We start from the raw sequence: 72089 nt of genomic DNA, 5'->3' as shown, positions 1-72089 counted from the left end.
TACATTACCCTTGATACATTTACATTTTATTCACAATACTGCCATTATAATCTCAATACTGATATTATAATCTCAATACTGACTAGAAAAAAATACTGTATCCAGATTTTTCTTTAATTGAAGGCTCAAGTATATAACTCTGTGCAATACTTTCCATGGCATCAAACCATTTAATTTGTTGCATCTGCTTTTCAAGGATATATTAATCCACTGCATCACAGCTCAGCTGAGAGTAAGCATGCAAGCTTTTTTTCCTGGATCTACACCATTTTATACACAGAAAACAAGCAAAACAATAGAATAGAATCACAGAAAACACATATTTTAAGAGACAATGAATTACGGTAATCAGTTATAAAAGTAACCAGTATATAAAGCATGCAAGGAGAAAAAAATAGAATAATAATTAGGCCAAGTCCTTACAACACTTTTAACTGTTGCCTTAATGAGATCTACATTATTAGAAAGTAAAAAAAAGTACGGTTCTGAAAAGAATCTGTAGCAGAGGATAAGAAGGGGAAATGTAACCATTTCATTGGCCTTTTACACAATTCTTAAGATACAATTCCTGAATAAAAATAATGTTATCAACACGGGAACAGATGTGTACTTCTCTTCAGTTTCTTCAGGTCAACATCTTATCTGCAATTCAAGTGTTCTCTTTTGTGAGATTTATTTGGTATTTTTGGAACCTGGCAATTTGCAGACAGAATACATAATCATAAATCTGAAAAGAGAATGATAGGTGATAACTCTTTTAAACAGGCACTGAAGAATCAGAGATAGTCAACTAAAATGTGTAAAATTATGTGTAGAAAGAGAAAACAGTGATTAGGCAGGAGATTTAGAACAAACATAACTCCCTGTCACAGTGAGATCTCTATATTTTAAAAAGCTGTGTTTGAATGTTTATTTCAGGAGGTGGTGATTCATAATATGCACAATCATCTGTCTGCCCTTTTGTGAACCTCTTGTATTTCCATTTCTTACTGCTAAGAATGCATTTTATCAGCAAGAAAACCACACTGCAGCTATTCGATTTCAACCCTCTACTGCTGTTAAATCTTCTCTGTAGTCCTGTGCTCTCTTCATTAAAGACACATGTTTCATAGAAAAGGACTGTGAATCATAAATTGATTTTCATATGGCAGATCGGGGTGGGGGCGGGGGTAAAAAATAAAAATATAACACCACTGTGCAGCACTGAATAGCACAATGAAGTTATCATGACGTAGGCTTATTGCTAATTAGGTATCAATTAGCATTGGCATTGTGCCAACATGCCAGGCAAACAGCTGTATTATGACACTTCACAGTTGCAAGAATGGCAGTAACTGCACCGCTATAATGACCACATTATGTGTGGGCATGTGACCCAAGGGAAAACGTGCATCAGTTGGCATTCCCAACACTATGCACATTCATATGAACATTGTGGTGACACAAAGCTATGGGGAGCCCATAAAAGGTCACCACAGCATATTGCCAAGAGAGATCATCATATAAATAGAGCAGAGACTTTACAGGAAGAAAAGTGAAAGAGATAGTAAAGAGTCACTCAGAAGAACAACACAAAGGAAATATAAGTGGTGGGAAGAAGAGTGTACTAATTTTTGTGGATACAGGTGCCATTGTTTTTAAGAAGCAAAATAGAAGGGGCAGGAATCAAAAGGTAACCATGAATAAAACAGAGTACATAGGGAAGTTAGCAGGGGCAGATGAACATGCACAAAATACAAAGACTAACAGATGGTGATAGCAATACATAATTGTTGGGGTTCATTCTCTATCAACTACTTAGGATACAGTGGTGTGGTGATGTAATAGATTCTTAGTCTAGTGTATTCCCCACCCGTGATATGAATGTCCACAACATATAAAGGAATGTATTACCTTATAAATGTAGGATTAACCTAGACAATTGTTTACTAATAAATTCTCCTCAGGCATATCTTGTGTGAATTTCCTTGAGAAAGGAAGCAATACTTAATGTTGAGTGTTCTAACTATCCTATCAATGGCCTAATGACTGACTGCTGAGTATTTACATATAAATCTACAGACAATGGAGAGATGCAGATTAACAGAAGGCATGAACTGGTGATGAGGAGGCCTGGACTACTGAGGGGTGAAAATAGTTTTCAAGTCCTTTGCTCAGGAATTCTTGCCAAAGCCAAAATAATGGAGGCAAAGACCCATAATCAAAGGCAATTTTAAAAAGTACTTAAACCCACTTAAAAAGTTAATCGAATTATAGGTTTTGCATCAACATGAATTTTCTGGATAAGTGTAAAACTCTAAAATCTGTTGTTACTGTTTTACCCTAATCCTCAGTGAATTAGCAGAACATTTAAAACGCTATTAGGAATAGGGTGCCTGGTACCAGCAGAGGAAGAAATTTTTATTTTGTGGAAATGACCCCTTTAGGAGCTCACCAAAGAATGGTATAGGTCGGAAGAATGAGTGTGAAAGTATTTCATGGAAGCCATCTGTGAGAAGAAAAAAGAAGGGGAATACGCAAATTTAAAAAGTATACAATCGGGACATTATGGTAAAATATACAATTTGTCTGACTGTTTGTTAACCTGTGAACATATTTCAGTTCTGAGTTTAGGTTTGAACTTTGTTCTTTCTAAAAGGATGAATTTGAGTGGCACATTATTAGATTTAAAGATGTTTTGCTGTAAGCTGAACCTTAATTATATTTTTTCCTATACAACTCTTGAGAAACTTATGTTTTGTAAGCTGAGTGCTTACTATCCAGCTCTAACTAATACTGTTGTGAAGAAGAAATAGGAAGGTTAGAAAATACTAAAGTTATTTCAACTTATTATGACCTTACTTTGTCTCAGCGGACGGCCTTGAAAGAGCTTCAATATTTTACTCATCTAAGATTTATGAAGGTTGATAAGAGAGGGGGTTGGTGATTATGGAACAGGCTAAATATATTGTTACTATAGAATACATGTTGGATAACATGGCAGAATATTTGCCTGTTGAATTATTTAATGTGCAGGAAAGTTATAAGAATGTATGGGCACAGCTCTATGAACTTTTAATGGATATTAATATTTCTCCAGAAATGTATGATTTCATGATAGTTGATCATCCAATGTCGGGTACCCTTTTTGGAATTCCAAAAATGTACAAAGACCCTATCAATTCCCCCTTTCAACCTATAGTTTATTCCCCTAATTTTGTTATGGTAGGAATTTCTCTGGTTCTAGATCATTTTTTAAATCCCATGGTCCAATAAATGAAGTTTTTCATAAAGGACTCATGAGAATTTTTTGAACAAGTTTAGCATTTTTAGTCTTAATTATAATTTTGACTTCACAAAAAACTTGATATTCATGGTTGACATTAATTCACTTTTTACCAGTTTACCTCAGGACAGAAGTATTGATTACATCAGACAATATTTGAGTTTTTTGGCCCAGTTTTCTGAAGATGACATTCATGTCTGTTGTGTACTTTTGGATCTTATGCTTTATAATAACTATTTTTTGTTCAACAGCAAAGTTTATAAGCAACAAAAGGGGGTAGCTATGGAGTCAGCAGCTTCCCCTACTTATCCTAACATTGTTCTTGGTTGGTGGGAACAGTTTTGAAATCTATTTTGTCTATATGTAATGTAGTTTTCTGTTAGATACGTAGATGATTTGTTTTTGTCCTGGAAGGAAATGTAGATCTAGTCCATGAAATGGTAAATAATATGAATGACAAATCTGAATTTTTAAAGTTTAGCTTAGGAGATGTTGGCCTTGAGGTCAATTTCCTGGGTGTTACTATTAAGTAGGGTGACTTTAATTCTAAATTTAATAGTGAAATTTATAGAAAAAGACCTTTGTTGATAGTTATTTGCATTAATCTAGTAACTACCCCACATTCATGAAAAACAGCATCCCAAAATGTCAATTTACACATGAATCTAGAATGATGACTGACGAACACACATTTGAACAGGAGACTAGGCTTATTATTGAAATGTTTTTAGAAAGTGAGTATAAACCTAGTTTGCTGTTAGAATTGGCAGACAATATTAGAAAACATAGAAATATAGATTTCCAACCAATACTGTCCTTTGGACTAGTAAATAAGGAATGGCTTTAAGTAATAGGCATGATATATCCTGTTGTCTTGATATGTCCACAGATAGAAAAAGCATTGTTTCAATAATTAAGAAGAACTGGAATATTTTAAAAGGGAATTCTGATTTAATAAGTGTTATAGGGGATAGACCTAAATTTGTTTATAAAAATACCTGTAACCTGAAATGGTGTTTGCAAACAGAGAGTTATTGTGACCTCCCATTAGTTATTAGTGCAGGACAAGGGGATGTATAACTGTGGTTTTTGTACCACATGTAGATACATTTTAGAGTTACCTCATTTGAACAGCACTATTCCTGTTGGTGGAGTCTACAATTACAACACCCAGGGGATAGTGTGTATGTATATATATATATATATATATACATATATATATATATATATATATATATATATATATATATATATATATATATATATATATATATATATAGCAGTTTGCTCATCCTGCACTGATTTCTATGTAGAAATCTCCACAAGGTGTTTAAACAAAAGAATAAAGGAACATCTTTATTCTATTAGGATATAAAATGCAATAATGCACTGTTTAAGCACACCCTTAAATGTTTAGATTACAATAAATTTTTGTTTTCTATTCTAGGGCAGGTGCCCACAAACATTAGGGGAGGATATTATAAAGACAGAATCAAGCAGAAGGAAACTATCTGGCAATTAAAACTACGAGCAGATAAGCCACCAGGAATGAGTGATTCTCTCAACATTGTGTTTTTTAAAAAAATAGGTTAAAAATATATTATTACACAGGTGTTTATTTTATGATTGTTTTTATTAGATGTTTAATTTTTGTATTTTTTGTGGCATTTTAACTTTATTTAGTAGTGCTTTTGGAATTATTTATTAAGTGATTGTTTAATTGGGCTCTACTGGGCTTGATTAGGGTTCATTGCAATGGTAATTGATCATTTGTTTGTATAAAAGTTTTAGTGAATTAATGAATTTTATTCGGAGAAGTCTCTTTGGGGACGAAAGTGACAATAAAGTTGTTTATTTGCTGAAGTGTGATATACTGTTCCTGGTGGTCCTAGTTCTACCTGTTCAGTGGATTTTTATCAGTCAAAATGGTAATATGTTTATCAGTAATAGTACTGCGATGCAGATTAACAGTAATTTAGCCAGACTTTGTAGTGACCTTGCATGCTCACTCTACAAGAGGTCTTTGACTGATAAATCATGTTAGCATTGTCAGTGGCTGAAAACACATTGCTTTGTAGCTGTGGTTCAGATACAACTACACTAAATCATTTCACTAGTATAATTACCATGTTACAGTGCCTGTTTTAGACAGCCACGGTGGTGCAGCAGTAGCGTTGTTGCCTCACAGCAAAAGGTTCTCCCTTTCGATTCTCGGCTGGAGCGTCTTCTGTGTGGAGTCTGCATGTCCTCCCCATGGTCGAGTGGCATTTGAAAGATATGCGTGAACGGGCATGCCTTCATTGAAGATTGGGTGTCGAGCTGGCACCTCAGCACAGTGAAAATCTAATGCCAATCATTAGCGGACCGGAGTTCTGCTGTGGCGATCCCTAACTGGGAAAAGCCAAAGGAACAACAACAACAGGGCCTGTTTTAGTGAGATAAAAATGTGGCTGCCATACCTCTAGAGGCTACATTATGAGAACAAATAAAAGGATCAGAATAAATGGATACTGGTGTTTACTATTGTATAGGCAAACTGAAAGCATGCATGACTGCTGACCTCAGGATTTCAAGGAGCACACATGGGTGCATAGAAAAAGGGATAGTAACTCATCAATGTGAGGTAACATAACACAGGGCATGACAGGATATTAACATAATTGAGGACCAACCAGACAAACACACATGTTCAGGCCCATTTGCTGTTTTGCTGTGTAGGGTGTGCAATAGAATATAATAGGCACAGGGACAGCATGACATGGTTCAAGGGATTTGAGGCCACCATTTCACCAGGTACAGAATGTGCTTTCAGCTCCTGTGTGACGGACAGCAAGCACTGATAATATGCACACTGCTACAGTTTAAGAGTGATTACACACATGTAGCAGCATACTGGGGTGTGGCCTTGGAGGGGGCTGAGACAGTAATGAGTCAATTGTCAGCTGTGCATAACAGTCACACACACTACAATCTATACTTTTATTTTCTGTTTTGAGAAATCTGCTGGCCTGGTATTTTGGGGCATCCTGGATTTAAGTGGTGTTTTCTCTAAGTGAGAGAGAAATAAATTACTCCAGGTCTAGAGAAACTTTTAACATTTAGGGTTCACATTTCTCTTGGTTTTTCAGTGCTTATTCTGTCTCCTTGACTGATTCTTATCACACAGAGTTTAACTTGGTGTTGTCTTCATATAAGGCTCATCCTGTATTTTACATACACTCAAGTGACACTCTGATTTTGTTTTAAAATCAGAAAAGAACCCAGGAAATTCATTTAATTTCTTCCATTGTGTCTGTCTGCAGTTACTTGACTAAATGATAAAGCCATTTGGAGCTGCTTTGTGCATTACCTGTTTTATTTAAACTTGTATTTCTTGCTTTGAGTAACTCTATGTTTTTATTTTCTGTTTTGAGAAATGTGTTGGCCTGATGATTTTCCCACTACCTGCCCAGTCCCTGTTGAGCTTTTATATTTTGTCTATTGAGCTACCTACACCAACTGTAAGTTTATGCTTTAGAAGCTCCTCCCAGTCTCATCTCATGTACCCATTCTACTCAGCACTGAAAGATCCAACTGGAAGGCCCACCCCCTTGTACGCTTAAAGCCTAAATTAGCTTCTATTTCATATCACCTGACTTAGTTAGTGCACACTGCAATATTCAGGCATTAACCTTTCTTTCCAGCTCACTTTTAAATTCTGTAACATCTTAGACTACATTCCTAGTCACTGGTGAGCCTGGGAATTGCTTTTCATGAAACATCTTGGGAATAGTGCTTCTGTTTTGCTCCTGGTGAGACAATGCGTAGAAGGTCATTATTTCCTTATGTTCCTAGTGATTACTAGTCACTGGAAAGCCGGAAATGTGTTGCTTTGGGACCAGCTTGGAATTAATACTACTGCATTGCTCCTGGTGAGGGAAGGATCAGAGTGGAGCCAGTTCCTGCTCAACTCTGTATTGGGCAGTGTTTACTGTACTTTACTCAGTTGTGTGGTTGCAGTTTTGGTGGGAATCTACTCAGGGGCTTTGTGCAGCTTGGTTTTCTGTTGCATCCATCTGCAACAATAGATTCTGCCCAAGTTATCTACCAAGAGAAGATAAAATGTACTAAAACTATTAATGTGTGGGTTATTACTATTTCTCAGGAAGAAACTTGGGATTTGTTCTCCACTTTGCTTCTAGTGCAAGAAGAAGCAAGGCATCCCTGATTCATAGTTTTGTGCTGATATGCTGAGATCAGCAGTGCCTCCACTTCCAGACAGATTGCAGCTCCAGTAGTCAACTGCAAACCTCAAAGGTGCTACTCCCCCTTCAGCCCACTTTAGTACGCACATGAAACCATGTATTAGCACATTCCAACTTTCTCTGGAGTCAGCTTTGTTGAAATAAACATTCTGAGACAATGTAGCAATTATCTTGTGTTTAGTGACAGTCACCTACTACTTAAACATACTAACCCAGTGTGTGAAAGCTGTAATTATACAAGTTTATTGCAGGCAATGCTGTCCTATAAAGCCACTGCAAACAACAGACATGTTAACAAGAACACACATCACCACCATAACTATCAACTGTCCAAATTTTCACAGAATGTCCAGATTTTTGCCTCATATTTTTTGCTTTGTTCCTCATAAAAGTTGTGATTTTATGGAATTTTGTGGCAAATCGGTGAGCACTGAATTCACTAAATAATAACAGGCGTTTGAGTTTCAGACTTCATATCCTTCAAAAATGTATAACAACACAAGACCTTTTATTCTACCAACTTTCTACGTTTGTAAGAGCAATATTTAAAATCTGTCCCTATTTTTGTGGCTTTGTCCCCTTGTTATTTTTGGCTTTGTTCAGATATTTTGTGCTAAGAGGTTGAGAGCTATAAACACCACTCTGTACTTATCCCATTGCAATACATACCAAGAGACCTACTTATTTTAGCCACAAAGGCATCCTAAATGTAACCTAAGAAACACATAATCTTGGCAACCTCACAAACACCCATCTGAGGCAACACTTACCATGAAGAATGTGTATAACACACAGTCTCCCATCTCAAAATCCTATAAGGCAAACTTCAACAGAATTCAAATTCCTAGTCACAGATGACTTCATAGTGAGACACACTGATGCACATTAATCCAATTGAGTAGGGAGACGGTGATGGTTAGCTGCCTATCGGGTGCCAGGATTCACCACTTTACACATGCACTCAGGTCCTGCACTACAAATACACTTATGTCACAGTCATAGTACATGTGGAAGAAAAAGCTTGAGATATATCATCTTGGATTATAGGAAAAGAGATATGAAAGAGCAGTATGAATATGTGAAAGAGGTTGGTATGAACCTAGCCTTGGGCAGTATTTTACTATCACTGACAATGATGCCACAATGTCAGCAAAAGATTATTATCTTTAGCAACTAGTTTAAATTTTGGTGTCATTCAAGGGCAGTCCAAAATATATTATCCTGGGAGGAGATGATAGGCACAATTAACTGCTTTGTGAGGGATGGCCTGCATGCATCTTTCTAAGACTTTTGTATATTGGTTAAAACCTTGCACACCCATTGTGCCTTTTTTAGGCAATGTCTGTTTTCAAAATCTTTTAATTTAATCAAACCAAATCTGAACAACATAAAAGCTAGGAGTCTCAACAAAAGACTTCACTCCCTACAGGTACTTTTTTTCCTGGAGTGCATCAATACATGCATTATCATGGAGATATGGTTCAAGACCATTGAGAGCACTGCATCAGTACAGGGTTTCAACATATATCACAAACTAACTATAGAACCCCCACTATGTTCCCTTGGCCCATATATCATCCCTGACTAATATAGAGTATGCATTATGTCAAACACCATTCTCCTATGGAGACGTGTATGCCTAGAGATTTTTAGGCTTCATAAATACAAACTCTCTGGAAAAGTTGGTCTGCTCCAAAAGTAGGGGAGACAAAATCCTGGACTTGATCCATACCAGTATTGGACAGCTCTGTTCCCCACCAGTTGAAAATTCTTCCCTAATCAAATCAGACCATAAATCAGTCACATCCCTCATAAGTCAGAAGCCAGAAGCATCTTGAAATATCTTAGTATTCTGAGATTATGTGAAGGATATTCTACTAAAACTGAGTGATGACCTTGCCAAATTCATCATTCACCTCCCACCTGATAAGCCCACTGTGTATGTGGAATTCATCACTGCCAAATTCTAGTTGCATGCAAATAGCTTCATAGATGCATCTTTCCTCCTCTGAAGTAAATACAATGCCGAATTTAAAAATAAACCACTAATGGTGGAATGATTTCAATGTATTTGATGCTTATTAACCGAGTATAATGCCCCCTTTGGTATGTACCTATCCAAGCACTTAACATAATTAGAACACCCACAATGCTATTTCACCAAGCAAATCAAGGACCTAAATTATAAAAGCTATACTTCTTCTTCTTCTTTTTTCAGCTGCTCCCATTAGAGGTCACCACAGCAGATCAACTGTTTCAATTTCTTTCTGTCCTCTGCATCTTGGCCTGCCACACCAACCACCTGCATGTCCTCTCTCACCACATCCATAAACCTTATCTTAGGCCTTCCTCTTTTCCTGTTACCTGGCAGCTTCATCCTTAGCATCTTTTTCCCAATATACTCTGCATCCCTCCTCAGCACATGTCCAAACCAATGTAATCTTGCCTCTCTGGCTTTGTCTCCAAACCTTCCAACCTGGGCTGACCCTCTAATATACTTATTCCTAATCCTGTCCATCCTCTTCACACCCAGTGCAAATCTTAACATCTTCAACTCTGCCACGTCAAGGTCTGACTCCTGCCTTTTTGTAAATGCCACTGTCTCCAACCCATAAAAGCTATACTAACTGTCTCAAAGCCTTGACCCACTCTTCTCTATCATATTGATTACTGAGGAGCAATTCCTGCCTAACATATAAAGCTTGAACAGACTGACTTTCTGTATATCTGCAAATCCAAAGGTGGTATAAGCACTGGATCGAGAGAGATTAATCAGAACTTGTTGGCAGGATAGATACGTATTACAGAGAATGCCACATCTTTGGAATCATCTTCCTTTCTCTTCCTTTCCAGGTAAAGCAAAGTACCATTACTATATTCAAATGTTATCTGGACACATGGTTGGGAAACCACAAATTTACCCCCAATTAGGGTAATTCATACTAAATTACAAGTACTAAGAATTTCATGGGAATGCATACCTAGTCTTCTAAAGATCCTTAAGGATCAGTAACATTGTAAGTACCTATAAAACTGCAAATCTACTGATTCAAATGTGTAAATACAGATGCACATGTGTTTTCACAGGATAGAAGGAATTGCAATGGATGACAAAACATATCTCAAAAAAGGCAGTTGTGCTATTGCAGCCTAATAAGCACACACTACATGCATACATCTATTTAAGAGCAAAGCAAACAAGGCCTTCTGGTAGCAAATGTGGCAAGGACTACTGCAGGACAGAAATGTAGTAGGTTCCCACAATTAAACTTAAATAAAGATCCATTGCAGGATTACTGATATGTTACCACATGCCAAGACCACAGCACAGGAAACCGCCACAGACAGGTTAACCCGTGGGGTTTAATCACCAATATTGACATGTCTCATGGAAGAAGAGGAATTAATGATATCCTTAAATGGAAAAGTTAGATATAACTCATACTTAGACGTGGCTTTGTTGTAGGAGAAGCACTTGAGATGACTTGCCAGATGATATCGGGGACGAACCAGGTTAGTAGCAGCATGTTATTTTACTGTAGGACATTGAATTATAACAGGCTAGTGGAAACACATACATATCTGAAATCCAGGGAAATGGGGTTGCACAATGAGATGAAGCAGTTCAAGGTAAATATGTGCATGTAGCCTATGTGTATTCTTAGCATGTAGCAGTCTGAGTGACACATAGTGGTGAGCCACAAATGTTATTCAGCATTGCCACAGATATGTTATCAGTATGGATCCACTGGTAGGGGATTCAGCAGAAGGTGGAACATACCTAAAGTCAGAAGGTCACCCATGCCTGAAAATGATGGCACCATCTACATGGTATAGTTTGATGCCACAGTTGCACTGTCAGCAATGCTAACAGTGGAGGGCAAACTTACATCACCCACAACTGAGATGATGATGATGACGATGAAGGGGCAAGATGATGTCTGTCATCCTCTGTTGTCATTGAAGGACATCCAATTCATGTCAGCACCACCACAGCTGCATAGGTCTTACTACCTCAGATGGCATCACTGTCCCATAAAGCCGCTGAGGTGTGTATACTTATCTTGGGCCAGAAACAAAGAAGTCACTGTTACTTCCATGACTTCAGGACATTGCATCACTCAGTAGATGTGTAATTTAATGATTCAGGCACAGATGAATACTCCTCACACTATGTTAGAGATGCTGAAAGTGCCATGTGGTCTGCATGAAGAACTCTAACTACTGCAGGGACTGCAATACATCCTGTAACCACAAAAAATGACATGGTATAGTTGAATCAGGAGAAATCACACCTGTTGAGGGCACTGGAGTCTAGCAGATTGCCACTAGTGCAGCCACAAAGATGGCAGCAATTGGCCACTATGATCATGCGATAGATGTACAATATATCATATCACACCAGACATGTACAAATGGCACACACAGTTCTGGAGATAGCCTTACTGATAGCCATGGCTGCTTCCCTCTCTTGTTGAGGATAGTTCCATGCTTGTGGATGATGGTGTGCCTAACTGACTATAGGCATTTCTCATCAGATAAGTAAAACTGTGTCTCACAGTTCATTGTCACCACATTCCACTATAACTTTACTACAAGAAAAATCTACTCATCTAATGGTGCTCATTCTTAAGGAGGTGAATGTCAACATTCAACTGCAATGTCATAAGGTGACAACAGTGGGGGTGCTGTATTTGCCACCAGTGCAGTACTCTGGCCTGCACAGGATGACCTAAGTCTTAACACTACAAGATCATATGTCACTCCCAGCCAATATTCTTCAACCACACAAGCTACACCTTATCACCACTGGAGAATGTGATCACTGACTCCCTCATACTGATAACTACATTAATGGCAACCACATCCACCACTGTTGTCCTTCCACCTATGATGGCATTGCTGTCCCTGTCACTTTGACGCACCCTAACAGTGCAAATGATGATGTTAATGCACTAACAACTCCTCTGGCCTGTGCATGTATGGTAATGTCTGATGCACAGCATGGCCAGTCAATGCACTATATTACATAGCATGTATTTGTTCCTGCATGCATCAATTTTATTCTGTGTTTTTCTTCACAAAGCCTACAGATGTTGCTTAGACAATGCCTCTTTGCCAGTGCTATGGTGTATTTCACTTGTGTCTGCCTTAGGCTGGATAGCACAAGAGCTGTTTTTTCTGATGACTACTCACCTGTCTCCTCCTGCACTGCTGCCTACGGTATGTCTGCCAGTGCTATGGTGCAAAACCTTTGCAGCACCATATTATGCAGTTTGGCAGTGTAACAACATAATATGTCTTTAGCTTGCTGTGAATCTTTGATACTCTACTTCCTAATCTTACTGTGACTCCTTAAACTCTCCCACCCTTCTCCAAACTATTTTATCCAAGCAACACACCCTAAGGATACCTATCTTAATGTTACTCTAACTTGCCTTCCACCTGTAGCTTTGACTCTCTACCTAAACATCAGCTGGACCATATCCAAAGCAATTTACTTGCCCTTTTCAACTTATCTAACCAACTTTTTAGTCATCCTATGCATACCTCTATCTCTTAGCACAAGAATTCTGGACAAAGCCAGAAATAATAGGGGGGGCACAAAAATAAGGTCAGATTTTAAAAACGTCTCTTATAAACTTATAAAGTCACTAGAATAATATGTTTTGTATTAGAATATATTTTCTGAAAGATATAAAGTCTGTTATTATTTAAAGAGTTCAGTGCCCAGTTGTGTGTCAGAAAAAAAAGACAAAAAAAATAGGAGGCAAAAATCTGGACATTCTGTGGAAATCTGGATAGTTCAGAGGTATGATGCTATGTATTCTTTGTCTAATTAGTCATGCATTCACCCTAGTTTATATCTTCTTATCTCAGTCTTCTACCTGCATATTGCACACATCATCTCTACCTTTTACATTCATTTTCTGCCTGTTCTTCCTCCATTTCTATTGCTAACAAGATAAACCATTGCTACAGCCCTTGATGACAATCAGAGCCAGATCATAGTCAAATGGGGCTCTAGGAAGGGTAATGGATCATGCATCCTCTCCCCCAATCCATACCAATGGCCCAGTACTTGGCAGGTTTCCATAATTATTATAAAACACTGCTCAAACCTTTCAGACAATATATATATATATATATATATATATATATATATATATATATATATATGTATATAGATGAGGTTGAAAGGTATGCAGTCAGGGCATAAGCAGACTGCAGCTGGAAAAATCTCCAGACCTCTGTTAACATAGATAAAAGCAGTCACATTACCATGTATTTTAACATCTGCCAGAAACCTGCTAAAAGGTGCCAAACCTAAAATCTGAAGTCTGTACTCATTCAAGATATTTAATATAAAAAATATGATGATTTCCAAAGTGCAATGAATGTCTAGCCTACGTATTTGCGGTTATATATTTCACTACTAACACTCAAAAATGTCCAATAACAGAACAATCACAAGCAGCTACAATGGATGATTTACTTAAGCAATTTAACCCCATGCAGTCAACAATATTTGGAAACAAGGAGATCATTAAGACTTCTGTGTTAGTGGTCTAACTTTGCACACAAAAAAAAAAAAAAAAAAAAAAACAGTTGAATGTACATTTTCCTTGGTAAACACAGAGTGTAAATGCATCTCCATTTCAAAATACTATAGAATATTAACAGCTTTAGAAATAAATTGCTGTCCTAAGAAATAAACTCCAAAATTCAAAGAAACAAACTAGGAAAGAAGCAGCATGTTGAAGCAAAATCTGGACTGCAGGGTAAATAAAATACACTGTATCCTTTGAAAGTTCAATCCTTTAATTCAAAACTAGTTGAATACATGAGCACTTTCATCTTAAAATTAAAAACTTCATAAGATAAAATACACGAAGCAACGGTCTCTTTAAAAGTACTGCTTTGACCAATAGAATTCAAGAAATCATGTGACTATACCATGTGAGTACCAAGCCTCCTTATAAGGGACAACTGCATTGATAGTAACCTTTCATTCATAAATGACTTAAAACAGGCATTTAAATCAGATTAAAAGATATACTAAGTTTTAAAACTAAAATTAATATAAGAAATAAATGCGGTAGTAAAAACTGTAAGGTAATATTTTATGTTTTATATTGTGTGTTGTTTATAAAATTCAGTCTTAAATGTTAAGATGAAAACACATTATCTTTGCAGTGCTTTTAACTTAAGCAAGCATGCAACAGATAGCTGCTCATTTAAAACTGGCCATAAATCTGCCTTCAGGAACAGTTGCCAAGGGAGAGCCACACTTGTCTGTCCTGGAAGAGGGAACAGAAGAGGTTTCCCTGTTGTGTCAGAATGCTGTGCCCATTCCTGGAGAATCAGGAGCTGCCATTAGTAACATGGCTGGTCCCATTTGTCCTGTCAGAAAAAAACAAAACAAAAAAAACTTTCATCTATTCCTCTTCTTCCAATTTTGTTTGGATAGGAGTAGTTTACTGTGACTGGGTCAATGTTTAATTCATGCTATTGATCTTTCTTGAAAAGTAATTACTGGTAAAAAAAGAGGAATGCTTTTCTTAAAGAGATTCAAGATTCTGAATCTGAACAGGAAGATGCAGGGACAGATTTAGGGTGTTGTCTTCAGATTTTTGATTCAGACACAATGGTGAGATCAGTTTCTCATTCTTCCTGTGGGAGGTTTCTCTTTCTCTGACACTACTGGTACAATGTCCCAATGTTTTCGGGGAGAGGACACTGAGGTTTATCAGTCCCTCAGAAAATACTATGAGCTGTTAGAGAAATATTTTCGAGAGCCTACACCCATTCCTTCTGCTCTGTCTGCTTTAGACAATGTGTGTCTTACTACCTGCAGTTTTCCTGATATTCGGCCAGCTGTCCTTAAAAAGACAGAAAGGATGTATAAAGTTCCTCACTCTTTTAAATGTTTATACTGTATTCCCAAACCTGACCCAGCAGCTACAGCCTTAGTTGACTCTTCTGCTGCTAAGTACTTAGCTAAGTCTAATCCTACTCGTCCTAATAAGGATGGGAAAATTGTTGATATGTATGAGAAAAAGTGTATATGTCTGTAACTTTAATTTTCAGAATTCTAAATTGTCAGGCTCATATATTCGAGTATGTTATGACATATAGTAAAAGTATGAGGAATGTTTTATCTGCAATTTCTTCTTGTGAAGAAAAAAATTCTTTATATAACTTTATTGCTTCTACTGCACTCTCATTGTTTGCAGTGTGTGTATGATTCTGTTCAAACTTCTTCCAGGGCAATGACACTGTTATGTTTTTTTCAGAATTTCTCAGAACACCCCAGATGATTTTAAAAAATGACATTTTAAATTATCTATTAGATAGAGATTTAGTGTTTGGCCGATCTGCTGCAGAGGTGATTAAAATGAATGATGGAAGGGGTAAGCTGATCAAGGGACTTTCAAGATTTTTCAGACCTCCTTTTCCAAATTGTCCAATTAATTTTTTGTTTCCTCATCCAGTTTTGGCAAAAAAAAAAAAAAAAAAACAGAATAAACACTCTCAACAGAATTCAGGTAAGTAGATGTCTAAAAAGAAGTGGAAATGAGGTTTCAAATGGAAGTCTCAAACCTCCCAAAACCAAGGACAATCCAGTGAGTCTGAATGACTACTCAAGAAACCTTGTGACTCACTCCCACTTTGGCTCCTTTTCTCTTTCAGAAAGTCTGAATCTCCATTTTTTCTCTTTGACAACAGATTGTTTGAGCCAAATGGGTTATGAAAATCATTTATTAGGTTTACAGATGGCAGTGGGAGGAAATTCATATTTTCCAGGGAGTCATTCCTCATCCTACAAATCAGACTCTTTTGTTTCTACCTGTTCTTCACTGCATGCTGACTCAAGGAGTGATAGAACCAGTTTCTCCTTCCCAGGTAGAGAAGAGATTTTATTCCAAGATTTTTCTAATGGCAAATAAAGAAAATGTTTGAAGACCAGCTCTGAATCTTTCTTTCCTAAATTTATTTGCAGTAGTGTCCAAATTCAAAATGATGTCACTTCATGACCTGTTACCTCTTCTTCCTCTTTCAAGTTTCCTGGTAATGTTAGACATAAAAGATGCTTATCATCACATCCCTATACATCTAGGTTTCTGGTGCTTCTTAAGGTTTTGTGTGTCTAGATTACATTATCTGTTCTTTGCCTTACCCTTTGGAATCTCCACTGCAACAAGAGGGTTCACATAGTGTTTAGCTCCAATTATAGCCCATTACAGACTACAAGGTATCCACATTTTCCATATTTAGATGACTTGTTTATCTTTGCAGAGTCTTTTTCAAAATGTCAGGCATCTCTCTCTTGGGTGAAAGGTCTCTGGCACAAACTGGGATTCCAAGAGAACATTGAGAAGTCTTTCTTGACTTCTTCACACAGGATTTATTCCAGGGATGTCAACTAGACACCTCAGTTCAATGAGCTTTTCTTCCACAAGAAAAGAACAGATCTTTATTTAGATCTATTTCTAAGATTTTCCACTCAGACTTTGGTCACTGTGAGGGAATACCTCAAAATTATGGGTTTCATGGCATCTATGATTCTTATGGTACCTCTATCAATTCTTCACATAAGAAAGATACATTGGTATCTGGAATCTCTTTGGTCCCAGCATCAACAGCCTTTATTTTTTCAGATCACCGTACTGGGGTTTGTCAGATGAGAATGTTTTTGGTGGAGACAACAGATATCCTTAAATCCATGTCTGCCCTTCTCCCTACCTGCGCCAGAGTGGTCAGGTCACCACCTACACTTTACTTTGCTTGGAGAGGAATTTCAGGAGGGATAGATGTGTAGATGGTATGAGACACCAAGGACAGACACAAGCACATACATATCAAGGAGATGCTTGGCATCGAATCAAGGCACTTAACTCTCTGAACTATTATTAGTCCTCAGGACCTGTCAAGTGGTTAGAGATAATACCTCAGTTATGTGCTGCATCAACAAGAAAAAGGAACCAGGTCATACCCCATAGCAATATTAGCTTAGGATATAGCTTCACAGGACAATCTCAGTCTACAGACATCCTACATTTTACCTGAGCAAAACTGTGTGGCAGATAAGCTGAGCAGAACCAGAGCAAATATTCATGAATGGAAACTAGATCAGTGTCTTCAAAGATTTGATCCATCTGTGGGGAGTTCCTCAAGTAGACTACTTAGGCTCATCTCTGGACAATCAGCTGGCAAAATTCTGTTCCAGAACTTCATGCAAGAAGGCTTGGAAGACGATAACTTTTCTTTTCTTTCGACTGTAATGTTCCTGAATGCCTTTCCATCCTTTCCACTAATAGGTTCCCAGGTTCATAAGAGATTACTAGGCTAATGGATTAAATAATTTCCTCCAGTACAGCTCTTTTGAGTGTGTACCACTCCCAGGGGATGTGGCTTGAACCTTTAAAATAATGATGTTATTACCTAACAGTTCTAACAAATACTCATTGACAGAGACCAAATATTGATACACTTGTGTTTGCCATCATGTATGCTTCAAGATAAAATATTCTGATACCTTGTATGTAGCATGTTTTTTTAATTATTAATGGAAATATGAACAAGCAATTTTTAAAGCCTAGAGGGGCAGTAGGGGGCAACTGCAGAAATGCCTGTATGCACACTTGGCTGTAATGAGTTAAGACCCCTTACAAGCCTAGCCAATATAACTGGATTTTTACACAATATATGGCCCCTTGGGGCAAGAGGATGGCATGGGTTAATCACTATGCCTTTAGTATGTTACAGATTGTACCTGTCCATGATGTACATAGGTGCCACCCCAGGTGTAAATTGTGATTCCCCATCCAGTGATCCAAATTGTGTTTGAATAGGACCAGGGAAGGACTGTGCTTAATATGAATAAGCAGCCTGTTCCAAAGTAGGAGTAATCTCTGAGACACTTATTTGTCTCTCCAGCATGTTTTGTTTGAGTTGCTGACTATGTTTAAATCCCTAGATCGAGTGACCCTCATGTTGCTTGACTTGTGGATGTGTAGCAGTTCCATCAGGGGAGTATTTGTGAGTGCCTTGTAGGTCAGGCATAGGTTACCCATTAATAATTGGTAGGAGATAGAGTAAATGGATGGGGTTTTTATTCTATTCACATAGGACATGTTGTTCATAGGTTCACAGGTGTGTACTAGACAAATGGCCCTGGAGCCTTCACAAGCCTAGCCTGTAAAATGTACCCTTGCATCGTGTTACCCGATTTTAGCTCCCAGTGTCTCTATCCAGTTGAGCCACTGGAGTGATCCCCAGGGTCAACATTCTGTTACCCATCCACTCATTAAGATTTCCCTTAAAGAGGACCAGCAAGGCACTCTCCTTGGCACGAATAGGAAGCTTATTCTGGAATATGGGTAGTCTCCGGGTGATAAACCTGTCCCTCCAGCACATTCTGTTGATTGTGGTAATGAAGTTGAGATCTCTGGAGTGTGTGGTGTGGAGGGATTCATAGGTTCATAGGTAGGTACTAGGCTATCGGCCCTAGGGCCCATACAAGCCTAGCCAAAAAATATACCCTGGCTTTCGCCAGCCAAGAAAATTATTTTCCTATGCCCCTGTCGAGCAGAGCCACAGAAGTGATCCCTGGGGCGAATTTCCCATTTCCCATCCAATCATCAAGATTTTTCTTGAAGAGTGCTAATGAGGAGCTCTGTTTGACATAGATAGGTAGTCTGTTCCAGAGTATGGGAAGTCTCTGGGACAGGAATCTATCCCTCCAGCATGTTCTGTTTATTGTGGTGACAAGGTTAAGGTCCCTAGAGCGTGTAGCTCGGAGGGATTGGGATTTCTTTAAGTGGAGCATGTCCAGCAGCTCTGGGTTTGACATAGCTTTGTATGTTAGGCAGAGATCGCCCCTGAGTAGGCGATATGCGATGGAGTAAAGCTGTAGTTTTTTGAGATGGTCTGCATAGGGCATCTGTTTAAGGCCAGTAATCCTCTTTGTGAGGTATTTCTGTGGTCTTTCCAGTTGTTGTAGATGTCTTGTGAGGTACATACCAAAAGGGGTGTTGTACTCTATAATGGGTCTAATGAGTGATGAGTAGAGGGGAACAATGACCTCTTTTTTTCTGGATGAGAATCCTTTTGTGATGAGATGAGCCACAGTGAAGGATTTCCTGACCACTGTGGCGATGTGATTATCAAAGGAGAGACTACTGTCCACCTGTGTCCCAAGGTCTCCTATCACATTTTCAGCATTAAGTAGACTACCAGCTATGTGGTAGTTCATGGGTACAGAGTTTTTACCAAAGGGGATGACAATACACTTTTTGGCATTGAGCTTCAGGCCATGGCTTTGACACCAGGAATCTGTCTCAGTGAGGCCCTTTTGTAGTTTGTCCACATCGTTAGGAGTTTTGATTATGGCTCCTAGTTTGCAGTCATCTGCAAACTTTGTTAGCCAAAGACCTTCTGTGTTGGCCTGCACTTCAGATAAGTAGATACCAAACAGGAGAGGCCCCAGGACTGAACCCTGTGGTACTCCACTTGTCACTGGTCTGATGTCGGATTTGGAATCCGCTACTTTCACAGTGTGGGTTCTGTCCATGAGCCAGTTGGCAACCCATCTTATGACATAGGGATTTATACCTAGTTTAGTGAGCTTATCTATAATTCCAGAGTGGGGGATGGTGTCGAAGGCCTTGGCGAGATCTAGATAAGCTGTGTGAACCATTTTACCATCATCTATGGCTTTGGTGACTGCTTCAAAGAAGTCAATCAGGTTTAGGAGACATGATCTGCCTTTTACAAATCCAAACTGAGTAGGGTCCAGAGTTTGGAGATTACCAATGTCTTTGTTTATGAGTTCCATGATGATAGGTTCCATGGCCTTGCAGACCAGGCTCGTCAGGCTAATGGGGCGGTAGTTCCCGGGGTCCGTCGTGGCTCCCCCTTTGTGGAGTGGGATAACTGTCGCTGTGCGCCATTCAGTGGGTACAAAGCCTGAGATGAGGCTATGATTGAACATGGTACTTAGGTAGGGTGCCAGTTCATTCTGTAGTTCATGTAGAACGCAGCCTGGGATATTGTCAGGTCCCATGGATGTTGTGTTCTTGGCTTTGGAGAGTGTGTTTTTTACCTGTGCAGCCATGATTATAGGAACTTTACATTCTTCCGGTATAGAGATGGGCCCTCTAGGGGGTGAGATGGGAGTAAAGTTAGCACTGAACCTATCTGCTAGGATGTTGGCAATATCAGTTGGTTCTGTATATTTAGTGCCATTATGCTGTAACTCAGAGCAGATCTGAGTGTTCCCATTTAGATTCTTGACATAGCTATAGAATGCTTTGTGGTTGTCTTTAGAGTCAGTGGCAATTTTGTTTTCGTAACTAGCTTTGGAGGATTTTATGAGGGATCTCAACTTCTTATTGGATTGGGATTTCTTTAGGTGTAGCATTTCTAGCAGGGCTGCGTTGGACATGGCTTTGTAAGTCAAACAGAGATCACCTCTATGTAGATGATAAGAGGCAGAGAATAGCTGAAGTTTCTTGAGTCTATCTATGTAGGACATGTGCTTAAGGCCTCTTTGTGAGGTACTTCTGTGGTCTCTCCAGCTATTGCTGGTGTCTGGTAAGGTACATGCCAAATGGGGTATTATACTCAATGGTTGGTCTAATGAGGGATGAGTAGAGAAGGATAATGACTTCTTTCTTTCTGGATGCAAAACCCTTGGTTATGAGATGTGCCACATAGAAGGACTTTCTGACAACAGTGGCTATGTGGTGGTCGAAGGAGAGGTTGCTGTCGACCTGGGTGCCCAGATCTCTTATAACACCTTCTGTGTTCAGTGGGCTCCTGTTGATGTGGTAATTAGTGGGAACTGAGTTTCTACCAAAGGGAATGATGATGCATTTTTTTTGTGTTAAGCTGAAGGCCATGGCTCCGATGCCAGTCATTGGTCTCAGTGAGACCTTTCTGTAGGAAGTCAGCATCACTTGGGGAGTTAATAATGTCTCCCAGCTTGCAGTCGTCTGTGAACCTGGTCAGCCATAGTCCCTCTTTATTGGCCTGGACTTCTGAGAAGTAAATACCAAACAGGAGAGGACCCAGGACCAATCCTTGGGGGACTCCACTCATGACTGGTCAGCAGTCTGACATGGAAGCCACTACTTTCACTCTGTGGGTCCTGACAGTGAACCAGTTTGCAACCCACCTAGTGATTTAGGGGTTGATGACTAGTTTGGAGAGTTTATCAATAATTCCTAAGTGAGGAATGGTATCAAAGGCCTTGGCCAGATCGAGGTAGGCTATATGCACTTCCTTACTCTCATCCACAGCCTTGGTGACTGTCTCAAAGAAGTCAACCAGGTTAAGCAAGCAAGATCTCCCTTTAAAAAAGCCAAACTGTGTGGGGTCTAGAGTTTTGAGATTACCTGTATCCTTTTTAAGCAGGTCCATGATGATATGCTCCATAGCTTTACATATCAGTCTCGTCAAGCTAATGGGGCCATAATTCCAAGGTTCTGTAGTCGCTCCCCCTTTATGGAGAGGGATGACTGTAGCAGTGTGCCAGTCTGTATGGACAAAGCCTGAGGTAAGGCTGTGACTGAGCAGTGCGCACAGATGTAGTGCTAGTTCATTTTGTAATTCATGTAGAACACAGCCATGGACTTTGTCACTGCCCACAAATGCAGTATTTTCATTGCCTTGGACAATGCCACTTTTACCTGTGTTGCAGAAATGCTGGGTACTTGACATTCTTCTGGTATTGTGATTGGGCCTTTGGGGGGAAAGGGGTAAAGTTAGCACTGAATCTGTCAGCCAGTGTGTTGGAGCAAATCTGGGTATTTTCAGGAGGGTCTTGATATAACAATAGAAGGCTTTGTGGTTGTTTTAGTGTCTGCCGCAATTTTGCCTTCATAGCTGGCTTTAGAGGATTTGATGAGGGTTCTCAACATTTTGTTGAGGCTAATAAGGGAGTTTTCCAGTCTTGGGACTTCACCTTTTTTGACAATAGCTTCTTCCTTCTGTTGTGGAGTTTGTTGATGGCTGGGGACCACCAGATTGGCTTCCTTGTTTTGGAGGATAGCGGTCTTGGTTCTATTTGGTATAGCTCATTCCATGCATTTATGTACGTGTTCCTACAGTATGTTGGAGTATGATTTGGCAGTCATGCAGCTATTTTCCTTTGGCATGGGTGATGTGAAGTTAGCCACCTCTGTTTCTAGGAGCCCAAAGTCAGCTTTAGAGAAGTTTTTCAGGGTGGTCACCTTTGCAGGGGGAGGGGGGTGTGGATGAGATGTAAATTTCCATGGTGATTAGTTTGTGGTCTTATCTAACCAGGGAGGAGTTGACTATTGGTGTAGAGCAACAGCTTCCCATGTTAGTGATAACCAGGTTGAGGATGCTGCTTCCTGTAGTGGGAGTCAGGTTGCTCTGGTCCATGGCATTGGAATTGATGAATTCCACAAATTGTTGCACCAGTAAATTGGTGCATGAGTAGTTTTCCCAGTTGATGGAGGGGTACTTGAAGTCTCCCAGAATGAAAGTGCTGGATTGGACCTTAATAGTTTCCCGGGTGCTTAGGAATGCAAAGTAATAGTCTAAGGACATGGTTGTGGTCCTATAGCAGCCTATAAGGCTATGACATGAATCGGCATCTTACCCAGTGTTAGTTGTACCTGAAGTATCTTAGATACATTATGTTGGGCTACTAGTCTGGCAGTGTGCGCATCCTTTATGAATATGGAAACACCACTGCCTTTGGAACTTCCGGCCATGTTCCAGGGCTGAAAGGTGTGGAATGAATTATAGAGTGTTAGCACAGGGCTGATTTCTGCCCCTTTAAACCAGGTCCGCATTACTGCACAAATCAACATTCTATATTTTAAGGAGGGCTTTGAGTGACTGCATCTTGAGATTTAGACTTCTAGTTTTGAGCAGCATGACCCTCAGATTGCATTTATTTGTATCTGATATGGTAGAAATTTGGTCTTTGGAACACCGCCTAAAAATGGCACTATAGGGGTGGCAAGAGCCTTCGCCAGTACCCAGAATCCCAGGGCTGACAGATGCTGGCCATCTTTGTCAAAACATTGAGGTCTGTCAATCATGTCATCCCAGGCAGATAGATACTGGATCCCCTTAGAATGACACCAGAAACTTAGCCAATTGTTGAAGTCAATCATTTTCTGTTTGTACTGCGGTATCATTCTGGGTGATGGTAGAATGCTACTCAGGGCTACGGTCATACCGGCCTGGGCCAAATAATCTGAGAGCTCCATCATGTCTCTTTTCATGTAGTCCAAGGAAGTACATCTCAGGTCATTCACACCCACATGGGCAATGATTGAGTCATACTTGTACTTGTTGTGGAGTGACCTGAGTGCGTGTGTTATGTGGCAGATCCTGGCACCTGATAGACAACTGACTGTCACCTTCTCCTTGTTCAACCTAGTGAGTGGGACATCTGTGTGAATCACTATTGAGTCTCCTATGATTAGTACACTGGGCAAAGTGTTTTGCCTTAAGGGCTTAGGTTGAGCAGCACACTGTAGAGGTGAGCTATGTGTTCTGTGGTTGGTGCTGTGTTGTGGTGGTTGAGTGTATTTCTGCTTTGGAGGTCTCTGTTGTTTGGGTAAGTTTCTACTGAGAGCCTCTGCAAAGGTGGGTGTGTGGTTTGTGTTTTTATGAGTGATCTGTGCTGGTGGGTGTTCTGGAGGGCTATGTGTCCCATGTGGTGTGGTGCAAGTGTTGACCTTCTCCTCTTTACCAGCTAGTCCGGTCTTGGCTGGAGAATGCATAGCTTCCAATTTGGTGATATAAGTGCATCTCTCACAACTATGAGTGTTGGGAGGTAAGAAGAGAGGGTTGTCTGTGTACATGAGGCAATTGCTGCACTGCCTCAGAATGCCCAAGTGCACCAGGCTAGCAAGAGAAGGCACAGGAGTTTGCTCTACAATCATGTCAGGAGGGGTGGTCACATTTATTAAGTACTGGTGCTGTTACTGTGTAAAACAACTAGAGCTAATAACACCTAAGTGTGTAAAACAACTATGTGTAAAACAACTAGTGCTAATAGCACCTAAGTGTGCTACAATAATTGCTACAGAAGTCTGTTGAAGTACAAAGTGATTATGCTATTTGAAGTGCAAGACAGAAAAGAACTGACAGGATCTAAGGGGAAAATTGAAGAATAGACTTTCTGGCACTGGCAATAGTTTGCCTCAGCATGGCGGCACTACGTGTAGTGGAAACCCATGCAAACTTGCAGTTTAAATACCAGGAGAACAGAAGTGGAGCTAAGCCAATGAATGTACACTACAACCCTATCCTTTGGCTTTTATCCAATCACCCGGCATCAGAACAGGTTCCAACCAGCACTACTACTTTCACTAGAGTGCGAGCAGGCCCCCACTAACATCAGGTGAATTGGAAAAAGTTTCCGGGATCAGACAAACAGCACTGGGTGCAGCAACTGTGCATCCAGGCTATACTAAGGTTAACTAAAACACTTCCAACAATTAAAACAGTAAATTAGAACAGATGGTGCAGGTATTACACACTTCCAATCTGTACACAGAAAAAAACAGTAAACAGCACTTTACAGAGCTAGAGAGCAGTTGTAACTATTAAGCCAGCAGGACTCAAATCAGTTAATGTAGTCAGGAATAAAGCTGATCTAAATAGTGCAGTCTATATTACAGTACAACACAACATAGATTACAACCTGCATTTTCCTTGTGAGGACCCCCTGAGGTCACTCCAGCTGTTGTAAGCACCAAGTCAAATACATGACAAATGGCACATTGTACTTGAGTATTAGTCTAATGAGGGTTGAGTACAGTAGGACTATAATTTCCTTGGATATGGATGACATAACTTTACTTATAAGTTGTGCCACATAGAAGGACTTCTTCAGCACTGTGGACACATGGTAGTCAAAGTTTAGGCTACTATCTATCTGTCTACCTAGATTTCTCACCTCTGAGTCTACTCTTAGGAAGTGTGCTATTGCTTGATTTTCCAAATGGTATGACAATGCATTTTTCACATTCAGTTTTAGGCCATGGTTCTAGCACCAATCATTTATCTGATCTAGACCATCTGAAGTATATCTTCACTGTTGGAGGCTTCAGTGATTGCCCCATGCTTCTGAAGATTCAGAAGGAATCCCCCAAGATCAATGAGGTGACTCCCTTCTTGCCCAGGCAACCATGATTCTCCCTTCTTTTTGGAAATGGCCAGGGGCATTTACCACAAACTTCCCCACAGAATAGATGTAGTCACACAAGAACAGGGGTTTTTGATACACCCCAGCATCAATCATCTTCAGTTGAGTGTCTGGATGATAGCATCTTAATTCATTTTAGGCATCTGTTTTCTGAGGATGTGCAGAAGGTACTAATGAAGGCAAAAATGCCTGCTACTAGAAAATCATTTATCAGCCATTTCAGCATATCTGCCCATGGATCCTCCTCTTTCAAGGTAATTTCATGTCAGAATTTTTTTGAATGAGGTTTTGCATAAGAAGCCTCCATGTAAACTGGTGGCCCCTCTTTGGGATCTTAATTTTGTGTTAGAGAAGCTAGCACTTACTCCATTTGAACCAGCTAATCTGGCTTGTTTGTGGTTCTTAATATAGAAAATAGTTTTACTGATTCCTCTGACCTCAACAAGAAGGGTGTCCGAGCTGCAAGCTCTTATTGTGAGTTAGCACTACCTCACTTTCTACAATAACAGTTTTTTTTGAGAACTAATCATTCTTTTATGCCTAAAGTTGTATCTGAGTTTACTTTAAACCAAAGTATCCATCTCTCCATTTTCTTTCCTGAAGCTAAGAATACGAGAAAGGATACTCCATACCTTGGATGTCTGCAGACAACTCAGGTACTACCTTGACAGAACTAAACCTTTCCGATCTTTGGCTCAATGGTTCATTTCTTGTGAAGGTACGAAGAAGAATGGACAATCTGTGTCAACAAAAAAGATTATTTCCAAATGGTTGTCTAAGGCAATTATCATTTGTTAAACCAAAAAAAGGTACAAGCCAGATAGCCAGTCCCAGATGATTGTTTATTCCGCAAATCCACAAACCAACACTGATAGATCACACTGCATTTTCTTTGGTTTGCAGTGTGATCTATCAGTGTTGGTTCGTGGATTTGCGGAATAAACAATCATCTGGGACTGGCTATCTGGCTTGTACCTTTTTTTGGTTTATCAGTGCAGTTTTGGGTACTTGTGACCAACTTGCTTATTATCATTTGTTGCCATGACAAACCTATTCCATGCAGGTTCAAGGCCCACTGTACCAGGTCTTAGCTTTATTTATTTTCTTTAGGGAACATTTGGATTCTAGAAACATTTTAGAAGCTGCTGCTTGGTCCAAATACATTCTTTTGCAAAACACTATAAGCTTGATTCCTTCTCTGTGTCTAGATCAAGTTTTACTAGGACCATTCTTCGTGGGCTGATGGACCCTTCTCATTCCTCCACCAAAATATAGTTAGCTATTGTATTCTACCCATACTACTGCTACTGCAACAGCAATCAATATGAAGAACATACTATAGCTGTGTAAGTTGAACTTGCCATAACAGTAGATGCTCAAATGATCACCACTATAGTAGCTGCTCCTTCCCTCAATCCCACTTCTTTTTTGGTATTTATTTTCTGCCAGGGTGTGGACATTCATTTTTTGTTATTACTTGCATTGTCCTTTAAGGGCTCAGCCTCCCTCTGTCTGCTGGCAGGAAAGTTCTGAAGAGCATAGTGTGCAGACTTGTCTTTTAGTCAGCTCATCTCAAGCTGCTTGACAGTTTCAACTCATGGTAGGTTCCCTGAAGATTTGTAAGCTGTCAGGATATAAACCATATTGCTAAGGCTACTGCAGCAATGATCATTTGAACATCGACTGTTATGATAAGCTCAGCTTACACAGTTGTACATCATACATTTCAATCATACTGCCACTCAGACTGCAGTAGGACACCTGTGATGAAATCTGTTTTACAGCCTTTGTTATTCAAAATGTCTGACTAATCACCTATACGGGCTGTGTAATTTTTGTGAAAGAGAACATCCGGTTTTACCTTGGCTATAAAGATGGAGTTGTATATTTAAAAATAGATTTTGTCTGTAATGATAATGTTCAGTTAACATGGCTTCAATATTGTGTTATCCTGGTTTCTAATCAATCTAAGGCAAACTGATTTTTTTCCTTTCAGTTTATCAGTACTTCTATCTTGTTGAACTTGGTGTTCTATAATCAACCTATTTATTAAAAGCTGTCAGCCAATCAGATTTGACATACCATACCATCATTTTTTTAACTTACAATATTGAAGTCAATTTGAAATTAAGTAGCCAGTTTTACTGAAGTAGTGACAACACATGCTACCTACAGATAAGCATCTTCAAATGATAGACACACTACTTTTCTATTTCAAGCAGGTTTCTTTAATTCTCTATTTGTCATAATCATAAACATTCTGATTTGTCCCTTTTGGCCTACTGAATTTTTTAACCCTACAGACTGCCTGATGCTAGCTTGTGGCACTCATTGTCTGAATCAAACAGGAGCTAGAAACTCCTGGATGGTCATGTATAACATGTGCTATAAAGTATTTAGTCAGGTTAAGTGGTCTACTTTTTTATTAACCAAGAAACATCTTTATTAAATTATCTGGTGGTGTCATTACATAGGTCTTTCAAATCCTGCCTTCTTTTAAACCTCTTTCCTTCTCTGCATGTATTGTTCCCACAATTCCCACTTTTTTCTGTGTAATTTGTTTCTAACCTTTTATAAAGATTGCAATTGCAGTTGTGTTCTTTCTGTTGCTATATTTACTACTTATAGTATAGATGGTTTAGACTTTAATTTCCATTTTCTAGTAATTGCTTTTTTGGCAGCTGCCATAATTAGACTCAGCAAGGCCGTACTATAGCTAGGCAATTCTGATTCTGAGTCATAGCTCAAAAATTCATCTCCTTAGTTACACCAATTTGATCCCCCAATATCTCTGACAGAGTCATCGCAGGAAATCTTTAAAATATGCCAACTCATTACACTCCAGTAAAATATGTACCCAGTTACCTCTTTCTTCCATATCACTCCTCCAACATTTGCTGTCTACTTGAGGAAAAGTTATTTTTTACTTGGGGTATAAATATTCCAAGCAAAGATCCTAAATATTCTAGATATTGTTGCATATTTGGGAGACATACACATATCTGCCATTGTTTCTTTGTGAAATGCTTATCCAGTCTCTCTTCCCAATCCTTTCTAACCTCTTCTTGTTGTTTCTTATAGTTATCATGCAATATATTATATGATCTACTAATTATTCATTTTTAAAAGCAGCTTTTGAACAAGATTCTACTAAAAACTCTACCAGTGCTGGACTTTCTCATAGGATCTGCCTATTTCTTTTTCTTTGTCTACACCCTGATATTAAACCTTGATAGGGAAGGCAATTTATAGCCTACACTTCAAATAAATTCTTGGTCTCTTCACATTCTGTTACATTACCCTCTCTAATTATTTGATCCCAATACCTTGGTTCTTTTGACAGTTTTCTGCAATAAATTCCAACCCCCTCTTGCCTATTGTCTGTATCCCTAATTTCAATCATCCCTATCGGCAGAATCTCCTTTCTCCATTCCTGTGTTAGCATATTTCTTAAAATATTTTGAGCTGCTTTATCAATATAATATTCTCTATGGTTATTGTTATTCTCCTTAAGGATCTGCATCCAAAATCCTAGTCTCTCTTTGTTTCTTGATCTTCCCCCTGTTTAATCATCATCACTTTCTACTCTGAATTATAGGTTTCTGCTTGCACTGGGTATAGGAGCCTTAACTGTGTAGCTCTGAGACACCCATTGAAATTGGTTAATCCCAAATTGTCTTTTTCTATTGAAAGAATCAGCTTATCTGACTTGACTCTTGCTGTCTGTCTTTTCTCCCCATATAAAATCCCTTAGCTTTTTATTAATTGCAATCCACAGCTTCTCCTCTAGTTGATAGAAATATGGCTGACCTGTGTATACAACTAAAGGCACTAAAAACATTTTAACTGCTTGTATGTTACTATCCTTATACATATAACTGATATTTCAATTTCTCTGTTTTTGTATTATCTTTTGTTTAGTCTCTTCCCACATAACCTTAGCTGCCACACCAGAATCCTTTTTAATCTATGCTCCTAAGCGCTTTATTGTATCATGTCCCCATAAATATGGATATTGATGGACCAATCTGTGTGTGGGTATATAATTTAAAGCTATTGCCTTGTTTTATCTTCATTAATTTTGAATCCTGAAAAGTTTTGAAACTGTCTCAAAATGTTCCACAGCACTGAAATATCTTGTTATGGTTTTATCACGTATAAAATAATATCATCTGCAAATAGAGCCATCTCGTATTTATCAGCTTTTTTCCTCCTAGCTTCTAAACTTTCACAGGAATACCATCTATTCCTGGGAACTTTCATGTGGATTTGTTATATATCACCATTTTTATCTCATCTCTTTCTATCCTAACTGTTAATAATAGAGCCACATGTACTTCTCCCTTTGGAATATTTAATTCTTCCACAAACATTTCCATTTGTACCTTTTCTTGATTTCCATATTTCTCTGTTTTATATAGACTTTTCATAACATTTCTGAATTATTTCTAGTACCACAACAGGATCTCTTGTTATCTTCCTTGTTGCAGGGTCCCTAAGTTTAGAGACAGCCTCTTCTACTTTCTGTTGCCTGAATCATTGTGCTAAAAGTTTTTCTACTCTGGAGTTATTATAAAAAGTTACTTAACAGCAATCTTTCGAAACTCAGGCATATTACTGAGGTAATCCCTTATTTTGTATTTACTGTAACTTTCTGCAATTGTTCCTCTTCTTGTTCTGTTAAATTTGCTCTATTCTGCAATACTTTAACATTTTGTCAGTCCCTCTAAATAATGTGGTTCCCTATCAGAAGACTGAAGACACATTCTTTTGAATGCATCTTGGTCGAACTCAAAAGCCTGAAATGGCAAAATATCGAAGTGGATTTTAAGCAAATTCTTTCCATGGGAAAGAATTTGATTGGCTGCTTTGTTACTTTGCTGTTTTTGGCACTGTAGTGCAGTCTTGGAGTTGGTATATTTAAGTAGGGGAGTGTGGGGGCACAGCCCCTCCACATCGGTGAGTGTGGGGGTGAAGCCCTCCACTTAATGTAATGTTTAAAGTGTTTTATTTTTATTTATTTTTTTTGTTGGAAGAGCAATTTTTTAACAAGGAAAATATCACTCTTCTGACAGTTTGAAATTGTAAGCTTTCACTTACATAGGGTCGAATACTCACAGTTCACTTTTTTAAGCCTTCGGTGATCTAATATAGACCCAAATAATGCTTGCTGCTTCTTAACCATATCTCACTTTCTTTATTTCTACCCTATATTTAAACTCCAATTTTATTTCCTCTTACTCCCTAGCAATATTTTCAGAAAAAATTTCTATCTTTTCTAATAACTCTCGAATAATTTCCACTACCCATTCCTTAAATTCCTACAGTATCTTTTCATCAGATAGGTGGGAAAGTGCCAGTATCCTATTTTTATTTCATTGCTATGCATTTTTTTTATTTTAGTTACTATTGGTGCCTGATCTGAAATAGCTATTGGATGCATATCAAAACTTTCAATTAAATGCACATATTCCTGTGAAATGTAAGTTCTGTATAGCCTAGCCCAGTTTTTACATCTTGAGGAATAACTTGTAAATTCAATCCAAACTGAATTCACATCTTCCATGCCAGATATTTTTATAAATTTCTTCAAAAATCTACACTTCTCTGTTATATTTTCCCCTCTTGGCCCCCAAGATACATCTTCACTGCTCTAAATCAAATTGCAGTCCCTACCTATAAATAATATGTCCTGCTGATTATTGCTTCCCGAATTTTTTTAAGCTCTATTATAGTTGTTTTTTTGGTGGAATATAAATCCTCCTCCCTTGTCAGTTGCACCTCAGTACTACAAATCTACAATTATTATCTTTTTTATCCTCTTCTATCACTATTGGAGCTGCTCTTGCAATTAACATAAGTTTCCTTTGTCCCAGGTATTCCACTAAATAATTGTCCTGAAAACCCCTTTTTATCAAATTCACATGTTCATTTCTTTCCATATGTCTCTACAGTAGCATAACCATTTACACTCTACATTTTTAAATATAGTTCACAACTCTTTCTTTTTTGTATATATATATCTGTGAGACCATTTACATTTAAAGATAATATAGAAAGTATCGTTATGTTAAAACGTTATTCTCACATTTTTTGTGTAACAGCTTTTTTTATGTATTTAGTTCCAGGTTTTGTGTTACATGAATACACTAATGTTTGTCCAGTTGATCTTTTATACAGTTGTTTCTTGTCATATCCATATTCATTTGATCTTATGTCACATCTTACAAAAGCTTTTCTTATATTTTAAGCTCTCAAACAGAAAAACAAATACACCCTAACTAACCTACTAACTTAATACTAACAAAGAAAACTATGTATACCTTCAAATATTGAAGTTTTGCCATCCTAATAGGAGCAACTGTCTCAAACTGGCAACCACACTCATAGACTTGGGTTAACCTAAAGGGAAGGTTATCTATGCTAAGATGCATGGTACAGACTGTGCTTTTGCTAAGTGCTGTCTGGTTTTGCCTTACATTTATTGCTGTCCCAGACTGGGAAAACATTTGAATGCTTTCAGAAACATCATCTCCTAGCCATTGAAAGAAAGCTCTTTATCAGATTGTCTCCACGGAAACATGAGAACCAGATACAGAGTTGCTTCTACAAGCATTTATGTATTTGCTAGAGGAACGCTTTATTATATTCACTTGTTACTAGATTAAGCCAAGGGCCTTAATCCAGTCATTCACCTATACAAGAATGAGAAAAAAAACATCAATTTTTCTCGTATCATGCTCTTTTGTCCAAACTTTTCTTCTTTTTTTACATTGCAGTGCCTACATTTCTTAAAACTAAACAAGAAGAAAGAGAAAAGGAGGAAAAAACAGAGGCACCTGTTTATTTGAGTATCCCCTTTACACTTGAAAGTAAATAGCATCAGATTATATTGTGCGTTATAAAAATACTACTGTTAAGAACACTCTTCCTCTTCTTCATTTCTCCTAAGTGTTCTTCCAAACATTAAAGACATGAAGTAGAGCATATGCTTTAGAGTCCTCTACAAGGTTAACAAAGTCATAAAAGTCCAATATTTTCAGGTTTTCATAGTCTATGTTTCACAAATATAATTATTGCTTTATAGCCCATTAATTTGTCAATTTCTGAGTTGCTGGTTTTATCCCTATTTATTTCCATCTCCCAAATCTAGTTTTTAGTTCATTCCAAAGCACTCTCTGTTCTTCTAGTCAACTCTTGTGCTATTCTCTCTCTCTCAAGCATTTGTCAGAAAAGGTTTCATTGGCACATTTTTTCTTTGGTTGATATTACCAGAAGAACAAGAATTAGAATGTCCTTCTGTTTCACAGGTCACTTTTTGTTGGACAAACTTTTGTATTTGCTCCTTAGCATGTAGTGCATCAAAAAATGATTTTGTCCCTCCAAGAAAGAATATTAACAAAAGAGAAGGAGGCCCCAGTATGTACAAAAGCCAATACTGGTAGCACAATATTAACCAAAAAGACAAATAACAAGCACAGCTACCACAACCATAAAATTAAAATAGACAAGTTTATTAAGAAGGAAGAATATTCTGAAGATAGCTGTGTATAGCAGATTGAATCTCATGCCTGCTTCTCAACATGCCCTGATTAGTAAAATAAATTTACTCCTTGTCTGCCTGGAGTACAGTAAGTAATAATTTTCCACAAACACTCTGATGTCTCCCACTTTAAGTACTTTGTCCTTTTACCACAGTTTTTTTTTTCAAAATCAACTCCTTCTGCTGGTAGGATTGTACCTTTACTGTTAAAGATCTAGGTTGCTTTCTCATGGCCATTTTTGAGCATACACATAATGTGCCCTTTCAAGTAACAACTGCTGCTGTGGAATACCAGTCTAGTTGCATGTTTGTACTTTCATAAAATTAATACAGTCTGTTCCTTCCAGCTTTTCTGGTACAGCAGAAAATCTCAGGTTTTCTCACTTTCATAAAATTAATACAGTCTGTTCCTTCCAGCTTCTCTGGTACAGCAGAAAATCTCAGGTTTTCTCTACCTTGTCTGTCTTCTAATTATTTTATTTTTAAACATCTCTTCTTGAGCAGTCTCATATTCAGCCAGCCTTTTCTTTATTTTGAACTCTGATTCTTGTAGTTTTATCACCACATCTGAATATCTGTTAAAAGCTTCTTCCATTTTTTCCAGCCTTTTGTTATTTATGTTGATATATTCCATCCATGGTTCATTTATTTTAATCAGCTCTGTGAAACATTTGATTTATTTTTCCTCTAGGTTTCTGGATGTCATTTCTTGCATGAAACCTAGAGCTTGTACTGCTGTTTGCTGAACAGCAGCAGAATTCTTCCCAGTCAGTATTTTTTTCTTCACCTTTTGTTATTGATTTTCTTTTAGGTTCTCTGAATTTCTTTTTTTCTGGCATCCAGGCAGTGCACTTACTAGTCAGTTACTGAAATTTACCAAAAATATGAGTTTACTGGCTCTGTCTTCTGAGTTTCTTTTTTGTCACTGGGAGAGCTGATATTAAGCTATTACTCAATGTGCAGCTATCTTAGAAGTCAGTTTAAATGGTCTACTTGAAACACAGGTAATGGGTGAAGAAACTGTGTTTTTCCTCATGTTTGTATCATTTTTAGTCATGTTTTGAGAATGGGGTGTTATCGGTTGATAACATATACCTGAGTGTGAATGTTTTGGTGGAGATAATGGTTTTGATATAGACATGCAAGCAGTTCAATTACTAATGTTATATATTTAAACCTGAATTGTTTATTATAAGATGCATTGTTTTAAACAACATTATGCTATCAAAGACTGATATGGTTAAGAGTCTTTATTTCAATGGAAAATGGCTTCCAGATGGTACTTTATGGAACTAATACATTAGCAGTAGTATACAAATGGGTCCATCTACTTATGGTATTACTGAACTGAACAAAGTCTTGGAGAGGGAGTTAAATTTTGTGATTTATGTATACCACTGTTTGGTACCTTGTCTTGTTATATTTGGAGCATCATCAAGTTTGGTGGGTAAATACCTTAGTACAGTTAATGTTAAGACTTATTTACACTAGGTAGATGGATTGCTGACACTATATAAAATGGGTGTTAAACTCCTGAGTGTGTTGTCCTTCAGACAAGACTTTAAGCCAAGGTTCCATTTGCTTGAGCTGGTGGTAGCTCAGGAAGATGTAAAAGATCCTATGGCATCTATCAAAAAAGGTTATGGGAAGTTCCCCAATGTCCTGGCCAAATTTCCTCTTGTATTAAAAATACCACCTTGGGTCTCACCTGAAAAGTGGCCACTAGTTTAATGAGACTTACCTGATCAACAAAGGATAAATAAATAAAATAAAATACTAAATAAACATTTAGTGACAAAGTGGGACAGTTTGATATATTGCATTTGATGACTTTCACAGGCAGTGATGATAAACTTTACAGGCAACATTTTTTTTGCTGCAAAAAAACTACAGATTCAGATTTAGAAATAATAGATATAGTTAATGTTCTATATAAGGCAGAAAGTGAGTAAAAAGACAGAAGGAATATCTTGCTAAAAATAAGATTCTTCTTTTGAAGAAGTAAGGTAAAACCTGCAGCTAGTCTTACAGATGCTGTGCATGAAAAGGGGTGTCTATGTACCTTTTTATTGGCAAACTTGTTTTAGGTTACATTTAGTGTATATAACTATTACTATAAATTTGACTATCAAAGGATGAAGAGAAATGGAATGAAAAGAATGAAACAATAAATGAAAATATCTAGACTGAAATGTCATCATTTTTAATTTGCTTACATAAGAATTTATATCTAAGAATGCCAGAGCACATATAGGCAGTTCATATTGTTATTATTATTATTATTATTATTAAAAGTTGTACATATTCAATTTTTTTTCAAGAAGTAATAAAAATGTGACTTCCTTATCATGTGTTTAAATATTTAGTAGAGTGGCAACTGAGAGGTTAGATTTTAGCACAATGATGGTGTTTGTACACTACAAGAAGTCATAATAGTGTGGTGGTGATGTATAACTTTACAGTTCTTTAAGGTTATCAACATATTTTGAGAATTATGCACTTCTGCATGTGCATGCATTTTAATTACATTTCATTACCATTATATAACGTGGTGTGTTTTTTATATATATATATATATATATATATATATATATATATATATATATATATATATATAAACATTTGAACAGTCTGAGTGACAAAATGAACAGATAACTAATTCTTCATCACTTGTTGTAAACAGGCAGACATAGGCAATAGGTTTTGGTATATTATGAAACTTAAGATTAGTGGCACGCTTTTTGATACATCAGTTAAAAACTGAATCATCGTATATTAATACGCATAAGTAAATTATATTCTTTGTAAGTAATGAAGAGTTTTGTACCATGCAATGCCTCTAGATAAGTTTATATGGCATAGGTACCAGACACTGAATTTTCACATGCTTCTTAAACTAAACAATTGATGTATATTATTTTTGGTGTATGTGCAGTTTTATGCAAGAAACACCTAATTTCATAAAGGTATGACTTGAAAAAAACTTGTTAAAAAAAAAAAAATTGTTAAAACTTCTGTTCTTCAGAAGTTGTCAATTCCAAGAGATAATGCCAAAGAAAACAAAGAAAAACTAAATCAAATCATGCTGAAGAGCACATGCAAAAATAGAAAAAAAAAATGAAGGAACACCACTTGGTGTTTCTGTCTCTAATCTTTGCCTCTCATCCTTGAGGTCTGCCTGGCTAACAGATACTTCACACTGAAAGTGTCCTAAGCTGTGTTAGAGACCTGCAATAGCTTTGCTACAATACATTAATCTCATTTTCACATATGCAGATGTGAGTTTGTGGCTGCTGAAATTATTACTGCTGCCACTTTCTGTGAAAAATCACCAACTTGTATGTAGCAATTATGCCATTTCCTAACTGTTTGCACTATCTCTGCCCCTTTCAGTCCATCTTAGCTATGGATATGGGTTAGTGGTCTAGTTGTAATATTCAAAAGTAGGAAGGGAGCTTCCCTCCCTCTGTTAATCATTTAAACAAAAGGAAAGACTTTTTATTGGCAGTGGTTCATTGCAGTTAATTTCTGGCCATTGCTTAATAATGGGCTCTGTTCTGATATTTTGTCTACAACTCAGAATATTTCCCCCCATCTATCAAAATTAAAAAGAAAATAAATAACATATTATTTAACTTCCTTTGGTACTTTCCCCCCAAAAAAGCAATAATTTCCCTTTTCTGGTACAACGTAAGCTGGGAAAAAGGATGTATAGGATTTCTAAATATTGATTTTTATTTAAATTCTGCATTTATTAACACAGTGTTGCTTTGGAATAATACTTCTTATACATCATACTGGAAATTAATCCATGAAAGCTTACATCTTAGTAATAATAAGGCAATGATTGGACCATACATTCAAATACATAGAAGCATTTTTATATGAATTCTAAAAATATACATCCAAAGTGAAAGGTCAAAACTTGTTCTTACACCTCTTACAAGCTAAATATTGCTGTTGTTTAAAAAGCTTATGTTTTCCAATCAATTAATTAAGAATTTATTAATAATCATTTTTCCTGTTGCTTTTACAAATGAATGCTTGATATCTTTTGATATTCAGAAAATGTTAGAATTTTAGAAGGGTGACCAATTATATTGGAATCAGTTTATCTCAGCTAATAAAATAATTTCTACAGACTATTTGATTGGCAGATATAGTTTGCAAAATTGCAAATGGCTGGACATCCAAACTTGCAAAGATTTTATACATGCTGAGCTCATTCCCTCACTAGAGGCATATAATAAGAGCACTATTCTTGGGTGCATTCTCAGAAACAACTTTGTTTACAGTTAGTGAAGAAATCCACATCTTCCTTGTTCTGGCATGTATACTCATGGAAGTTCTTACGTAGGTGATTTTTCACTCCACACAAACCAGCAACAATGTACAAGAAAGATGAAATGAAGTGGTGGAGATGTGGACATCCTGATGCTGCCTGCATACATATGGTTGTTAACTGTAAAATAATCTCCACATTTTGCTTAGACTTTGGATATCTTTAAACTCTATGGAATGACAACTGTATAATCTTTGATTCCCTTATCCTTTTCAGTGTTCTTGTTCCTGAAATCATTCCTAAAAATCAAATATTTTTACCGTGGTCAATCCCCTCTATAACAACAAAAATTGTTACTAAAAATTGGAAATCCCAATCTACTCCTGTCTTTAAAGTTGAGTTTATTCATCTTGCAAAATATATTTGTAGAAGTGAGATTACTAATATAAAAGCAAGGATTAACAACACAACTCCTCATTTAATTGCTTGGATGAAATTGTCTAATCTTTTAGAAAAATATTAATTGTTTTTCTAGGTCCATTGTTTTTTCCTAATTGTTATGGACATTGTGTATAGCTTATTTGTTCTTTTCTTGTTATTACACTGTTAATTTATTGTGTTATAAAATGAATAAAAACATTTTAAAAAAAAGAATATTGTTTCACTCTAAAATGTCATATAGGCTCAGCATGCATAGGTTCATGACTGGTTACTGGGCTATCAGCACAGGGCTCCTTTTAATCTGAGCCAGTTTGATTCCAAATTTATCAAAATATTGCTGACAAATATCAATACAATAAGGAATTTTATGGTTATGATATATGCTTGTACACATAAAGCATTCACAGGTTGACTCTTACTATTAGGGATAATGGTGCCAAACAGGGGGTAAGTTTGTGATTTCCAATTATCTGGATCATGTTACATTTGAATAGTTAGAGATGAGATTTGTTTTAAATAGATGGGAATCCATTCCAGAGAAGAGGTAATCCTTGAGACTTATACCTGTCTGACCAACATGTCTTGTTTATGTTGCAGATCAGGTATAGGCCTTTATTATTGGAATTTCTGATGCTACTTATTTTGCAGATCTGCAACAAATCCATCATTGTGTGATCAGTGGATGCCTTGTAGCATCTCTGCAGCAGTCTGTAGGATACTGAGTGCAGGAATGAGTCTTTGAGATTATACACAGGACTTGCTGTTTAATCTCTGTATTCTTTTTCCTGAGGAATCTCTGTGGTCTCTCAAGTTGTTGAAAGTGCCTGGAAAGGTACATGCTTAAAGGTGCCTTGTATTCAATAACTGGTCTAATGAGAGCTGTGTATACTGGAACAATAACCTCCTTGGACCTGGATGACATGTTTTTACTAATAAGCTGTGCAACACAGAATGTTGTCATGGCAGTCATCTTGTCAGTGATTTGTCATCATGGGGGGGGGGTCTGTCCAGGTAGCATTTTTGTGTGGATGTCAATCAAGGGGCAGGTGGTTGTAATTGACATCCAAATGTGAGTGGTGAGCTTTAGGACCACTGGAGTGATGACATTGCATTATCACTGTGATGCATGAGGGGTTAAGATTAGCCACCATCTTACAGATGGCAACTTTCGAACCACAGCAATGTTTGTAAAATAGTTAAATCTTCATTTCCATTTAATTATGTTAATTAAAGCTCCGAATTTCTCAGAATTTTGAGTTAAATGCCTCCTAATCATGTTATTCCATATATAACATATATAATAACATGCATAGCTCTTTTGAAGCCTAACCTATCCCTCTCAAGTTCTATTGGAAGGAGAATGACCAGATAGTTGGGTGCTCTCTAAGTTTTTAATTCTACAAAGACAGAGCTATGTTTGAAGTTCACAAAGACATATGATTCTCAATGACATTAGTAGTGCCATCTACATTATAAGACAATCAGATTAGTAATTAGACCCCCCTAAAAAAGAAAAAAAAATGAGAAATAAAATATGAAAAAGTAAGTATACTTAAGAAATTAATATGCTTGGCTTTGCTGTTGAATGAATTTTGCAAATCATTGAAAAAATGTATCCCTTGCATTATATCACTGAGAATACCCAACTATTACCTATGCAAGGACAATCCTTTTACAAAGCTTTGGATGATTACCAATTAATGTATGTGTAACATCCCTACTCTGGGCCAGTAATCAAGGAGCTTCAGTCCTCACCACTGACACCGGTGAGACATGGCCACTAGGAGAAAAAATGGATACTCACAGTATTTTCAGATGCAGCTCTCTGTCCCAAGCACAATTTCCCCTTAAGAGCACAAAGGGAGCACTCTCCAGACCTGAGGCTGGAGTCTCCATCTGTCTCCAGGCCCCAAACAAGGCTCCACACTGTCTACTTTGGAACTTTGTGTTCCTGTTCCAAGTAGCTGACACACACTTGGATATTTGATTTTCACACACACACGCACGCGCACACACACACACACACACACACACACACACACACACACACACACACACACACACACACACACACACACACACACACACACACACACACACACACACAGACACACACACACATCTGTAAAAGGCTAGCACAGATTTACCAGCTGTGCCACCTCTACCCAGACTACAGGGTAATTATGCTGACATCAGCCAGCTATTCTAAGGCTCTTACAAAGGTACCCAGTTATTCTGAGTAAAATTAATACTAACACAAATGGTAGAGCTTGACCAAAGCAGCAAGGCTTTCAGGAGAGATGACAAAGTTACAAAAATAAGCATAAGTACTGTTAAGATGTTAAAAGCATTCTTCAAAAGACCAGTCACAATGAAAGCTATAGACATTTTTAATAGTAAAAAATAAAATAGAAAACATGAAAATACTGAATATCTAGTTACAATAAACAGCAGAGCTTCAATCACAGGGGATACCATAGTTGGATAGACTCACACAGATGCAGAAAAACAATGCTTAACTAATCTCACTATATTTTCCTGACTGACTAAAGAATTACTCTTCCCTAGTTAAGTTACTTACTACAGAAAGGCAAGATTATGAGTGCTGGATTGTTTACTACAGCAAGGCAAGATGAGTTGTGTTGTTGTGTGAGATATTTGAGAGAGATCTTTCCTATCAGGTTCTGAAAAAGAAAGTGCTGCTGCGAGAGATCTATCATATCTCTCACTAATATCTAAATAATCATTTTAGTGCTGGTTATCGAATGACATCACATCTGGTCACCTAATTCTGGTAGAATACACACCAAGAGCTTTGCTAAATCTGTTTCAGCATCTGAAAGCTATAAAACAATTTAAAAAACTTCCACCCTTCCAGGGTAGCAATTAGTCCACCCCTAAGGACAATAAAGTAAGATTCTTAGTCCTGAAAACTAAAAAAAATTGTGGTGCCCTGTATGACTGTGGCTGCATCAGCTCATGAATACACCACTCACTCTAGCTCTTCTTCATTGGTTATTTTTTCCAGAAAATTCAATTTTTACCAAATTTTAGAATATAGGAAGGATATGAAAGATTTGCTTGCTGAATCTGCCAGAATCTGATTCACCATATGAATGGTTTGCAGGGCTGCTGTTTGCAGGTGCTGAGACACCAGAAGTACTCTTTGAGCTGGGGATAATGATTAACATTCATCCAGTGTTCTGCACTTGCTTTGTTTCCCTGATTAACTGGAAAAAAATCAATGGAAAGAATGCAGGAGATGTGACAGACCAAGGAAAAGAGGAAAAAGAGCAGGTGTTAGTGTCAGACTATGAAAAGCTCCACTCAGGCCTGCAATTCCATCCATACTACTGGCCAGTGTTTGATCTCTGTACAGGAAAATGGATTACATCAGGCTGGACTTTTAAACAGAAATGCAAGGTAAGAAATAGCTGTCTAATCATTTTTATAGAGACTTGGCTAAATTCAAGTATCAACAACTATGCTGTGGGAATACAGGATTATACCTTATTCAGAGCAGATAGGATAGAGCCCATCAGTAGTAAAGCCAGAGGTGGGAGAGTTTGTATATATGTAAACAACTGCTGGTGTAATAACAATGAGCTTGCCTTCAGCCATTGCTCAGCAAACATTGAATACCTTAACATTTAAATGTCATCCATTCTATCTGCCTAGGGAATTTGCAGCCATTTATATCACAGCAGTCTATAGATCTCCAAGTGCAAAACTAAGATTGCACTTTCTACTGCCTATCCTGTGTACTACAAAACAAAAATCTTGAGTGTGTGAATATTATGGCAGGAGATTTTAACCAGGCCAAGCTGAAAACAGAACTACCACACTACTCTCAATATGTGAACTTTGCCACAAGGGGAACAAATACATTTGAACAAGTGTATGCAAATTTCAAGCAAGCTTTCAAAGCAGTTCCCCACCCACACCTCGCCAGCTCAGATCAGCATTCTATCTTCCTGGTCCTGGCCTACAAACCCATGTGGCTAAGAGGAAAACATTCCAGGAAACATGTAAGGATCTGGCCAGAAGGAACAGTCTCAGCCCTGCAAGACTGCTTAGAATGCATTGACTATAACCTATTCAAAAAGGCTGTCACTACAGAACAGCATGTAAACCTGGATGAGTATTCTGAAACAGTAGTGGGGTATATCACCAAATGTGCTGAGGATATGACCATCTAGAAGGACATAACTACAAGGGCAAACCAAAAAACATGGCTCGCTAGTGAAGTCTCTGAGCTACTGAGAGCACATAATGCTGCCTTCGGGTCTGGAGATAAAAATTCCCTAAAGTTGCCAGGATCAACCTGAATAAGGTAGTAAGAGCAGCAAAACATGCTCATGGGCTAAAAGTACAAAAATGCTTTGCAGATCAAAAGGACCCTAGGTAGCTATGGAAGAGCATCCAGTTCATTACTGATTATAAACCTCTGTCAACACAATGTGTAGATGATATGAACTTTCTGGACAAACTCAACACCTTCTTCAGCAGATTTGAAGAGACAAAGAACACTTCACCAAATAATCTACCCATGGACTGGAATGCCACACCTGTATGTCTCAGCCTGGAGGCAGTCAAAAAAGAACTTAAGAAAAGTCCACCTAGGTAAGGCAGCAGGTCCTGACATGATTACAGGTTGTCTACTGAAGGACTATGCAGATCAACTGGCACCTATCTTCACTGACATCTTCAACACATGTCTCAGACAGGTTAGTGTGCCAACATGCTTCAAGTTTGCCATCATCATTCCTCTGCCAAAGAAGTCCTCCCCAGTCCCATTAAATGATTACCAACCCATCTCATTCACACTGGTGGTGATGATGAAATGCTTTGAAAAGATGGCCGAGGAGCAGATATCATCTTGTCTGCCTGCATCTTTTGATCCTTTACAGTTTGCTTACAGACCAAATTCCTCCACTGCGAATGCTATATTCATGGCACTACATCACACCTTGAATCATCTTGAAGACAAAAATTGCGACGTACATATGCTGTTCATAGACTTCAACTCAGCCATTAACACTGTAATACTGCAGCAGCTGTTGTCTAAACTAAATCAACTAGGAATAGAACATCATTCTGCAACTGGATCCTTGACATTCTGATCAACAGGCCCCAGACCATTCAAGTTGGCAAGAACAACTCAGAACGTATCACTTTGAACACAAGAATCACACAGGGTTGCATACTAAGTCCACTTCTCTTCATGATACTAACCCATGACTACTGTGCAAAAGATCAGACAAATCACATCATCAAGATTGCTGACAATACCACCATGATCAGCCTCATCAGAAACAGTGACAAGGGGACATATAGAGAGGAAGTGAACCAACTCACCAGATGGTGCACTGACAACAACCTCTCACTAAATGTTGACAAAACAAAATAATCATTGTTGACTTCAGGAGGATGCAAGGGTCCCATGCATCCATCACCATCAGTGGTACAGCAGTGGAAAGGGTAAAAAGCATCATATTCCTAGGGGTGCACATCTCAGATGACCTAAGCCGGGCAAAAAAACATATCCAGCCTTGTAAAGAGAGGACAACAATGTCTCCACTTCTTCTGGAGATTACGCAGAGCAAACCACCCCTCCCACATTCTCATGACCTCCTACAGGACCACAGTCGAAAGCATACTTACTAACAGCATCACAGTCTGGTATGGAAACTGCTCATATGTAGATCACAAGGCAGTACAGAAGGTTATAAAGCAGGCCAGGAAACTCACAGGATCAAAACTCTGGTTCTTACAGGACCTTAACTCTTGCAGAGTTGTGAGACTATCTCGCACATGGTCTGTTTCACCTCCTGTCTTCAGGGGAAATACAGAAGCATCAGATGTAGAACATCAAGATTCAGGGATAGTTTCTTTTCACAATCAGTCAGACTGTTGAACAGCTAACCTTCATAATGTCAACACTCCTTCAGTTCATGAGAACACCATAACCGCAATATGATTGTCTTTATTGTCCTAGAATGAAATTATTCTGTGTATCTAAGTTATGTAATCTGAACTAAATTATTACTTGCACAAGTATGGGAACTGTGAATTATGTTATGCTGCTAGCCTAGCTTAAAATAGTGGCGGGTGAGTTTTAATGTGTGTATTTTTATCTGTACTGTCTAGAATTTCTTCCATTATCTGCTTCTTTCACCCTCTTGTGAAAACTGTTTTCAATGGACACGAGCCTGAAGTAACAAACTTTCATCCAGTGATACATTGCATTTGTTGATCTGAATGGCAATAAAGTTTACTTTGACTTTGACTGTTTTTCCCACACTTTTTTGCCTCTGGCTGCAATCAGACCTATAAGATAAAATCTTTATGGCCTAAACCAACCCATTTTATTTTCAACCTATTTTTCAAAATTAGCTGGACTGAGATTAACCTCTTCCCCACTGTTGATGTATTTTTAACACAAGCGACTTTACAAATACATTTTTAACACAAGCATCTGTACAAATCAGTGTGATAGTCAAATGACATAAAATTCTTTACAAAACTGCAGCTAGCTATACTGACATATGTTACACATGCACTGCCCAACTCTCCCTGGCACAGATTGCATTACCTCATATCATTACATTATGCATATCTGCTATATGTTTAGTTTTTGTTTTTATCCCAGGCTGAGACAGAAAATGATTTGGTGGGATATGCACTTTCTCCTGATTAAAACGAACACATAAAGAAATAAATAAATAAGGAGTAAGTAGGTTTCACAAACCTCTAAATGGGAGAATTTCACTTAAATGTTCCTCAGTGGAACCCAGTTGTTTTTCTACAGGATGGAACAATAACTTTTTTTAACTTATGTGCTGATGATAAGTCAGTGTGGATCCTCTTTCTAAGAATACTGGCATACTTAACATTTAGGTGCATGTTGCAGGCTGTTCTCTTGATGAGCTCTTGCCACAAAGATTTTACAAACATGCTGATTTCTCCTAAAATGGGATGCAGAAAGGCTAATCCTACAGTTTTTTGGTGATGGATGATTATAAATTATTTAAAAAATAATATAGTTTTGGTATTATGCATGACCACTCTATTGGTAAATTTAAAGAAGGTATTTCAGGGTGGAGTATATCTATACAATCAGATGTGTTAGGTGTATGCTTCCCTGGAATGCTATTTATGGTTAATATAGTGTGTAAAGCAGTGCTTCTACTAGCTATGATAACTGGAAAATTGCAAATTAGAAAGCGATGGGGATGAATAGCAGATTATTGAAATTAATAAGAATCAACAGGCTGTTTGACTGGATAGCTAAGGTAGATTAGAGTCCCAGCCAGAATGGATCATGTCGTCATTACAAATAATTGCTGTCTGAATAATTAAATTAATGAGTGGCATGCCTGAAATTCTATACAAGTATAATTCATCTTGAGATATTTATTACTTTAAATGATAGATGTAACAAATTTGTATGCACAAATAAAGCTGCTGTTCAAAAAAGAAAAGAAAAAAAAAAAAGCAATCCTGTATGTTCTTTGGAGTGAAGAACTCTGGGTAACTGACTGATGCTTTTACTTCTCCATCTCCTTTGGGTTTCTAATATTATGATAATAATGGATCCCATTACTAAGTCGAAGTATGATTAAAGTTTGTAAAATTAGTATTGTTTCAGTCTTTGATGCTAGTCAAAAGTGTTCTTCACAGCCACCTGCAAAGTGTCCAGAATTAACTCCTTCTGTGATTCGTATGGAGTTACATGTATCAGTAACATATCTAAATATGACTGTAAATTCTATTTTATGAGATTGGTTGCTCCTATCACTATTGGAACTAGCTTGGTATCCTTCTTCCACATTTCTGCCTGCAAATCTTGGTGTCTCTCTGTACATAAGACACTTTAATCACAGAGTGTAGCAATTTCAATGATAAATGCTATTTTTGTCTTATTTTCATGGCTACTATATCTGATTTTATCACATTTCTTTTTTTTGAACTGTTGGTAATGTGTGATCCCATATGATGTAAACGTCAACATTCTTTATGATGCTTTGTGTTTCATGTTTACAATGCTTCTCAGCTACTTCAATACTGTAATGTTTGTACAATCCACAGTGCAACCATCTTACCAAATAATTATGCCTTTCAGGATACAGGCCCTCTGCCATTAATGTATCACACCCAACAAGATGTGTGACTGTTTAAATTTCTGTTTTACAAAACCTGGATTTGCCTGTTTCACCCACATGCTCAATGGACTTTGTAAACCAACATGTATGTAGTCCACTACCCTGGGCCATCAGTATTAACCTTTCATTTTTTTGGTTAAAATTCACCTGTCCTTAACCATTTCTGTGTCAGATCCTGATTGATATGAGGTTATTCCAGGAGTTTTCTTTACTTGCAATTATATTTATGCCTTTGTCTTGCCATCTGATCCTTTTCCTTATATTCTCTCTTTTGTTTTTTGGTACATTCAGCTGTTGCCTGATTTTTGTCTATATCTGGTTTGGTTTCCATTCCCACTTGATACCAATATGCTTCTCTGAAATTAAGCAATGAAAATATCTTAGACTTGTTCACTTCATGTTTCTAAACTTTCACTATGTTTGCATATGATAAGGACAGCAGATAGGTATGCAGACGTAAAACTGCAGATCTATACATATAATCAATTTTGAGGAGCCCTGTATTTCTTCCAGAACAAGAAATATATAATATTGGTATACAATGATTTTTATATATCATTTGATAAGCATCAAGCATTTTTCTTAATTTCCTGTCCAATTGATCCAACACATTTTGGGGCTAGTCAATCACCCCAAAGCTGAAAGAACAGGAAGAACCAACTGGCTTACAGCTTGGACTTTGCTCCCAGATGTCAGAACTGTTTTCAATATTAATTTTAGTCTTCTAAAATATTCCTTACTGAGTTTTGTTTGCATTTGCTCATATTTTATTATTGATCGTTCATCAGTTCCCAAATATTTATACAATCCCTCCTGGTCAAGTTCCTTTATATCACATTCCTGTCCCAGATTGATATTTTCTTTTTGCTTCATCTTTCCTGCTTTAAATGTTACTGATGCACATTTATCAAGACCAAATGGCATTCTTATATTATCTGAGAAAGTTTTGACCACTTCCAGTTGTGCTTTCAGCTCCTCATCTAATGACTGATACAGTTTTAGATTATCCACAAAAAGAAGATGAGAAGTCTTAACATTTTGCTGTTTTCTGGCAGCCATATTTTAACCATGACCTAATCTGTTAAGTAGACAGCTAATTGGATTAAGGACAAGACAAAAGAGCAACAGTAACAAAGAGTCACCCTGGAATGTCCCCATCTGAATTTTTTTTCCATGGGATAATAATTTGTACTTTAGGATGTTATAGCTGCAAAGTCATTTGCCACTGTTTCACATTCACTGTAATATAATAGGCCAATGCAGGGTGTATCTTATACACCTGTAATCACTCCTTTATCCAAAAATGTGGGATGCTGGCAAATGCTTTTTAGTAATTTAACCATGCCATACTGCACTTCTTTCCCTTTTTACAATTCTCAATTATGACTTAATTTAACAACAAATGATTATTTGTTCCATATGACTTTATTACCCTTTTGTTCTATTGCCATGAATGAGTTTTCTTGTAAATGACTATAAGTTTCTTTAGCATTAGTTCCTGAATATAGTTTAGACATCTTTGTGAGGAAAAGTATTGGTCTATAGTTTTTAGGATAGCTTGCAGGTTCACTCTTAAGGAGGAGTATCATTTTCCTGTAGTTAACCAGATTAGTGTCTGTTTAGGGTGTGAATATAAGTATCTCTTACTCAGAGCTAAATTTTTGTGTAAAGATGTTAAGACTTTTGGACAATCAGCTATTAGGTTTGACAATGAATATTCATCGAAGACTATGGTGCTTAGAAAGAAAATTTGGCCTTTAATTAAATATCTCAAACAAAGCAATATTAAAGCTCAACTTGTAATCCCTGTAAAAATAAGACTTCAACTGTCTTCTGGCACTAGGACTTTTTCCACTACTGATGAAGTGCCTATTTTATTTAAAACAACATCATTTGTTTTTTAGATGATATGGATTGGATATCTTCCACTCTTAAAAGGTCATCAAAAAAGGACAACTGGTCTGATGTTAAAAAAAAACAAACAAAACAAAACTCTCTCTCCCTCTCTCTCTCTATATATATATATATATGCTATTGTTTTCCCAGTTATAATGAAACAGATATGTGCGCTGTAATTTTCTCTTTTAGACTTTTAGACACTTTAGTAGATAAACTAAAAAAATATGTTTTAATTTGAAATATGTATGATTTCTCAGTGGTATGAAGTTATGTATCAACATATGAACTTTTTCTCTGAAATCATTTTAAAGTCGCATATGGTCTGTACCTGAATTCATAACTGCTTTCAAATGAGAAATATAAAAATTATATGTACAATATAAAATGGATAGTAGATATCAGATCAAAAACTGTACTTGTTTTGTTCTTTAATTACAAGTTATCGAACTATCTTTAGGCATTGAAGTGATGCACAGTAAAAGCTAAGACTGAGGAACTCTGGTCAATTGCATATGCAGTTTTTAAATGGAAGAGTTAGTAGTCACACATCTAACTGGATAAATTACTCAGCAGTATAGAACAGAAATGCCCTAAAGATGTAATGCACTTATAAATTATATTATTTCTTTACATTTATATATTTATGTGTAACATACCCTTAAAACTTAGTCAGAACAGTTTAGAGTTTAGTAAGCTTTTTATATAAAATATTTTTTCATTCTTATCTTTTTATATACTAAATAAAAAAATCTTAAAATCTATTTTTTCCAAATAAGATAAGCTCTGACACACACACTTTCATCTTTATATCTAAATTTCATTAGGAAATCATTTTTTAACCTTTTATAATATTTGTTCTATTAAGATAATATTTTATTGTATTCTTCTATTTATACATAACTCAGGTAAAATGTATTAGAGGAAGGGCAGAGGGCAGAGGAGTTGAGAAATGTTTTAAAAAAATAATTTTAAATATTATTCAGACAAAAATTATATTAACTTTTACATTTTAGTTATAATCAAGTGCTTTTATATAAGATTGTAGGAGAAAAGAAATAGGAAAATGAATATATTAGATATTGCTTATGTATATATGTGTGTGTGTGTGTGTGTGTGTGTGTGTGTGTGTGTGTGTGTGTGTGCGTGTGTGTGTATGTGCATGTATAATATAGCTATTGTTTACTCTCTTTCAGTCGTATTAAACATACATTATTTTTCTGTTTTATTTCCCATTACATTTATCCTTTACAGTAGAGCTCTCCCAATATGTTATAGAAAATATCTTTTTTATCTTTTGGGTGCTGGGAGAGAGATAGTCGTGAGACTTGGTTGTCACAGGTGAAGACTAGGAATCACAGTTATTCCATGTATAAATTTTTATGGAAAGGAAATTGTTTTATTGTTATTATTTTTTTTCTTTTTCCTCAGACCCCCTCTTTTACTTAAAGATATTGAAATGTTAGATCTTATGTAATTTTAAAAATCACCTTTTCTAAATTATGGAATTAAACTTGCTGTCATTAAACATTAATGGTCTAAATAATGCTAAAAAGAGGGCAGTTTTAGTAAAATATTTAGAATTAAATTAACCACACATTGAATTCCTTCAAGAGACACATTTTTCCCAAGAAACGGATTATCAGTTCTGGAATTTTAATAAATACATAACCTTAACTAAATCTTCCTTTAAAATCTAACAAAGAGGAGTAGCTATATCATTTAAAAAGTAAATTTAAACATGAAGAAAAATGAAGGCCTATTCACTATGATTATTGTAAAATATTTTGATAGGATTTGGACTTTAGAAAATTTGTATTGGTTCTCTGGAATGGGAGTTGAATTAGCCAGAAAACATCTTGACTTTATAATAAACAATTATAAGGGAAATTTAATATTAGGAGGTGATTTTTAACTCTTTAATATTTGATTTTGAATCCAACTCAGATAGAAAATTCAAATTTCTTCCTATTGCAAAATGTTTGAAAGCATTGAAAGGTACATTTAATATTAAAGACACATTTAATTTCAAAAACAAGGACTGCTTAGATTTCACGTGTTATTCTTTTAACTATGAACCTAACTTCTCAAAATATTACATCTAAAATAAACTATTTCCATATAATATTCTGTCCTTTTTCAGAGCATAATGGATTAATACTAAAGTAGAAATAAATTTTAAAGCCATTACTTTTATTAATAGTATTCTAAGATATATTACTAAACTAAAGGATTATAAAACATGGTTATTAGAGGAGATATATAACTTTCTGTTATTTAATGACACTCCTGATTCAAACTTAATAATGGTATGGGATTCATTTAAAGCATATATTTATGGTAAAACAATCTCCTGGTACAAACGTAAATTAAAAGGATGGAACAAATAATTGCTGGATATCCAGTTAAAGTTAAAAGAAGTATGAAAAAAATGAAAACAATTCAGGAGAGTATAAAGATGAAATGACAATTGTAAATGATAAATATAATGAAATGTTGTCTCATAAAACCAAACTGGCTTTAGAAAAACTTAAGACAGCATTTATTCAAAATCTCCTAGACATATAAAAAATATAACAAAAATAATTAAGTTTCAGTCAAATAGCAACATTATTGAAGAGTTAAAATATCCCATAACAAATAAGTTAAACTGAGATGTTGGAGCTATATTACATACATTTTAGAAATTTTAGAAATAATTACTCATTTTAAAATCAAAAAGCAATAAATAAAGGATAAAAATTAATAGCCATTATGGATCAATCTTTAATTAGAAAAATCTCTTCATCGCAAAAATGCATTTATTAAAACCAATTTCTTTACAAAACATCACTCAGAAACTAAAAGTTGTTAAATCTGACAAATCCCCTGGAAATGATAGAATAATACCGGAAATAAATAAACCATTTCCTCAGAAAGTTATAATAAATCTACATAATGTATTTGCATTGCCACTCTCCTGGAATTACTTGCTAATTACTCCAATTCTAAAAGAAGGCAAAGAGCCTCAAAATGTTCTCTATATAGACCTACTTTGTTGCACAATGTATATTATGAAATATTTGTGTCTATTTTAGTGGCTAGAATGAAACTGACTTTATCAAATATAATTAATCTAGACCAGTCTGGATTTATTCATAAAAGGCAAACTTCTGATAACTTTACAAGATTAATTAATCTGACAAACACATTGGATAATAAGAAAGTTGAATCTTTATTTGTTAGTTTAGATATAGAAAAAGCATTTGATTCTTTTAAATGGGAATATTTAAGTATTATATTTGTTTGATTGTTCTCTACATTTTATTGAAATGCTAGTGGCTATTTATAATAATAATAATAATAATAATAATAATAATAATAATAATAATAATAATAAAGCACATGAAAAATTAGGTGCATATACTTCAAATGTTATTCATTTAACAAAAGGTACTAAACAAGGATCTCCTCTCTCCCCTTTATTATTTGAGCTAGGCATTGGGATACTTGCTATTCTTATTAATTCAAATACAAAAATGCAAGGATTGGAGATTAATTATAAATATAATTTTAAAATAATCTTATTTGCTGATGACATCCTTTTAATTATTAAAATAATTCTGAGACATTAGAAGAACTTGAGTAAATTATAAGAAATTTCCAAAATATGTCTAGCTTGCACTTTGATAGTTCCAAATCTAACTATATCCTTATAAATAAGAAAAAAAAAATCAATAAATACAGATATTCAATTTTTAGGTAAAGGATCTACTAATGTATTATACATCTACTAAATAACAAAAACAAGGGCACGTCTATAACTATATATATTGCTAACAAAACACAACCTACCATTGATACCAAAGTTTCTAGTTTGCCTATCAAATAAACAAACTACTATACTATCTCTCTACTCACCAATACCTAAAAGTTTATCCAAAAATGAGCCAAGAGTGACTGTGACTTACAAATTATTAATATAATATTATATATGTCAAAAATAATAAGAGGCTATTAATTTAGTTATATACAGTATTTTGCCATTTAAAACTATTCCACCATTACTACATAAAAGTGTAATAATCATCTTCTATTAATCACAAATATTAAATAATCCAACAAATAATATACTCTCTACCTATTTATGTAATAGTAGTATAAATTATCCATTAAATATTCCTAAATTATTCACACATTCAACATTATTATAACTGAATATTAAATATTATTTTTATCACAGGTTTGTGGATGATATATTTTTGATATGGAGAGGAACATCTGATCTGAATTTGTGGATTATCCGCATACTACCACTGGCTTTCATAAGTTCAGTCTTGTTTTTTCTAACTTGCTGGTTAACATTCTTGATGTCACAGTTTCAAAGGATTTGTTTAAAAGCCTGAGCACAGCAGTGTTTAGGAAAAAAACATGCACCCTAAGCATGTGCCAACGAATGTATTGAAAGGACAATTTATGAGAGATATGACGTGATGTGACAGTAATGATAAACTACAGGATGTATTTGATAAATTAACCACTGACTTTCTGGATAGGGGTTATTCTTATAAGGAGATCATGAATATTATTGAAGAAGTATGGCCTCTTAGAGAAACCACTGCAAGACCTTATTTTTCAGATGCAATTAATGTAGCCCCTGCATGTTATATAGACATGAAGAGGAATTTGAGATGATCCTTGACTTATTCAGGAAAAATCAATGTGGTATGTGACATTATAAAAAGGAACTGACTAGTACTAATGGCCAGTGAAGAGCTGAAAAACATACTGGAAGAAACACCTAAGTTTTTCTTTAAAAATAATATGTCACTTAAGCACCAGTTATGATACAGACAGAATATTTATATGGATCACATTGTGTGTGATTGAAAATGAATATTTATATCTCGCTTCTGCTCTGCTTATAAATACATCAGGTTTGACTTTTATGCTGATTTTCAAAGTGCAAACATGGTGTATTTTGCCTGTTGCACAGCATGTGGTATGTTCTATGTTGGTAAAACTAATTGGACACTGAGAGAAGGGATCTTAGAAGATATAAGAAACACTGATAAACTTAAAGACACTAATGCCCTTGCCAAACACGGGAAAAGCACAGACAATAACCACTCTTTTAAATTTCTTGTATTAGAGGCCGTTAACTTAAATCTAAGAGATGGTGACATCCGAGCTAAAATGGATTATTATGTGAAAAGCAGATAAACATCCCGGTCTTAATGGCGTGATTTATTCAAACAGGTTTTTTAAAAGAGTTTACCTGTATGTTGTTTTGTATTTAGTGTGAAGAAGAGATTAAGTTTGTGAACGCATTTACCATTTTATTTTCTCTGTTTTTAATAAAGTATTTCCGGCAGCCATGTTGGTCAGAACATTTTTCCTTTTCATATATATCTTGCTGCTTGTTTGTATTTTTACTCACCATTTTCTTCCATTTTATTATATTTAAAAATCTACTTTACTTTCTATCAAAATCAATATACTGATTCAGCAATCTAACACTCAAATTTGAGCTCTGACTTAAAAAATGAGTTATTTTAGGTAGTCTTAGTGAATCAAATAGCATACAACATGCATAAACCTTCAAAGTTCACATGACCAAGCTTCAAATTACAGTATTCATGTTATTTTCAGCTATATGTATATGATATTCTATGTAAATTATATGAGATATTGTGCATTCACATTTGTGCCATATGCAGGTATATGTAATGGATATGTTTTTTATAAGCAGTTTGTTGTTTATATATGTTTTTTCTGTCTCATTTCCCACCAATATTCTACCTTATTCAGTATAACTTGTATTTCTAGAATGTCTCATCAAAGAGCTATTTAATCATTGATTCGCCATTAGAGATTATAGTGTATGTATATATTTCTTAACTTACTGATACTGATCATTTATTAGTCTTATATATTAGATATTTCATTCCTTGTGTATTTGCATATTATTCAAAAAATGTTTGCTCTTCTTATTAATTCTAGTATTACAAGTAATATTGACTATATGTATATATATATATATATATATATATATATATATATATATATATATATATATATATATATATATATAATTCAACCCAGCCAGCCACTAGGGATGCACAAGCCAGTGCATTTCTTTGTGCCGGTCCCAAGCCCGGATAAATGGGGAGGGTTGCGTCAGGAAGGGCATCCAACGTAAAACTTCACCAAATAATTTCATGTGGACACCAGTAATTATTTCCAAACCAGATCGGTCGAGGCCCGGGTTAACAACGACCTCCACCAGTACTGTTAGCCAACAGGGTGCTGGCAGAAAATGTGCTACTGTTGGCCGAAGGAGGAGAAGAGGCAGAATGCATGGCCGAAGGTAGGAAGAGAGGAGAAAGGCTAGGACTGTGGTAGTGAGGGTCGGAACTTTGAATGTTGGCAGTATGACTGGTATAGGGAGGGAGCTAGCTGATACGATGGACAGAAGGAAGGTTGGTATATTGTGTGTGCAAGAGACCAGATGGAAGGGGAGTAAGGCTAGGTGTATCTGAGGTGGGTTCAAATTGTTTTACCATGGTGTGGATGGCAGGAGAAATGGCATAGGAGTTATTCTGAAGGAACAGTATTCTAAGAGTGTTTTGGAGGTGAAAAGAGTGTCAGATAGAGTGATGTTTATGAAGCTGGAAATTGATGGTGTAATGATGAATGTTGTTAGTGCATATGCTCTACAAGTTGGGTGTGCAATGGATGAGAAAGAAAAATTTTAGAGTGAATTGGATGAAGTGGTGATGACTGTACCCAAGGGTGAGAGAGTGGTGATTGGAGCAGATTTCAATGGGCATGTTGGTGAAGGGAACAGAGGGGATGAGGAAGTGATGGGTAGGTATGGTGTTAAACAAAGGAATGCAGAAGGTCAGATGGTAGTGGATTTTACGAAAAGGATGGACATGGCTGTGGTGAATACATATTTTAACAAGAGGGAGGAGCATAGGGTGACATACAAGAGTGGAGGAAGATGCACAGAGGTGGATTATATCTTATGTAGCAGGGTCAGTTTGAAGGAAACTGGAGACTGTAAAGTGGTGACCAGGGAAAGTGTAGTTAGGCAGCATAGGATAGTGGTTTATAGGATGACGTTGGAGATCAAGAAGAGGAGGAGGAGTGTGAGGGCAGCACCAAGGATCAAATGGTGGAAATTGAAAAAGGGTAATTGTGAGGAGGAGTTCAGGGATGAGTTAAGACAGGCAGTGTAGAGTTACCAAATAGCTGGGTAACTACAGCAGAGCTAGTAAGGGAGATGGCTAGAAAGGTGCTTGGTATGACATCTGGGCAGAGGAAGGATGACAAGGAGACATGGTGGAATGAGGAAGTACAGGAGAGTATACAGAGAAAGAGGTTGCCAAAGAAGAAGTGGGATTGTCAGAGAGATGAAGAAAATAGACAGGAGTATAAGGAGATGAGCTGCATGGCAAAGAGAGAGGTGGCGAAGGCTAAGGATAAGGCATATGAAGAGCTGTATGAAAGGTTGGACACTAAGTAGGGAGAAAAGGACCTGTACCGATTGGCTAGACAGAGGGACTGAGCTAGGAAAGATGTGCAGCAGGTAAAGGTGATAAAGGATAATGAGGGAAACATACTCACAAGTGAGGAGAGTGTGTTGAGGAGATGGAAAGAGTACTTTGAGGGGTTGATGAATGAAGAGAATGAGAGGGAGAGAAGATTGGATAATGTAGGGATAGTAAATAATGAAGTACAATGGATTAGCAAGGAGGAAGTAAGGACAGCTATGAAGAGGATGAAGAATGGAAAGGCTGTTGGCCCAGACGACATACCTGTGGAAGCATGGAGGTGTTTAGGTGAAATGGCAGTGGAGTTTTTAACCAGATTGTTTAATGAAATCTTGGAAAGTGAGAGGATGCCTGAGGAATGGAGAAAAAGTGTTTTGGTACCGTTTTTTAAGAATAAGGGTGATGTGCAGAGCTGTCGTAACTACAGAGGGATTAAATTGATCAGTCACAGCATGAAGCTATGGGAAGGAGTAGTGGAAGCTAGGTTAAGAAGGGACGTGATAATTAGTGAGCAGCAGTATTGTTTCATGCCGGGAAAAAGCACTACAGATGTGATGTTTATTCTGAGAGTGTTGATGGAGAAGTACAGAGAATGTCAGAAGGAGTTGCATTGTGTTTTTGTAGACTTAGAGAAAACATATGACAGGGTGCCTAGAGAGGAGTTGTGGTATTGTATGAGGAAGTCAGGAGTGTCAGAGAAGTATGTAAGAGTGGTACAGGATATGTACGAGGGTAGTGTGACAGTGGTGAGGTCTGCTGTGGGAGTGACAGATGCATTTAAGGTGGAGGTGGGGTTACATCAAGGATCATCTCTGAGCCCTTTCTTATTTGCAATGGTGAGGGACAGGTTGACAGACGAGATCAGACAGGAGTCCCCGTGGACTATGATGTTTGCAGATGACATTGTGATCTGTTGTGAGAGTAGGGAACAGGTGGAGGAGACCCTAAAGAGATGGAGATATGCTCTAGAGAGAAGAGGAATGAAGGTCAGCAGGACTAAGACAGAATATATGTGTGTGAATGAGAGGGAGGATAGAGGAATGGTGAGGATGCAAGGAGTACAGGTGGCGAAGGTGGATGAGTTTAAATACTTGGGATCAATAGTTCAGAGTAATGGTGAATGTGGAAGAGAGGTGAAGAAGAGCATGCAGGCAGGATGGAGTGGGTGGAGAAGAGTGCCAGGAGTGATTTGTGACAGACGAGTACCTGTAAGAGTGAAAGGGAAGGTCTACAAGAGGGTAGTGAGACCAGCTATGTTATATGGGTTGGAGACAGTAGCATTGACAAAAAGGCAGGAGTTTGAGCTGGATGTGGCAGAGTTAAAGATGTTACGATTTGCACTGGGTGTGATGAGGGTGGACAGGATTAGGAATAAGTATATTAGAGGGTCAGCCGAGGTTAGAAGGTTTGGAGACAAAGCCAGAGAGGCAAGATTAAGTTGGTTTGGACATGTGCTGAGGAGAGATGCTGAGTATATTGGGAAAAAGATGCTAAGGATGAAGCTACCAGGTAACAAGAAAAGAGGAAGGCCTAAGATAAGGTTTATGGATGTGGTGAGAGAGGACATGCAGCTGGTTGGTGTGACAGAGCAAGATGCAGAGGACAGGAAGAAATGGAAACAGGTGATCCGCTGTGGCGACCCCTAATGGGAACAGTTGAAAGAAGATTATGATATATATATATATATATATATATATATATATATATATATATATATATATATATATATATATATATATATAATAATTCCTTCTTAGTTAATTTGAATGTATATTTTTAGCCATTGTGTACTGTTGTTCTGATCTAAACTTCACATCTTGACAATATAATTTGATTACAGGATATGAAAATAGCAACATACAGTGGCTGCTTATTTCCTCTGTATGTTTTTCATTCTTCTTAATTATTTTAAACTGCTCTGATCAGTAACAAACATCTAACTTTTCTTCTTTCCATCAATATGTATGGTTATAACACTACATTATAAGCTATTAATATTCAGCAAAATATAAGCAAATTATATGTCAGTAACAACTCTATATAAAACATAACTATGGCTTTTGCTTTACCAGTGCTTCACTTCTAAGAACAGAAAAAAATATGTTATTATTAGTAGATTTCTCACATATATACCTAAAAAGAAAGAATAACAAAGCTCCTTTCTGTTTTCACATATATCAGTGATGATCTTTGATCTAGATTTTCTTCAGAACAGCTCAAGGGTGGAAGAAAGGCAAGCAAGAATCCAGCATTTTGACACAACTTGAACATTCTTTTGTTCTCAAGCTTTCTTTAGGTGTTGCTTCATCAGTGACCCATGAAAGGAAAATGTTGCACAGGAAGAAAGGAAAAAAAAATCACTAGCACTTTAACAATACTAATTAGCATAGTACTTAGATCTTACATTCATTTAACCCAGCAATGCACATACTAAGTAAAGTTAAAGAATTAAAATAAAATTCTTAAATTATACAGTCTTAAAGTTACCAATTCTATCACTTAGAGTTTAGTGACATTCTCTTAGAGGAAATTTTAACATTTATAAATATGTTTACAGGTTTAAATAAATGAAATATGCATTTCACTGTAACTGTATTAAAACAGTAAAACTAACCATTTATATTTCTTATCATGAAAATTGCTTTAGCTTAAAATATAAATACATACTAACATATGTTTTGAAGATTAAAGTACAATAGAAATGTTTTACTTAAAGGGCAAATCTATTGTGTCAGACAATAAAAGTCCTTCAATCATAAAACAGCAGTCACTTATTTTTAAGTTTTTTTTTAATTTTAGAAGCAGTTTTCCAGGAATTGAGCTCACTCTGTCTGTTGAGGGATACACTGTTCCACTCCATTTCTTCACCATTGTTAAGGATTTTGTTATTAACAAAAGTTGATGCTTCCTCCAATATGTCAAATATTTTAGTTATTTCAGAAGGAAATAATTTGATCTTAGCAGGAAACACCAAAGTGGCTTTAATACTGTTCTGCTTAAGTTCCTTGATCAGTGGTAAATAGGATTGTCTTTTACTCATTACTTTACTGGAGTAATCAATGTCAGATCTGACTCCATGTTCACCTATTTAATAGCTAGGCTGGACCATGTTGTTTTTAATATTTGATCTTTTTCCTATCTTATACTGGCATGCATAGCTAACCTCATCAGGTGGGCATGAAATAACCCAAAGGTAATGACCCTACATATGTTGTAACATGCCCTTCTCTGCCCACCCACCTGCAGCTGTCATTTGGCAGTATTTTCAAGTCTGGTACTCCTAAATCAGATGCACTCTCTGCATACCCTCTCCCTGGGAGACACAAGTAGGCCGATGCCTAAGTATTCCTCATCCACCCTGCAAGATCCAACAGATACATGGACAAAATGTGAAGAAATGAGTATTGACCTCAGCAATCGGCTTAACTTCTAATGTCATTCTAGGGGAGCACAATATATATCTTCCTCCGAGGAGAACGTGGGCAGCCCTACCTGCTTTGCTAGTGTTGGCCTGCAAATCTCAACACGACTTTTATATGTTAGCTTTTTTAAGGCAATGTCAGTCTTCTAAAGCTTCCAACATAACAAAATTGAACGTCTGAACTCATTAGACAAGATGAAACACCATGCTCCTATGAGACTTAAATTACATTTCCATTAACTGGGAGATTTATACAACCTCTGTCAAGTCTGTCCAGACATTTTGGTCTACATTAACCCACCCAATCTCTGTGGCCAACTAATCCATAGTCTAACAGATGACAATGAAATGCTAGACATTGTCATTGCCAATATGATGCAGGTTTTATTCCCACCAATTGTCACTTCTTCTCTGGTCAAATAGGATCACAAGTCAGTCACAGTCACCTTAACACTAAAGTGAGAAGCATATTCATGGGAAGGCTAATCAGCTATATCTGACTGACAACTCGTCTGAATGTAACATTCCCTTCCAGTGTGATTGCCCCACTACTTATGTGGAATCTTTTACCACCAAATTATGTGTGCTTGTAAAAAGCTGCATGGATGCATTCACCCCACTTTGAAGTAAATACAATGCCAAGTTTAAGAATAAACCTCTATTGTGAAACCCGAATATAAACTGGCACTAAGAAAAAACTAATTGAACACAAAAATAAATTTAACTCTAAACATGCTAAAAACACTCTTGCTTAACATAATAGGGAACTGCAAACCCTGATCAAATCAACCAAATCAGTCATGAAATAAAAATAGCCACCCAAGAGAAGGATAACCACAAATTTATTTTATTAGCATTCATTTTTTTTTACCAGCTTTGCCAATATGTGCTTAAGTTGCCCCTTTTCAATGGAGACCCAGGGAGAAAAGCTTGGTGTAAAGATACAAATACAAAAGGTACAGAAAGCAGATAAGAAAAACTGCAATGACTTTAAGCACTTTAACAGAAGTAATGCAAACAAAAATGCATAATAAAACATAAAGAGTTTTAAACAGCAGTACATCTCTCTGGATAAAATTGTCTGTAAGTCTTGAATAAAATGTAAAATGTAAGTACAACAATGGTTCAAAACAAAGGAAGCAAAAGGAAGGAAAAGTGCATGCCTTAAAAAAATAGTGGCTTGAGGACAAAAATAATTTCAAGTACAAAGTGTTCTTTAGATATGTCAGAAACCTCAGCAACAAGGAGCAACACTGTAGAGATATTATAGTAAATTCTATCAAATTCTTGAATTCAGAAGAAATAGTCAATCTACTGGCAGACACAGTAAGCTCAGGCTTTTATTTATTTATTTATATTTTGTAACACTTTCCTCTCCTTCCGATCATTATACAGTCTTTCTACCTAGTGGCCCATGTCTATGCTGGGTGTGCCTGCTTCTCCATTAACTCAAACTTACTCTGATATTGCTGGGGCCAGGTTTAGCACCTAATGTAGTCCTGGGGGTCTTGGTCATCACTATCAGTTAGAGGTTTCCTTTAGACCTACCTTGTTACCCCTTTCTCACTGCAGCCTTCATGGTTGCATCTGAGGGGCAAGAGTGCAATGGGGGGCATTCAGAGCATTGCCCTGACTCAGTGGCAGCTCAGCCAGATTCTCCACCCTTCCACTCCTTGAGAACTCCCCTTGTGACATTCACAGACTCTATCAGAGCCTGCCATATGCTCATATATCTTCCCATCTCTCCATTGCAACTTTATCAGTTGCCTGAGCTGCTAATCATATTCTGTGTTTGCTGGTCTGTAGTCAAGTCATTTTCCCTTTCAACCACTAAAGCTGCTCATATTTAACAGCAACTTCACCTCCCTCTCCCCTTATATTCTCAGATCACATAGTCATTTCTACATTTTTCCCCAGATCACCAAATAACAAATCCTCAAGGCTCTATACAATAACAAAAGTGAATTTGGATAAAAAAGGTATTGCTGCTCAGTTCAGGAAGCTTTAACTCCAAACTCCACTTCCTACCAGATGACATACTAGGCTGCCTATTGCTCATCCAGAAACAGGACTTGTCAGACCCCCTAAAGAGGCTATTCAATATCAACCTCCCAAGAGGCTTCATGCCAGATTAATTGAGTTGTACACACTGTATATCTACACATCTCAAATGTGTTTGATACCATACTAAATTTAGGCATTGTAGATAAACTTTCCTGGTTAAATGTCAACCCTTATGTAATCCATGGGATAGCAAATTGGATCACAAATAATACCTGGGAATTTTTGTCAGGTGGCTCTATGTCCTCCATTACACATCTGTAGCAATGTAACCCAGAATTCAATCCTTGGGCTACTTCTCTTTGGCATTTACTTATTGGCTGTCAAAGCAAATGTTAAGTGTGTACGGCTGACTATGTTTGCATAGGATTTTAAACTTGGTGCCATCATAAACTCCTTGGATGACACCAAAAGGGCCTTTCCCAAACAAATAGCTGGTGTCAAAACCATAGACTAAAACTATATGCCATGAGACGTAAAACAGTATACATGAGCAAGCATATGCATACTTATAATTATCACATTGTAACACACCCCTGAAAGTTGATCCTATGGTCAGGGATCTGGGTGCCTGTGTCGACAATGAAATCTCCTTTGATCACCACATATCCTATATTGCAAGGAAGTCATTTTCTTTGCACAGCTTATATCTAAAGGAATAGTGTCCAGGTAAAGGAATGTTAATTCACTGTACCTGGCTGTAATCGAGACAATCATCTAATATAATCCCCCTTTTGATATATACATGTTGAAACACTTGCACAATTGGAATGACCACAAAGATTTCTCACCAAAATTGCTTAAGGGCATACATCATAAAAACTACATCAACAATCTCAAATATTTGTCCTTCTTCTCAGTACTATACAGGATACTAAGAGGTGACCACTGCCTCATGTATAGATCCCCAACAGACCCTATTCTGTCAGACCTATTATTCAAGTCCAATGATAATGTAAGCACCCAATCAAGGTATCTCAATCTCATTTGCAAAGTAAACAGGATATGTTGGAGGTACAGATATGTATCATAGAGAACAGGGCTGTAAGGGAACCTTGTCCTTCTCCACATAAAATACAGTACTTCTTTTGCACTATTCAAATGAAAATTGCATGAATGGATGGGAAAATAACTTCACCCGAGCTTAGCACCCATGTCCCTTAAGGAAATGGGAAACAAGTAAATGCTCCAACATATCCTTGCTTTGCTCACACTAGGTTATTCATACACAAAATGGAAGGGTTAAAAAACTACAATGGGAATGAAAGGCTAGGTCATTTGTAAATACTTATCAGCTTATAACTGAACAGGGTTCTCCAGAGTCCTAGTTAGGGCTTTATCTCTGTATGTCACAAAGATTGCTGAGAATTTTATTCATTATTATAATAAACTGGAAAGACCGGGGCAGATCGTCAGAGAATCAGCAGACAATCAAGTATGGACAAATGACAGAATGCCTGATGACGGAATATACCCAAAATTGTGGAAGATGAATGCTTCACCCTATGAAGGCTGAATGAGCATTCTTCCTGTAAAATGAATGGCTAGACCATAATACACAAATGTTTTATTGTTGAGACCACAAAGGCCCACATAGAGGGACATATGGTGGTGGCTTGTTGGCCCATGGCACCTATGAATACCTGTGGTACCAATCCACTGTGGCTACAGAGATTTTCTTGTGTACAAGAGGTTATCTTCATGAGGACAATGTCTGTTTTACAGGAATTTACAGCACCTTTTTCCTAAATTTGCTATTGCAAGTCAATAATGAACTAATACCCCTTGATAACCTGGATGAGGGTAAATTGCATTTTATCTTACAATCTGTGTATCTTAACTCTCTATGTATATGGTAGTGCTATTAGAATCTAGCAACATAAACTCCATAATAAATGTAATTGCAATATTTACCTACTTGCTATATAGCAATGGTGGAAGAAATTCCAATGCACATTCATGTTGTATGCATGAACATGTGTGAGTGAATGTGCATCCTTCTGCATGCCATTATTTTAGCTGAACAACCACTAAGACAAATTTAAAATATCTCTACCACACATAAGGAGGTATGCATTTCATTTTCAATACCTGAATGACGCAGCTGACCATCAGGGGAGTTAGAGTCTATGCCTTCTACTGACACGTAAAAGGCAGGAACTACTTCTGAATGTGATACTACTTTATTCAGGATAAAGCACAGCACATTGCAACACAACAAATAAACATAAATAAGCAACTCTGATAATTATCAAGGCATGTCTTTGGAATGTGGGAGGAAATTAAGCGTGTACCTACTCTTCACAGCCCAGAACAAACCTGAAAAATCAAGTACTACAAGGCTACAGTGCTAACTTTTGCACCACTATGGTACCATCATTCCAGTTAAATAATAGTGCAGTTAGTCTGCCATTCATTTAGTAGATACATCCCCCAGGCAAATTATACTCTTAAAATATACACGGAAAGTATAATCTTAAAATATACATACATATTTATAAACACTTAAAAGAAAAAAGAATTTAGACCATGAGTAAGGTGCTGAAATGATCATCACAGCCAAGGCCTAGTGGTCCCAGTTACAGTCCAAAGAAATGTCATTCATAGCAGCAAGGCTGTGGTTATAAACACATTTCTTTCATTTATACTGTTCTTTTCCTTCAAGAGAAGAAGGAAGGAATGATTGGCACGATAATCGGAACTGCATAACTGCCCCTGGGAGAGTAATGCTTCATACAGAAGCCAGTGTGGAGCACATTTTGCCCTAGGAGAACATGATTTTATTTACGCTCCAATTACAACTCATTTGGCAGCTTTCCTGAGGACATAGTGCTGCCAAATTCAGATATGTCAGATTCACTCGTCATATATGCAAATTACCAAAGCACTATGCACTGAAAGTAGGAAACTAGTTTTGTTTTTGCAGATATGCCATTATTTTCAGTTTTAAAAAAACACAAAAAAACATGACTCAAGTGAAGGATGACACAGACACACAAATACACACACACACACACACATATATATATATATATATATATATATATATATATATATATATATATATATATATATATATATATACATACACAGGTTTGCACACACAAGCATACATGCACATGTGCACACATGCACACACACTAATGAAGTACATTTAACAAGCAAATTTTACAAAAGAATCACGTAAACTGGACACACTGCATACAATTGGTTAGGGAGCAAATTGCAGATCAGCCTGTTTATCCCTGGTTGCCTTGCAATGTCTCTTCCATAAATCCCCTGACAAAAGAATGACTGGTCTCTTATAATCCCATACAGGATGTTGGTTTATCAATTTATATTTTGGATAAATGGGGTTGTATACCATTTACCATTCATATCAACCACTTGTTTCTTCATTGCAGGATCTTTTTCTCTCTTTTTAGAGTTTTTTGTTCATTTATTATTCTCACCTGAAAACTCCATTGCATATTTTTTAGTGTGTGCTCATTACAGATGAGATATAAGCACTGTTTAATTCAACACTTTGTGTTTACTATTGTGATGTCAGCAGGGAAAAAGCCTTGGTTACCTAATTTTAGGAAATTCCATTCAAGATAAGAAACCCAGTATAAGATGATAACAGATTTTACATACTGAAATATTTATAATGCACTTCTCTATCATCATCGAAAAAGCTATATTCCTGTCACTATTAACAATGGGCCAATGTACATGTTATTTCCTACCTCAACTAGCATAGCCTAGATGATGGTAGTAATGTGCAGATTCCCTCTTTGGGAAGCCAAAACACATCTTCTTGAATAGCCTACAACTGTAGGTGTTATCACAAGAACATTTCCAGCAGATGAGTTTATATAAGATTTTGGAATATATTCTCTATTTTAATTTTTCAGCTGCAACTACAGATGCAGTGGTAGACTAAATTTGAAGCTGAAGGAGAGGTAATGGCATACCTCACTGCTTTTGTTAACTAGTCCCTTACACAGCTTACAGTAAAAGAAGAAGAAAAACATCCTAGAAGTAAGAAGAGCAGGCACTAAGGGAAAGCAGTAGGTGCAGATGAAGTCATGCTAGATATGATCAAGATGCCTGGTTAGTTAGGAGAGAAATGGCTCCTGAGGGTACTCATAGCTATACTACTATTTGTCAAAATGAAAATTGGCCAAACTGTAATAAAGTTTTTGACATGAAAACAGAAATCATACCATAATCACCCAATATAATCAAAGAAAGTGCAACTGGCAAAATCGTTTGCCCTGATCAGCAATATAAAACATATCAAATCCATATGAAATCCAGAAATTATATTATTGGTAAGCATTTCAGTTAGCAGATGTGTGTATCTGTGCATTTTGAGAGTGGTGTTTTTCTAATTCTGTTTTGAAAACAGTACATTATAAGAAAGTTAAATAAGGTTCCCATTTAAAAGCATATGCAGCTAACTTGCTCACATGCACCTAGATTTAAATCAAAATTTTAGTTGATTCCTCATGTCAGGGACTCAGTCTCCTAGGTCTTATTTTTCTAGATCCCAGTCTTCTGTAAATACTTGGGAGCACAAACACTGCTGAGGCCATCTGGGAATGAAGTACCGGTCTTCTGTAAATATTTGGGAGCACACACCGCTGAGGTCATCTTAGAATGGAGTACCAGTCTTTTGTAAATACTTGGTAGCACACACTGCTGAGGTCATCTGGGAATGGAGTACCAGTCTTCTGTAAATACTTGGGAAGACATATCACTGAGGTAATCTGGGAATGGATTACCAGTCTTCTGTAAATACTTGGGAACACACACCACTGAGGTAATCTAGGAATGGAGTACCAGTCTTCTGTAAATACTTGGGAACACACACCACTGAGGTAATCTAGGAATGGAGTACCAGTCTTCTGTAAATACTTGAGAGCACATACCACTGAGGTTATCTGGGAATAAAATGCCAGTCTTCTGTAAATACTTGGGAACACACACTGCTGAGGTAATCTGGGAATGGAGTACCAGTCTTCTGTAAATACTGGGGAGCACACACTGCTGAGGTAATCTGGGAATGGAGTACCAGTCTTCTGTAAATACTTGGGAACACACACTGCTGAGGTAATCTGGGAATGGAGTACCAGTCTTCTGTAAATACTTGGGAACACACACTGCTGAGGTAATCTGGGAATGGAGTACCAGTCTTCTGTAAATACTGGGGAGCACACACTGCTGAGGTAATCTGGGAATGGAGTACCAGTCTTCTGTAAATACTTGGGAACACACACTGCTGAGGTAATCTGGGAATGGAGTACCAGTCTTCTGTAAATACTGGGGAGCACACACTGCTGAGGTAATCTGGGAATGGAGTACCAGTCTTCTGTAAATACTTGGGAACACACACTGCTGAGGTCATCTGGGAATGGAGTACCAGTCTTCTATAAATACTTGAGCGCACATATCACTGAGGTAATCTGGGAATGAAGAACCCGTTTTCTGTAAATACTTGGGAATACACACTGCTGAGGTAATCTGGGAATGGAGTACCAGTCTTCTGTAAATACTTGAGAGCACACACTGCTGAGGTCATCTGGTAATGGAGTACCAGTCTTCTGTAAATACTTGGGAATGCACACTGCTGAGGTCATCTGGGAATGGAGTACCAGTCTTCTGTAAATACTTGAGAGCACACACTGCTGAGGTCATCTGGTAATGGAGTACCAGTCTTCTGTAAATACTTGGGAATGCACACTGCTGAGGTCATCTGGGAATGGAGTACCAGTCTTCTGTAGATACTTGGGAGCACACACTATTGAGATAATCTGGGAATGGATTAACAGTCTTTTTTAAATCCATGGGAGCACACACACCACTGAGTTCATCTGGGAATAGAGTACCAGTCTTTTGTAAATACTTGGGGGCACACACTGCTGAGGTAATCTGGGAATGGAGTACCAGTCTTCTGTAAATACTTGGGAGCACACACCACTGAGGTAATCTGGGAATGGAGTACCAGTCTTCTGTAAATACATGGGAGCACATACCGCTGAGGTCATCTGGGAATGGGGCATCATACTCTCTGGTATCTATATTATTCATATAGATAATCATAGCTCTCAACCTCTTGGCTCAAAAAATCTTGACCAAACCAAAAATAATTAGGGGCAAAGCCCCAAAATAGTGACACATTTTAAATATTGCCATTATAAAGATCTTGTGTTACCATCCATTTGCTGAAGGATATGGATTCTGAAACTCAAATGCTTGTCATTATATAATGAATTAAATTCTCACTGATTTGCCACAAAAATCCCGAAAACCAGAAGTTTATGAGGAGCAGACCAAAAATATGAGGCAAAATCTGGACATTCTGTGAAAATCTGGACATTTGAAAGGTATGTAGATAATCATCAGAATTGCATTGGGGAGTATATTACTATTATTATTATTATTATTATTATTATTATTATTATTATTTATTTATTTATTTATTTATTTATTTATTTATTTATTTATTTTTAGCAAAGTCTCACTGCTTATACCAACTGCAAAGAATAAAGAGCAGGATTGACCCTTGGAAAAATCTACATTTAACTGGAAGTGAAAATGGTTAAAAACTGACCCATCCCACATATACATACAAACTGAAGAGAAGAGGAAGACATACAACAGTAAGGGCTTTCAGTTATAGCTATGAAGACAGTGCCTGCAAATGTGCCATTTGTTATAGCATTAATACGTTTGATGAAAAAAGTAGATGGCACATGTTACCCTATAATGGACATGAAAAGAAAATTACTTTTTAATTTTCTAAGAAATACAGAACGTTATCTATAGCCATTTAGGTATTTTGAGCTAGAAAGGAGAAGGAAGAGAAACACTATAAAATATGAACATTAAGCCTGGTGGACTCTTACTTCTGAAGAGTAGGCAGACCATATGCAAAGAGCGATATAATGCACTACCTATGCCAATAGTGAAGTACATGTGAAACATTTGTATTGTGCTGAAATAGAGATGAAGTGCAAATGGTATTTTGTGTGTGTAATATAGAACATTCATTGTGCATGAACAAATTAGTCTGGTTAAGGAAGGTCACAGCGGACAATTTATTTGTTTATTTATTTGACACTTGTCTACTGCAAAAGTCCGACTGGACGAAAAAGTACCAATTTTCAGTGGAGACCTGGGGAGAAAAGCTTCACAATCAATCTGTCAAAATTCAATTGCAGATATTTTAAATCACTACATATCATGTAAAACTACAAAATACAGGACTGAAAAAAATTGTAATGAGAAAAGCACAAAACATGTGTCATAGTAGAGTGCAAAGAAAAACAATAGCATGAGTTGGGGAAAATACATGATGAAAAACTCATTAGTCATATCATTTGTTGCATAGATTAATATGCGATAAATGAGACCAGAGACAATTCTAATTAGATATTGAAAAGCAATATTAGAGAATACATGATTAGAGGAAGTAAGAGGAAGTAAGAGGAAATCAAGTGGTATCTTAGTATGAGATAGGGTGTTTTCTTAAGGTTCTAGAAGGAGGTAGGGATGGAGGGAAAAGGAGATTATAAGAAGAGTGCAGGGTAGGGTGTATTTGGGTAGCTTAGGTGAGTAGGGAGGAAAGAAATAGAGGTAGACAAAAGGTTTGCAGTGAAAAAGTGGATATGGTTGGCTAACACGAAAAACAACAGAAAGGAATGGAGCAGGAGGTTGGAGAGTGTTGTGATGTGTGACTTAGGTTGGAAGAGGGGGGTGAAGTATAATTAATAAGCTCAGAAAGGATTGGTGCAGGAGCAGGTTCATGATTTTGTAAACTATTCTTTCAGGGAGCATTTAAAGGTGGGTAGTTTAGAAATAGTTCTCGTGGTTACAAGTAAGGAGTTTCATTCTTTGCTACTGAATATGAGTATTGGCTTTGTCCAGGGGAGTTTTATGGTTTATTTATGGTGAGAAGTTGTTTGTTTTCTGATCTGTGAGTTCTTTTAGGGAAATATATGTTGATTAAAGGGGTGGGAGATGGGCAGGCTAATGGTTTGTGTATGGTTTTATGTATTGTTATAAGTTCAATGTAGAAGTTGAGGGGCAGTTCCAGCCAGATAAGGGTAAGCAGAATTTTACAGTGACGGGTAAAAGAGTCAGAATTAGTAGCAAACTTGGCAATTTCATTGTAGCAGCTTTGAAGTTTGCTTATTATGGATGATTGTAACTTGGTTAGAATTGGGACTCCATAGAGTAGGGAGGGCAGAAGGTATGTTTTGTCTAGAATAATGTTTGTAGGTGTACTCCGAAAATGTTTGGTTCAGTATAGCACACCTAGTTTTTGATGTGTTTTCTTGATATTACTTTGGATGTGGAGGCCAAATTTAAGATTATGCACTATTATGACTCCTAATAGTTTGGTATGGTGAACTAATTAAATTTCAGTGTCATTTGACAAAAGGATTTTGGAAGATCCTTTGTTAGGGGCATAAGTGTTCGGGGTAAAGAGGAGGTTTTTTTTGAGATTAAACAAGAGATGGGCTTTTATAAGCCAGGTTTCAATTGAGATTATAGCTTGTTGAGTGTGAGCAGATGATGGTAGAGTCATCTGCATTAGGAATCAGAGTGCTTTCACAAGAAGATGAATGTAGATTATTGATAAAAAATTTGAATAGTAGAGGTCCAAGGATGGATCCCTGTGGGACTCCTGTGGAAGTGGGAAGGTAAGCACAGATTTACCTTTGCCATTTTACAACTTGTTGCCTGTTGGCAAGGTAGTTGGAGAACCATTGAATAGATGGAGATGATAGACCCAGGGTAGAAAGTTGATTGAAGAGTTTAGTGTAAGAGACCATGTCAAGCACTTCTGATAGATCTGGAAATACTGCAGATAGATCTGGAAATACTGCAGATAGAAGTTTATTAAAGTTGCAGGCTTTACTGATAATATCTGTAAATGATAGTAATGCAGTGGACGTGCTGTGGACTGGCCAAAATCCATGTTGAGTACTGGTGATTGGCTTATTTTGTAAGAGATAGTGGATAAATTGTTGATGTATACATCTTTCAAGGATTTTATAGAGGGGGACAGGATGGCCATGGGACAGAAATGTGTAATGTCAGTGGAATTACCTCCTTTATGTACAGGGATAATATGTGCCATTTTCCATAAGTTAGGGGCACAGGATTCTGTAATTGCTCTACTAGTAAGAATGCTGATTGGGTATGTTACTTCATCTGTAGTAGACTGAGGTATTCTGGGGAAGGTTGTCGGCTGAAGAGGAACAAGGTTTTAGTTTATGCAAAAGCTTTTTTATGAGAGTTACATGAACTGTTAAAAGGTAAAGTGGGTGAAGTTGTATGAGTGTTTGTTGAAGAGGTTACAGTTAGGTGAATTTTGTGAAGAAGATGTGCTAGGTTCTAAGGAGTGGGAAATTAGCTGCATGGATGAGGGTGTGTTAGGTGAGTTTGATGTTAATTTAGCTATGCATTCTATGAAGTATGTATTAAAACAGGTAGCTGCTTGAAGAGGCGGAATGTCTGGGTATGTGATCCATTTTTGTATCTGGGCTGATGAGAGAGGATATGGAGGACCAGAATTCTTTAGAGTTGTTTTTATGGATATCTTGTAGGCAAGTACACATTTTTTTACCTCTATTAACTTTCTTGACTTGGGTTTTATAGCTGTCAGAATAATTGAAGATTTTTGTCATTTTTATTCTTTTGCCATTTAATTCATGCTTTGTCTCTCTCTTTCATAAAGAGTTTGCATTGGTTGGTGAGCTGTGGAGTAAGGTTGTTTTTAATTATTTTATATGTCGTGGGGCTAAGTTGTTAAGAATATTTAGAAATTCTGCACTGAAGAATTCAACTGCATCATTTAAGGAGAGTCTTTTTAGGATGGACCAGTTAACTGCTTTCAGAGCTTCAATGAAAGAATCTATAGAGAAGTTGGAGAGATTACAGGTAGTTTTGAGCTTATATTTCTTTGTTAATTGCATAATATTCATGTGGGTATAAGCTGGTGAGTGGCCACTGAATGTATCTGGGAAGGTAGCTGAGGAGAAAAAAATTGGATTGATTGGTAACTAGAATCCAATCCAAGATAGATTGTGAGCAGTTAATTTTGCCATATCTTGTTAGTATATTAATTACTTGAGTGAATCCAAAGAGGTTTGTGTTGTTATTGCTAAATTTATAGATAAAGACTCCCAGTCAATGCTTGCATCACAATGGAGGATAATTTAATTTGTGATTGTATCTGATATCCAGGATAGTATATTTTCAGATATTGGAATCTTCTAACCTGTGGGGACATATAAGACAGAAATGAATATATTCTTCACTCTGTTAAGATTTAGGATCAAGATTAGGATTTCTGCTTTTCCAAATTTTGTTATTGTGCCTGTACAGGGAGTTACTGTGAGCATATTTGGAAATATTATAGCTATTCCATCTGTTTTTATGGATTCTGTTGAGTTTAATAAATTTATCACCAGGAAGTATATTTTAGCATTTATTTCAGTTTTTAGCCGGGTTTCTGCTGTGGCTAGGATATTTGGGTTGTGTTGAGTCATCCAGGCATGAAACTCTGTGATTTTGTTGCATATGCTTCTAAGTTTTAGAATTACTATTTTTAAACGTTTAAGGTGCATTTGTTGGTTTAGGACTTAGTTGGGACCTGAGTTCAGGTGGATATCACCACAGTGATGGATGGTGGAGAAAGATGGGTTGTTTATTATGGCATTTTTAGTAGAGATGGGTAGAAGTATTACCTTGACATTGGGAATGGTATTTTTTGTATTTCTGAGTTACAACAGTGGACTGGAGTTATGGGAAATAAGCTTGAAGAGAATTTTGAGTAGCTAGTGGGAAGACAGTTGATAGGTGAGGTAAATGGTTGAATTGTGCTTAATTATTATTACTACTGGTGGTGATGTTAGGAATGAGAGGAGGAGTAGGATGAAAAAGGTGATACTTGGGTACATCATGACTAGTGTTGTAAAAATCTTGTAGTATAGTGAGGTAAGTTAATGAGCTGCAATAATAGAGTGGAAAAAA

Source organism: Protopterus annectens, chromosome 8.part1, assembly GCF_019279795.1.
Source record: "Protopterus annectens isolate FY-2018-M chromosome 8.part1, PAN1.0, whole genome shotgun sequence".
Classification (NCBI taxonomy): Eukaryota; Metazoa; Chordata; order Ceratodontiformes; family Protopteridae; genus Protopterus; species Protopterus annectens.
This window is presented reverse-complemented; position numbering follows the sequence as displayed.